The sequence below is a fragment of the Oncorhynchus kisutch genome, linkage group LG6 (genome assembly GCF_002021735.2).
Source record: "Oncorhynchus kisutch isolate 150728-3 linkage group LG6, Okis_V2, whole genome shotgun sequence".
Lineage (NCBI taxonomy): Eukaryota > Metazoa > Chordata > Actinopteri > Salmoniformes > Salmonidae > Oncorhynchus > Oncorhynchus kisutch.
This window is the reverse complement of record NC_034179.2, coordinates 39,581,021-39,652,798: the sequence shown is the minus strand read 5'-3', so window position 1 is coordinate 39,652,798 and position 71,778 is coordinate 39,581,021. Positions and strand designations below refer to the sequence as shown.

The 71,778-nt window shown below is 42.7% G+C and overlaps 3 protein-coding genes and 2 long non-coding RNA genes across 17 annotated transcripts in view; 1 reads left to right on the top strand and 4 right to left on the bottom strand.

Annotated features, from left to right (window-relative positions):
* Window positions 1–103, bottom strand: part of LOC116374391 (uncharacterized) — a 4,828-nt gene extending 4,725 nt beyond the window's left edge. For 5 of the 8 annotated variants that reach the window (XM_031826737.1, XM_031826738.1, XM_031826734.1 and 2 more), the window contains exon 1: window positions 1–96. This exon is cut by the window's left edge and continues 281 nt beyond it. The gene's annotated coding sequence lies outside the window, so the exon portion shown is untranslated. The other 3 variants (XR_004210308.1, XR_004210306.1, XR_004210307.1) reach the window with 2 other exon arrangements.
* Window positions 104–437: 334 nt separating this feature from the next.
* Window positions 438–2,413, top strand: LOC116374390 (uncharacterized). Its single transcript, XR_004210305.1, has 2 exons — window positions 438–788; window positions 1,352–2,413. It is a non-coding gene; the product is annotated as an uncharacterized LOC116374390 (long non-coding RNA).
* Window positions 2,414–8,130: 5,717 nt separating this feature from the next.
* Window positions 8,131–10,638, bottom strand: LOC116374389 (uncharacterized). Its single transcript, XR_004210304.1, has 3 exons — window positions 10,522–10,638; window positions 8,917–9,034; window positions 8,131–8,767 (listed from the first exon to the last, which is right to left on the bottom strand). It is a non-coding gene; the product is annotated as an uncharacterized LOC116374389 (long non-coding RNA).
* A 10,198-nt stretch (window positions 10,639–20,836) lies between these two features.
* LOC109892839 (uncharacterized) lies at window positions 20,837–30,555 on the bottom strand. 5 transcript variants are annotated; one of them, XM_031826729.1, is made up of 15 exons: window positions 30,300–30,555; window positions 29,971–30,092; window positions 28,796–29,141; window positions 28,518–28,668; window positions 28,360–28,436; window positions 28,064–28,118; window positions 24,221–24,282; window positions 24,069–24,143; window positions 23,899–23,937; window positions 23,719–23,793; window positions 23,350–23,454; window positions 23,125–23,259; window positions 22,655–22,942; window positions 22,349–22,491; window positions 20,837–21,642 (listed from the first exon to the last, which is right to left on the bottom strand). In XM_031826729.1, the coding sequence occupies exons 7-15, from the start codon at window positions 24,272–24,274 to the stop codon at window positions 21,597–21,599; spliced, it is 960 nt and encodes a 319-aa protein (XP_031682589.1). In that variant the 5' UTR covers window positions 24,275–24,282; window positions 28,064–28,118; window positions 28,360–28,436; window positions 28,518–28,668; window positions 28,796–29,141; window positions 29,971–30,092; window positions 30,300–30,555; the 3' UTR covers window positions 20,837–21,596. The 5 variants fall into 5 exon arrangements, with proteins under 5 accessions (XP_031682589.1, XP_031682592.1, XP_031682590.1 ...); XM_031826732.1 differs by lacking the exon at window positions 22,349–22,491 and having other exon boundaries at window positions 30,300–30,553; XM_031826730.1 differs by lacking the exons at window positions 29,971–30,092; window positions 30,300–30,555 and having other exon boundaries at window positions 28,796–29,646.
* An 8,352-nt stretch (window positions 30,556–38,907) lies between these two features.
* On the bottom strand, window positions 38,908–68,098 carry pora (P450 (cytochrome) oxidoreductase a). 2 transcript variants are annotated; one of them, XM_031826727.1, is made up of 18 exons: window positions 68,082–68,098; window positions 67,773–67,837; window positions 66,264–67,095; window positions 60,779–61,023; window positions 57,645–57,693; window positions 57,326–57,454; window positions 56,929–57,078; window positions 54,524–54,648; window positions 54,297–54,386; window positions 53,515–53,613; window positions 52,909–53,025; window positions 51,189–51,307; window positions 50,372–50,553; window positions 50,058–50,207; window positions 49,583–49,853; window positions 49,187–49,332; window positions 41,424–41,509; window positions 38,908–41,308 (listed from the first exon to the last, which is right to left on the bottom strand). In XM_031826727.1, exons 4-18 carry the CDS (start codon window positions 60,955–60,957, stop codon window positions 41,164–41,166), a joined length of 2,037 nt encoding a protein of 678 aa, XP_031682587.1. In that variant the 5' UTR covers window positions 60,958–61,023; window positions 66,264–67,095; window positions 67,773–67,837; window positions 68,082–68,098; the 3' UTR covers window positions 38,908–41,163. The 2 variants fall into 2 exon arrangements, with proteins under 2 accessions (XP_031682587.1, XP_031682588.1); XM_031826728.1 differs by lacking the exons at window positions 60,779–61,023; window positions 66,264–67,095; window positions 67,773–67,837; window positions 68,082–68,098 and adding an exon at window positions 58,458–58,992.
* Window positions 68,099–71,778: the final 3,680 nt, after the last annotated feature.

The window sequence follows — 71,778 nt, the reverse complement described above, 5'->3', positions numbered from 1 at the left end:
TCTCCTGTAATTTAAAAAAACTAATTTGAATTGAATAATATAAAAAAAATGCTCAACTATCACTCTCCACTTTTAATCTCTATCTAACGTCACTAAATTTCTCACCACGTAGAATCCCCATAATGCTCTGTGGCACAATCCCAATACAACACAATAGGGCTGCATTCCAAACACTTAAAATACACACCTTCCCCCCTCAGCCCTCAAATTAAGTGGACACTTCTAATTTAAAAAAAATTATTTAACCATATTTTAACCAGGTAAACTAGTTGAGAACAAGTTCTCATTTACAACTGCGACCTGGCCAAGATAAAGCAAAGGAGTGGGACACAAACAACAACACAGAGTTACACATGGAATAAACAGGTGCACAGTCAAAAACACAATAGAAAAAAAAAAGAAATTCTATATACAGTGTGCAAATGGCGTGAGGAGGTAAGGCAATAAATAGGCCATAGTAGCGAAGTAATTACAATTTAGCAAATTAACACTGGCGTGAGAGATGAGCAGATTTTGATGTGCAAGTAGAGATACTGGTGTGCAAAAGAGCAGAAAAGTGATGGTGTCATGACGTCTGATGAGTTGACACATGCAGGGCAAGGGAAGAATTATTTCATTATTAATGGACCGCCCAGAAATGTGTCACTTGTTCATCCCACGGTTGTGTTCTCAGTCATCATGGAACTGTTGTGCCTTTTATGCACTAGTCAATTATGATTGCATTTCATATCTTGGCTAGAAGACAACGCCTTCGCAGACATCGAATGTTAGCCATCCTACTATGTCAGGTAAATCGAAAATTACAATGTATAAGTGTGATGTCAGGGAAAGTTATATTCTTTCGTGATTTATTTACCTGACATAGTAGACTGTATATTATCAAATCAATTATGTGTAATTTAATTACGCAATAAAACTAATCACGTAACTTTAACGAGGAAGTTTATTGACTATCATTAAATATGAAGACTGTATATTATCAAATCAATTATCTGTGTAATTTAATTACGCAATAAAACTAATCACGTAACTTTAACGAGGAAGTCGGGGCACCACAGAAAGTGTTTAGTGTCAATTTCCCAAATATAACTCATATTTTCATATCTTATCAAAACAGTCGCTTATTAATAATTAATTGTATTACCTCATCAGTGTCATTACTGAATGTCGCAAACCCTTGGATATCTGCACGAACCCTAGCATAGAATCATGAATCAGCAATATACAAATTGGCTTAATGATTTATTTACTAACGAACTTAATCAATCACAGAATTACATAAAACACACTCACAATTAGTTCATACATGGGTTACTTATTAACATGTTGCTGTTTCTCTCTGTTGTCGCAGGTCCATCTGCTGGAGGGAATCGACAGAAAAGTCTCTGGTTGCGTTCCTAGTGGATACATCAGGCATACCCATGTTGTCGCATAGAATAGGTGTTTCGGAGGTTGTCGGTATTCTTCGTCCTAGGCTAAGTACATTTCCAGCTGCAGACTGAAGAGGCCTCGTATGAGATTTGCTCCTTCTGTGGCAATGTTTTAGAGTTTAACCATTTCTAGTCGTGTAGCCAACGCTGTATGGTCTTAGAAATTCAACCATGTACAACCTTAGCTTACACCGTGGTCTAGTGTGAATTGCGTCACGGTGGCTTTTATACTTGGGTAGAAAAGGGGCCGTCTCATCATGTTTGTGCTCACCTGGGCGTGGCTACTGACTGTGCATAAATTACCATAAAACAACCAATTCTGATTTAGAAGACTAAATCTCATTGTTAGCTTTTCAAAAGTATTCTTAAACTTATTCATTCATCTTATACAACATTCAGATGTAAAGCTGACAGCTGGGAAATTTACACTTTAAGAGATAGAGTTATGTGTGTTTCCTGTCCTTCACATGAGCACCAAATTAAACACACTCCTCATGACTGTCCCTTAAGTGTCCACGGACCATTCCCACACTCTCAAAAATATAAATATTGTTTAATTCTCCCATTTTGGGGATCAGGAGTTTTTTATTTACATTTGCTTCTACTTACACTTGTATGTTGACTTCTCCATATTAATGTTGGTTTTAAGTTTTGGCTGACTTTGCTAAGCGGATCACCATCGCAAATTTAATTATGGGGCTAATTGTACATTCACAAACTCGAATTTACAATTGTAAGTGAAACTCGGCAAAAACAGAGGTGATTATGAAATTAAATATTTCGTCAGAACATGTATTATGCTGTGAAGATCCCCACAATGCATTTCAAATGTAAGGCATTGAAAGCATTCTATATTGGCAGTCTGTAAATGTATTTACAAAATTCAACATGGCTGTCTATTCAGATACCTTAGGAAGGTTGTGTAAATACAGAGAGAAGAGTAAGATTAGAGTAAAATATACATACTTGTAGCACATTCATATTGTACCATGTATTGTTAAATTCGTACATTTAAATTTCAGTAACTATTTAGTAATTGAGCCTTGTTCTTCATCAGTTCATTAAATAATAGGTCTTAGATTAAGTGGTGGTCAAATGTAAAAGTGTCCAGGTGTTTTTTTTCTCACGCTCTCTGACCTTAAGGCTTAGTGCCAACTAGTTACGTTTAAATGGACACTACCACAGCATATGCAATATGTGTTGGTTGTATGTCCACTTTCAGTACAACATGAATACGTCTTAACTGTCATTCATATGTGTTCTGATAATCACTACCTCTGGTGTGTAGTATACAAAACATTAGGAACAGCATTGGACTAGTAACCAAAAGGTTTCAAGATCGAATCCCAGAGTTGACAAGGTAAACATCTGTCATTCTGCCCCTGAACAAGGCAGTTTGCCATTATTTTTGTAGGTTAATGCAGCTGAGGTGAAGTGCATGGTGAGGATGGTTTGAAAAAGGCTCCTAGGGGCAGGGCTGAAGTTGTGTAAAGCTAGAAAAAAGCCATTCATCAATGAGAAGCAAAGAAGTGCCAGGCTGAGGTTTTCAAAAGACCATAGTAGAGGACTGGAGTAAGGTCATCTTCTCCGATGAGTCCAATTTTCAGCTTTGCCCAACACCTGGTCGTCTAATGGTTAGACGTAGACCTGGAAAGGCCTACAAGCCAGTGTCTCGCACCCACTGTGAAATTTCGTGGAGGATGGAATCGGGCAGATTTATCTTTGTGAAGGACGCATGAATCAAGCCACGTACAAGGTTGTCCTGGACGAAAACTTGCTTCCTTCTGCTCTGACAATGTTCACCAACTCTGAGGATTGGTTTTTCCAGTAGGACAATGATCCATGCCACACAGTCAAGTCAATCAAGGTGTGGATGGAGGACCACCAGATCAAGACCCTGTCACGGCCAGCCCAGTCTCCAGACCTGAACCCCATTGAAAACGTCTGGAATGTGATCAAGAGGAAGATGGATGGTCACAAGCCATCAAACAAAGCCAAGCTGCTTGGATTTTTGGATTTTTGAGCCAGGATGGCATAAAGTCACCCAACACCAACGTAAAAGACTGGTGACCAAGACGCATGAAAGCTGTGATTGAAAATCAGGGTTATTCCTCCAAATAATGATTTAAGAACTCTTCCTAAGTTAAAATATTAGTATTAAGGGCCTCCCGGGTGGCGCAGTGGTTAAGGGCCCAGGCTCTGTCGTAACCGGCCGCGACCGGGAGGTCCGTGGGGCGATGCACAATTGGCCTAGCGTCGCCCGGGTTAGGGAGGGCTTGGTTGGTAGGGGTGTCCTTGTCTCATCGCGCACCAGCGACTCCTGTGGCGGGCTGGGCGCAGTGTGCGCTAACCAAGGTGGCCAGGTGCACAGTGTTTCCTCCAGCGCACTGGTGCGGCTGGCTTCCGGGTTGGATGCGCGCTGTGTTAAAGAAGCAGTGCGGCTTGGTTGGGTTGTGTATCGGAGGACACATGACTTTCAACCTTCGTCTCTCCCGAGCACGTACGGGAGTTGTAGAGATGAGACAAGATAGTAGCTACTACAACAATTGGATACCACAAAATTGGGGAGAAAAAGGGGTAAAATTCACATTTTTTTTTAACCAAAAATAATAATATAGATATTAGTATTATTCGAGGTCTGACAACACCGCATCTGTTTTTGTTATTTTGATCAGTTGTAATTTTCTGCAAATAAATGCTCTAAATGACAAATTTTTTATTTGGAATTTGGGAGAAATGTCAGTTTATAGAATAAAACAAAAATGTTCATTTTACCCAAACGCATACCTATAAATAGTAAACCCAGAGAAACGGATCATTTTGCAGTGGTCTCTTAAGTTAATGTTATCCAAATCTGTGTATATACACACTCACACATATATTATATATACATACAATATTGATGGAAATGTTTCCCCCAGAAAGCAATGGATCGTAATGAGAATCAAAAGAGCTTTAAGACGCAGCCCTTATGTGGTAAATATACAATACATGTCTGTTTTGTCCTGTTTTTGTTATATTATCACCTTTTAAATTGAGTGATGTGTTGACGGATGAATCCAATGAGGGTAAACACCCCTGATTCTGTGATGTGGCCAACCGACAAGGTGTACAGAAGAACAAAACCTGTAAGTCATTTCAAACTGAAATCAGTAACATATGCACATTAGTTATACATTCTGCAATGAGCAAAGCAGTGTTTAGTTCATTCTTTACTGTTTATAGCCAATCATTGTGAGCTGTGGGCAGGACCAGACATCTAGGGACGGATGGAACATCAATCCAGAGCCTCTTAGCCAGGTCATCTCTGCTGTTCCATTAGACACAACAGTTAGATCAATCTGTTGATTCATATGGCCATTTTGGTTGGCTTGGTTGAATTGACAATCATCCATTCGAGATGCTAAAGAATCTTATTCTATGGAAGGTCTTTAGCCCCACCCCTAATGTTATGAGAGTTGCATTTATTGCATTTTCAGTTACCCATGTATTACTTACTACTTGTACAACCATGTTGAATTGCCTACATATTCTACATGTCCTTGAGGGTCAATGCCAGTGTATTCTATGGCTGCCATAAATACATGCCTTTCTCTGTCTCCTCAGTCTGGAAGGGTGAATCGGCTGATAGAGAGAAAATATCATGACGTGATCTCATCCTCCAGTTCTGATGACTTTTCCATCTACTCCTTCACTGACTGTGAATCTGAGGTAAAAGAGTTGTACCCTACTGTACATGTCTGTTGAGTGACATCACTGTGAGGAGGATGGTCTCTGACATGTTGACTCTGATACACAGTGTGATGATGAGGATCATGAAAAGAGGACACCACCAATGAAAGTTGAGGATGGAAAAGTGACAAAGTTTGAAGTGAGGGAAATGGACGAGGATGATGACCTGTCTGTCTCCTCCCCCCCACTTACACACGCACATGTTTGAGTAACTCTTTCACTGAATGTGGAGAATGGACTATGACCAGCTAGCTCTCTTGACACACAGCTTGATGATGGCAATGACGCCTTTACTGAGGACAGTCCAGAGCCTCCAAAGGAACCACAAGGACCACTGAAGGACCATCGACTGGTAGGCATCTCTTAAATTTGTGTGTGTGCGCGTGTCACATCTCAGTGTTTTGACCCTATATCTGTTGAGATTATTGTGGCCACGCCCAACATCCTCCTCTCTGCCTCTGAGTGACCTGAAGAAGGTGTCACGCCAGATGGAGGTGGTCCCCACTGTCCGGCCCTGCAGGCAGCAGCTGGACAAGAAGACACAGTGGACCAACACCAACGAGGAGAGTCTGAGGAGGATCAAAGAGAACCTGACCTCAAAAGAACTCAACCTGGAGGAAGGTCTGAAGACGCACAATGATGGTCAGGACATCAACCAAGAGGCAGAAGAAGAATGAGGGATGCTGTAGAGGATGGATTGCAAAGTGGATGGGGAGGAGGAAGGAGAGACTGAGGGATGAAGACGTGGCTAGGGAGGTCAAGAGGATGGGCGAGCAGGTGAGGGCACTGATCCAAGAGATGAAGAGAAACTGCAGTAATGGTGATCCTAAGGCAGTAGACCTGGACAGTTGGCTGAATGACTTTGAGGTTGAAAGTGGCATTCAAGAAATGCACAGGAGAGATGGCCGAAAATATAGACAGCATGGCAGAAATGCAGACCAGTATAGCCGAGAACAGGCTCCTCAAGTCATAAAAAAATACCTATGTCCAGAGCTTTTTGTAAGTTACTCCTACTTATTGAGTGTAGTCAAGGTCCTAAACGATCTTAACCGCCATTGATAAGAAACATTACTGTGCAGCCATATTCATTGATCTGGCCAAGTCTTTCGACTCTGTCAATCACCACATCTTCATCGGCAGACTCGACAGCCTTGGTTTCTCAAATGATTGCCTCGCCTGGATCACCAACTACTTCTCTGATAGAGTTCAATGTGTCAAATCGGAGGGTCTGCTGTCCGGACCTCTGGCAGTCTCTATGGGGGTGCCACAGGGTTCAATTCTTGGACCGACTCTCTTCTCTGTATACATCAATGATGTCGCTCTCGCTGCTGGTGAGTCTCTGATCCACCTCTACGCAGACGACACCATTCTGTATATTTCTGGCACCTTCTTTGGAAACTGTGTTAACAACCCTCCAGGCAAGCTTCAATGCCATACAACTCTTCCTTTGTGGCCTCCAATTGCTCTTAAATAGAAGTAAAACTAAATGCATGCTCTTCAACCGATTGCTGCCTGCACCTGTCCAACATCACTACTCTGGATGGCTCCGGCTTAGAATACGTGGACAACTACAAATACCTAGGTGTCTGGTTAGAATGTAAACATCCTTCACTCATGCTGCCAAACACACCCTTGTAAAACTGACCATCCTACCAATCCTCGACTTTGGCAATGTCATTTACAAAATAGCCTCCAATACCCTACTCAACAAATTGGATGCAGTCTTATCACAGTCCCATCCGTTTTGTCACCAAAGCCCCATATACTACCCACCATTGCGACCTGTATGCTCTTCTCGTTGGTTGGCCCTTGCTTCATACTCGTCGCCAAACCCACTGGCTCCATGTCATCTACAAGACCCTGCTAGGTAAAGTCCCCCCTTATCTCAGCTCGATGGTCACCATAGCATCACCCACCTGTAGCACGCGCTCCAGCAGGAAAATCTCTGGTCACCCCCAAAACCAAATCTTTCTTTGGCCGCCTCTCCTTCCAGTTCTCTGCTGCCAATGACTGGAACGAACTACAAAAATCTCTGAAACTGGAAACACTTATCTCCCTCACTAGCTTTAAGCAACAACTGTCAGAGCAGCTCACAGATTACTGCACCTGTACATAGCCCACCTATAATTTAGCCCAAACAACTACCTCTTTCCCTACTGTATTTTTTATTTTATTTAGCTCCTTTGCACCCCATTATTTTTTATTTCTACTTTGCACATTCTTCCACTGCAAATCTACCATTCCAGTGTTTTACTTGCTATATTGTATTTACTTTGCCACCATGGCCTTTTTTGCCTTTACCTCCCTTATCTCACCTCATTTGCTCACATCGTATATAGACTTGTTTATACTGTATTATTGACTGTATGTTTGTTTTACTCCAAGTGTAACTCTGTCGTTGTATGTGTCGAACTGCTTTGCTTTATCTTGGCCAGGTCGCAATTGTAAATGAGAACTTGTTCTCAACTTGCCTACCTGGTTAAATAAAGGTGAAATAAATAAATAAAATAAAGACCATATTCAAATGAAAACAAAAATAGAAAACGGGTTTCCCATCTCAAGAGATTAAATAAAAAAATGACTACAATAAGTGCCTATTAAGTAAAGGCTGACCATAACAGGGTTATATTTTTTTATATATAAATATTTTTCTTTGAACCCCTTTATCTCCCCAATTTTTGTGGTATCCAATTGATGGTTACAGTCTTGTCTCATTGCTGCAACTCCCTACGGACTCGGGAGAGGCGAAGGTAGAGCGCCATGCGTTCTCCACGAAACACAACCCTGACAAGCTGCACTGCTTCCTGACACAATGCCCGCTTAACCCGGAAGCCAGCCACACCAATGTGTTGGAGGAAACACCGTACACCTGGCGACCGTGTCAGCATGCATGCGCCCGGCCCGCAACAGGAGTTGCTAGAGCGCAATGGGACAAGGACATCCCTGCCAGACAAACCCTCCCCTAACCAGGACGACGCTGGGACAATTGTGCGCCAACCGATGGGTCTCCGGGTCGCAGCCGGCTGCGACAGAGCCTGGACTCGGACCAGGATCTATAGCGGCACAGCTAGCAACTGCGATGCAGTGCCTAAGACCACTGCGCCACTCGGGAGGCAGGGTTTCGTATTACATCATGCATAAATTCCTTGTGACAAGGGGAATGGAAGCCTTTGAATTGGACGTTTCAGACAAAAAATGAAATTGCAAAAAAATGTCTAGCCCCTTTATCTATTGGTAACAGGGTTGACGTATTATGCTCGACACACTAAGTTTTCCACCACAAAACAGAACTAGCTCACGAGCGCAACGAGCACCTGCATTTTGGAGCTATGTCTAAAAAGCTTTTTGTCTTTTACAACTCTCCCATTCACCTATAGCCTGCTAGCCTTTTACCGGCTGCGGAGAGCCTTTTCTGTTTGCATTTTGTTGTGCACCAGGTTTTCATGTCTTTCCATGTTCTGTTTGTGAGAGCTGGCTCTGACCCATAACAGTCAATCCTCTTTGCCGGGAACCTTCTTTAGCACTTTACATTTTCCCAAATGCTTCCAAACTGATGCTTTCTCACAGCTGCTCTTAGTCTTGGGTTGAGAAGTCATTCTCCAAACCTAATCGCAAACAAAGAAAAGATTAAACCACATGACGGTCCAACACAATAGGGGAGGGGGGCATAGGGAAGGTAAGGGAGAGGAGATAAAAAGAAAAGACTTCCTCCGTGTCAGGTAAGCAGTCTCGAAGTGTACACTCACCAACTTACCGGACTGAGTGAGTTCTGTACATCCCTCGCTGTCCTCTGTTCCTGCGTCCAAGTCTTCTTGGGCCTCTTTCTGGTGTCTGTCTTGACCCTTTAGTTCTCAGTTCTTTCCCAGGCTTGCCTGAAAAACACAAAACGATGGAACATACATAAGATTAACAACAAATCCACATATTAGCAAGCAATGACATTACATTTTTGCTAAGCCTGGTAAGTTTGACGGTAGACTGCGGATGTTCCCTTGCTTACGAAAGCAGCCGGTGTCTACCGTCTCAGAATTACCAGGCTGAGTGAGTTCTGAACACCTGTCACTCGAGCTTTCACTGTCAGGTTCATACTCACTGATGCAGCCGGTGTCACTCAGCTGGTGTTTTGTATAATATTTGTACAACAGCCGATGAAACTATGAATTTTTTTTATCAGTGTAACTTCCTGATAGTTGCTGATTGAAAATACAATCTACATAAGACATTCTAAATCCACAGGTTTTGTATTGGTGGAGTTTTGGCTTGCTTGGTGACATCACCAGGTGGTCTAAGTTAATAGACCAATTACAAAGAGTTTGAAATCTCTCTGCCATTAACAGCTCATTTTGAGGCTACATTTCCCTCCCATTAGTGGATTGATCCATGTTTAACCATGTTTTGAGGCTATAGAGTGTTTGTTTACATGTACTTTGTTAACCCACATTGAAGTAAAACAAGCTTATATGCTGAGTTCTGATGGGGTACAACTGTTGAACTAAGCTCATGAGGCATTTATAAGTTATATTCTTCAAGAATCAATGGGTATATATCATTCAATTGCAGGTTCAAAAATGGATTTTGCAACTGCCGATTGCAACTTTAAAATGCAGGAAATGAGGAGGTGGTTGACGGTTGGCTACATACCTTGGCACGAGAGATTCCTGCTTTTAGATTACAATTTTAAAATAATTCATTAATAAATGTATAGTATGACAGCAACAACTGTCTCTCCAAATCAAATCTTCCCTTCTAGCACCGCACTGTCTCTGCCAGTCCTGCAGCAAATAAAACATGTTTTCACAAAAAAAGAAATGTAATTGGACCATCCGGATATCCATATTTGAATAGTGAAATATTCCAAATGCCTTTCCCTAGCTGCCATTTCAAAATACAATCACCCACCTCTAAACAAAATGTCTCACATTGTGACTTGCGCAAATAACTCAGCATGTCACAGGAAAGCAACCGAGCTAGGACAACATTTGTATTACAATGTAGGTAGCTACCAGTAGCTAGTTTAACATTACTCCTATGGAGTTATTTAACATTATGCACAACACAACATTCTTCCATATGAGAACATCTAAGACATCATAGCAAAGATAAGCAATGCAATAATAATCCATTCCGAAATGTATTAATGTCTACTCCAGCAACCTTTAGCAGCTAGCTGGCTAATTAACCAGTATAGCCAGGAAAAATGGCTCGCTAGCTAACAAAATGCTACAACAGAGCTAATACTTTTCCATGCATCGACGAAATGTAGCCCGCTACAGCTACATTGGCCGAGTTATTGTTGAATAATAACGAAGCTAGGTAAATTCATTTAAAATAATATCGCTAGTAACTGCAAAATACTTACAGCTAAAATACACTGCTGTTTTCTTTATGAGCATGGTGAACTGAGGAAGCCGCATCCACGTGTAGTGTTGTGGGGGAGGGGACAAGTTCCCCAAATAGACCCTGGCTTTAGATCAGGTTTGAATTCCCCCCGCTAATGGTCCTTGTTAGGTTTGGGGAGGGGAAGCTGATTCTAGATCTGTATCTAGGGGAAACTTCGCCGCAGCACATGCAAAGAAAGAGAGAGCGGGGAGAGTTGGGGAGAAGGGGAGGAGAGAGAGCGTCGCTCTCAGGATTGACAGATCATGTTCAAAATATACCAGTAAGAAATTGGTTTCAGAATATAATATATTACCTTTAGCAGTTCTAATGTTTTCATTTGACCCATTTCATTAGTCTTGTTGATTGATTGCTGATATCTAGTTTCACAGAAAAGATGGTGTTGATGAAGAGCATCCATCCATGTATAGACATATAGTTCATACTGGTGGCCCTACCCATTATCCACTTCACTCCATTAACCCTAAACTTGCTGCTCACATGGTGGTTTGTCTAAATGTATTTGACTTTAGGTTAGTTAAGGTTAAGAAGGTAAAGATTGTGTTTTGCTGTGTTGGGAGCACTAAGTGGCAATGCTGCCTCACCCAATGCTACATTACCCTATATACGTATATATTGTAGCAAGCTTAACCCAACACTTACCACCTTCTGATCTCTTGGTGTAATGAATAAAGGTGTTGGCTTGCTAGTCGCTGGACTGGGGTTCGAGTCCCAGTTGGAGCTACCCCCAAGTTTGTTACACTGGTATCAGAAGTGGGATAGTGCCTGTGAAGCCATCAAAGATGTGTGTACACGTGAGAGACTTGCTATAAAGAAGTGTGGCGGCATGCTCTCCCCAAGGAAGGAGATCTCAGCTGACTCACATTCTGGAGCAACTTTAATCCAACACCGAGTGAACACATCGAGAGGTTTGGACATATTGGAGTAGCACTTAAGGTGTTGGCTTGACAGTTGATGGACCCAGGTCCAAAACCTGTTTTGGGGCGTCCGCCTGAATTTACAACAATATATTTGTTTGCCTACGGCAGTCCTTCTCGAATAGTGGGGCGCGCCCCCCTGGGGGGGCTCGGAGCAATGCCAGGGGGGGGCGCGTGTGATCCCGGGAACATGCTTTTTTTTGCCGCAGGGAGTAGGTTTTTTTTGCACCGAACAAGAGCACACAGTACAGAGCAGGAGATATGAAGTGCAGATAACAAACCCTTAAGAGACACCATGGAAAAATATTTAACAGGGATGAAAAGAAAGGCGGAGAGAGACGGAGATAATGAGACAAACGTAAGTCTCACGAAAGCTAAGACGAAGCGTATGTAGCGCTTGGCTTCACTGTGACTACAGTGGGAGACGAGGAAAGACCGGTATGTTTACTGTGTATAAAAATGTTGGCAGCGGACAGCATGAAGCCAAATAAATGAAGGCGTCACTTAAAGACATTACACCCCAATCAAGCCGCTTGAGTTTTTTCAGCGAAAACGTGCCGAATATTGCCAACAATCGTCCCGCTTTGTGAATGCTACTTCAGTAAACCAGTGAGCACTGTTAGCATCATATAAGGTGGCATACCAAATTGCACAGTGCAAAAAAAAACACTCCATAGCAGAGGAGCTGATACTGCCTGCAGCATTAGACATGGTCTCTGTCATGCTGGATGACGCAAGTGCTGCAAAAATAAAAACTATCCCTCTGTCCAATGACACTGTCGCCAGACGTATAAATGACATTGCTAACGATCTTAAAGAACAGCTGGTAGATAAACTCAAAGACAAACGTTTTGCCTTACAGTTCGATGAAGCAACTGACAGCAACAAAGACTGGATGTTTATCGCTTATGTACGTTTTGACATGACAAACTCCCTGTGAGAGGATCTACTTTTTTGTAAATATGTCAGAGACAGAGCCACAGCTGAAGAGCTATTCAAAATGCTGGACTGCTTCCTGACTGAGAATGGGCTAAAGTGGGAGAACTGCATTGGTGTTTGCAGTGATGGTGCACAGACCATGGCAGGGATGAGAAAAGGACTTCGGGCACTCATCAAGAAGGCCTCACCTAATGCTGAGTGGACACACTGTGTTATACACAGAGAAGCACTGGCATCAAGGCACCTTTCCTCTGAATTAAGTGAGGTTATGACTGACATTGTATGTGTAGTCAATTTTATAAAGACCAGACCACTAAAAACAAGAGTCTTCTCCGCTATCTGTGAGGAGATGGGAGCTGAACATCAAGCTGTGCTGTTTCACAGTGAAGCAAGGTGGCTGTCACGAGGAAAAGTCTTGTCCAGAGTTTTTGAGCTCAGAGAGCAGATAAGAATGTTTTCGGAGCAGGAGCACAAGTATGACCTCGCAGAAAAATTTAGTGATGAGAACTTCCTGGCAAAACTGGCCTACCTGAGTGACATATTTTGAAAACTAAATGAACTAAATCTACAGCTTCAAGGGAAAGATACACACCTCCCTCAGGTCACAGACAAGATCAGTTCTTTCACTCGAAAGCTTGCAATGTGGGGCAGGCAACTTGATGAAGGAAATACTGATTCATTCGAGAACCTGCATGAATTTGTTGACACTACTGACTATGATGCCACCTCAGTGATTCCATATATTAAGGAGCATATTTCATCACTGATGGGATTCTTTAAAAAGTACTTCCCTGAAAATAGTTCCCAATATGACTTGGTGAGAGATCCTTTCAATGCACCAGCTCCAACTGCTTTCAGCTCTGCAGAGGAGGACCAGTTCATTGATATGACGTCTGACTCCACATTGAGACTGAGGTTCACATCACAGACACTGAGTGAATTCTGGCTGAGTGTAGAGAGGCAGTATCCACTCTTAGGGCAGAGGGCAATGGGCATTCTTCTTCCTTTTGCAACATCTTATCTTTGTGAGACTGGCTTCTCTGCTGTTGCTGCACTGAAGACCAAGTAAAGGTCCCAGCTAAACATTGAGCAGGAGCTGAGAGTTCTAGTATCATGCTTCAAACCCCGCTTCGAAAAGCTGTGCTCTGCAAAACGTGCTCTTTGTAGCCATTAATCCTGACTTCCTCATTTTGATTTTAAAAAATCTGCGCAAATTGTTTTATTCATTTTTGTTTTATAGGCCAAAGTGTTTCATATATTGTGCTCCTGAGTTAATGTTGCTGATACATTTTTTATAAATAATAATTTTATTATTTATTGATTATATTTAATTTTATTTTTCAGTATCAAAAGGTCAAAAAATGTTTACAGTTTAAATAAGGATTTTTTTCTTTTTCTTTCCCCCCCCCCCCCAGGCAAATTGATACACTTTAAGTCTTTTCTGTTACAGACTAAAAAACTATGTTAATAAAATTATTATTTGTTGTAAGTTGATCTATATTTCTTTCTTTTTCTTTTTTTGTTTTCTTTAATGTTAATAAGGATACAATGTTATGTAGAGGTGTACTTATAACAATTTTATAGACAAATGATGCTATTTACAGTCGCGGCGGAGAGTTGGGGGGCGCGAAATGTTTACTTCTTCCTAGGGGGGGCATAACAGAAAATAATTGAGAAGCACTGGCCTACGGGCAGGGAGACCCGGGTTTGAGACAAAAAGGGGCATTACACCATTGCTGTTTGCAAAAAAACACTACATTGGTGGAAGCAGTGGAATTGTGCTTTGGGAGAGGTGTGCACATTTCATGGGCAGGATCTGTACCTGAGCCTCCTATGGGAAAAACCAGTGTCTTGACCATTAGACCAAGAGGTCAGTGTCTTGAGCTGAGGGTGACACTGATTTTAAAGTTGCACGCAGGACTACCTCATTACCAGATCATGAGAGAGACTCGTGTTTGCTACGCACATGGGATAGTGTAAAGGGAACTTTGCCTAGGAAGCCCATGCTAGAAGTGTTAGAAGGTGGAAGATAGAGAATTAGTCCAGTAACTGAAAGGTCACTGTTTTGAGTCCTGAGTCAGGCAACAAAACGTGTGATTTGATGTGAACTGGCAGATCTGTGACCAACCCCTTCAGAAAAACAAATTCCCTTTGTTCCCCGTAACATGGACTAATAAATTGAACTGGCGCCAGAGAGGATGGCTGCCGTTTTATTGGCTCTTAACCAACCATGCTATTTTGTCTGATTTTTCGCTTTGATTGAAACTTATTTTGTACATAATGTTGCTGCTACCGTCTCATATGACCGAAAAGAGCTTCTGGACATCAGAACAGCGATTACCCACCTTGAATTGGACAAAGAATTGTTGTTTAATGAGTCAGACGAGAGGGATTTACTCCAGACACCTGAACAGGCCCTCATCCCCGTCATTTGTAGGAAAATAATATGTAGATTTCGCAGAAGGAGATCGGGGTGGCATGTGAGGATTTATCGACAAGTGGCTAATCTGCCTTGCCATCCGTACCGTTGGCCAACGTACAATAGCTGGAAAATAAATGGGACAAACTAAAAGCACGTATATCCTACCAACGGGACATTAAGAACTGTAATATCTTATGTTTCACAGAGTCGTGGCTGAACGACATCATAACATACAGCTGGCGGGTTTTACACTATCGGCAGGGTAGAAAAGCATCCTCTGGTAAGACAAGGGGTGGCGGTCTATGTATATTTGTAAACAACAGCTGGTGCCCGATATCTAAGGAAGTCTCAAGGTTTTGCTCGCCTGAGCTAGAGTATCTCATGATAAGCTGCAGACCACACTATCTACCTAGAGAGTTTTCATCTGTATTTTAGGTAGCTGTCTACACATCACCACAGAACGATGCTGGCACTAAGATCGCACTCAATGAGCTGTATACCGCCATAAGCAAACAGGAAAACGCTCATCCAGAGGCGGCACTCCTAGTGGCCGGGGACATTAATGGAGGGAAACTTAAATCAGTTTGACCTCATTTCTACCAGCATGTTAAATGTCCATCCAGAGGGGGAAAAACTTTAGAACAACTTTACTCCACACACAGAGATGCGTACAAAGCTCTCCCTCGCCCTCCATTTGGCAAATCTGATCATAATTTTAACCTCCTGATTCCTGCTTACAAGCAAAAAATAAAGCAGGAAGCATTGGTGACTCGGTCAATAAAAAAGTGCTCAGATGAAGCAGATGCTAAACTACAGGACTGTTTTGCTTGCACAGACTGGAATATGTTCCTGGGATTCTTCCGATGGCACCACATTAGTCACCGGCCTCATCAATAAGTGCATCGATGACGTCGTCCCCACAATGACTGTACGTACATACCCCAACCAGAAGCCATGAATTACAGGCAACATCTGTACTGAGCTAAAGGGTAGAGCTGCCTCTTTCAAGGAGCGGGACTCTAACCCGGAAGTGTTGTGTATTGATATTCTAGTGTTGTCCCATTAGGGCACCTGTAAACCCCCCTTGCTTACCTACGTTGAAATGCTTGGAATGTTCTCCCTGTGAAATGCATTAAACAATGCCCACGTTAATTTCTACTCCCGTCTCATGTCATGTCCTTATATTAGTTGTATAAGTAATACAGTGTGCTATACAACAGGAAGCTTATAAGAAATCCCACTATGCCCTCCAACGAACCATCAAACAGGCAAAATGTCAATACAGGACTAAGATCGAATCGTACTACACCGGCTCTGACGCTCGTCAGATGTGGCAGGGCTTGCAAACTATTACAGACTACAAAGGGAAGCACAGCCGAGAGCTGCCCAGTGACACGAGCCTACCAGATGAGCTAAATAACTAATATGCTCGCTTCGAGGCAAGTAACAATGAAATATGCATGAGCGCATCAGCTGTTCCGGACGACTGTGTGATCACGCTTTCCGTAGCCGATGTAAGACCTTTAAACAGGACAACATTCACAAGGCCGCAGGGCCAGAAGGATTACCAGGCCGTATACTCCGAGCATGTGCTGACCAACTGGCAAGTGTCTTCACTGACATTTTCAACCTCTCCCTGTCTGAGTCTGTACTACCAACATGTTTCAAGCAGACCACCATAGTCCCTGTGCCCAAGAACACTAAGGTAACCTGCCTAAATGACTACCAACCCGTAGCACTCACATCTGTAGCCATGAAGTGCTTTGAAAGGCTGGTCATGGCTCACATCAACACCATTATCCCAGAAACCCTAGATCCAATCCAATTAGCATACCGGCCCAACAGATCCACAGATGATGCAATCTCCATTGCACTCCACACTGCCATTCACACATGGACAAAAGGAGCACCTATGTGAGAATGCTATTCATTGACTACATCTCAGCGTTTAACACCATAGTGCCCTCAAAGCTCATCACTAAGCTAAGGACCCTGGGACTAAACCCCTCCCTCTACAACTGGATCCTGGACTTCCTGACGGGACGCCTCCCAGGTGGTAAGGGTAGGTAACAACACATCCGCCACGCTGATCCTCAACACGGGGGCACCTCGAGGTTGCATGCTCAGTCCCCTCCTGTACTCCCTGTTCAGTCATGACTGCACGGCCAGGCACGACTCCAACACCATCATTAAGTTTGCCGGTGACAACAGTGGTAGGCCTGATCACCGACAACGACGAGAAAGACCTATAAGGAGGTCAGAGACATGACAATGTGGTGCAAGGACAACAACCTCTTCCTCAATGTGATCAAGACAAAGGAGATGATTGTGGACTACAGGAAAAGGAGGACTAACCACGCCCCTATTCTCATCGACGGGGCTGTAGTGGAGCAGGTTGAGAGCTTCAAGTTCCTTGGTGTCCACATCACCAAACTATCTTGGTCCAAACACACCAAGAGTCGTGAAGAGGGCACAACAAAGCCTATTCCCCCACAAGAGACTGAAAAGATTTGTCATGGGTCCTCAGATCCTCAAAACATTCTACAACTGCACCATCGAGAGCATCCTGACTGGTTGAATCACTGCCTGGTATGGCAACTGGTCGGACTTTGACCGCAAGGCACTACAGAGGGTAGTGTGTACGACCCAGTACATCACTGGAGCCAAGCTTCCTGCCATCCAGGACCTCTATACCAGGCGGTGTCAGAAGAAGGCCCTAAAAACTATCAAAGACTCCAGCCACCCTAGTCATAAAATGTTCTCTCTGCTACCATATGGCAAGCGGTACCGGAACGCCAAGTCTAGTTCCAAAAGACTTCTTAACAGCTTCTACCCCCAAGCCATAAGACTCCTGAACAGCTAATCAAATGGCTACCCAGACTTTTTGCACCCCCCCCACTGTTTTAAGCTGCTGCTACTCTCTGCATAGTCACTTTACCTCTACCTACATGTACATATTACCTCTATTACCTCGACTAACTGGTGCCCCCGCACATTGACTCTGTACCGGTACACCCTGTATATAGCCTCGCAATTGTTATTTTACTGCTGCTCTCTAATTATTTGTTACTTTTATTTAAATGATCCATTTTTTACTTCACACTTATTTTTCTTAAACTGCATTGTTGGTTAAGGGCTTGTAAAATAAGCATTTCACTGTAAGGTTGTATTCAGCACATGTAACAAATAAAATTGGATTTGAGATGGCCTTTGCTGACGAAACAACTTGTGTTAAAGATCTGTCACAAACTACATGCATACCATTTCAGTCCTGGCCAACCAAGCTGTTGAGGTAGTCTTTATGACGTACATAACGCTGAAAGGAGGAAAAGAGAGGAGAGGTCATCGTCATAGAAAATAATCTAACCTGCATGAAAGGCTATAATAATATTTCATCAGTGTACTGTATGTACATGCATAAGGATAAATCTGACATGAGGCCACTTTGGGTTACAAAAACATCTTCCAAGTTTTGATTTTGGGATGAACTATAATACAAGTATTATTACAGTGCACCAACAGTGAATAACACTACACACTCAGTCACTCACGTCTATATATGCACTGTTGCTGTTCCGTCTCCTCTGGTCTGAAGCCACACCTCCCTCTTCTCCCCCTCCATCTCAACCTTGGGTGCAAACACACAGCATCATAACACAGTAAATGGCTGGGAATGTATGAATTCTGCTACCAAGTAAGTAACCCTTACTTGAGCTAGGGGTAAAATATGTTGACTTCAGCGGGTGCGGGTCACTGGCCTGTAGGGCTCCTTGCCTTTGTTGAAGTCTGGTTTGATGGTAACCACTCCATTTCCATCTGCTCTTATCGTGCACAACAAGCATTCCTTCTCCTTTTGGCCAAGTCTGAGAAATACAATTATAAAATGCCACTTTTCAATGCCTGATTTGGAATCTACTTCAAAGGTATTACATACAAAGCAATGTAATAAGTGTATAGGCTACATAGTGGTTTTTCCCCTTGTGCTACTCACTTGCCTGCTGGTCCCAGGTTCCCCATGATGTGCATGGTCTGTACAGGTGTGTTGACCATGTGGCTGGTCTTCACAAAGTCCTCCGAGGGGTCCCAGGTAATCAGTCTGGACTTGGGTATGGTGCGGTCACTGCAGACCAACAGAATACCACAAACACATTTAGCATACAAGGGTATGGTGTAATGTGAACATACCGGTACACTGTCTTCAAAGCAGCACGACGCATCAATGCTGCTTCAATTACATTCACTTTAATAATAATTCACTTTGGTGAGTAACAGGGACCTACACTGGGCGTCTGTCCTGTCGTCTGTGTCTGACATTGGCCATCCTATGTGCCAGTAAGGCAGGATTGGACTTGACCTGCGTCACCATACTCTGGGAATGCTGTAGTGAGTACATCAAAAACAGCTTTAAAACACTAACGTTTCTTTTGGACAGAAAATAGGTAAATGCTTTGTTTTGAATAATGAAATTGTCACGTCTGCTCCAGCTCCCTCTCTCTGGCGCTCGAGGTCGCCAGGCTGCTCATCATTACGCACACCTGTCACCATTTTTACGCTCACCAGCACTTCATCGGACTCACCTGGACTCCATCACGTCATTGATTACCTCCCCTATATCTGTCACTTCCTCAGTTTCATTCCCATGTCTGCATTGATGTTGTTTTGTTTCTCTTGTCCAGACACTGTTCGTCTCTATTTTCATGTCTATTTATTAATAAATCCTCCCCCTATACTTGCTTCCCGTCTCCCAGCGTCTTTGGTTACAGAACCGTTACAGAAATGGAGATTCTGTTGAAAACCACCCCTTCCCAATTGGTGTAGCAGTCAGAATCGGTGTAGGTGAAAATCCTGCAGTTCCATCTGCCCCTGGTCCGCTCCTGAGCCATGATCTGTGTGGTATTGTCTCTCCAGCGGAGTCTGGCATACTGACTCACTCTGGAACACAACCACTTCATATTGTGCACACACACACACATACACCTTACTATGCAACATCAAACTATCCTAAACAGTAAATTCTTATTTGTTATAAGGACACTGACTGAACAGCTTCTCCTGCCAGCCTACCACTAACTCCTCATCATTTCTGGCTGAAACAAAACCAAGATGTTGTGGTCCATATCTAGTCACCACGAAAATGACATCTACTCAACTAAGAAACATCTGACATCTTTCTGTTTCAAAACACCTAACATCATCTTCCTGTTTCAAAACAGTGTTAACACCTGATTGAGTCTGTGAGTTGAGGGTGTCCAGCTCAATGCCTCCCCTCTCCTGTTGAGTCCAAACCTGCTGCTGAAGGTGTTGGGAGAGGGCTGCTGTGGAGGTGACTCTCTGAATACGGATCCTGTAAACACCATTGTAAATATAAACAAAGTAAACAGGATTCTAGCTAGCTAAATGCCATGTTTTCATGGCAAACTCAGGGATCAGGTCAAGCAATATACTGGGTGTTTATCATCATCATCTGCTTTGAGAGCTAACGTTAGCTAACGACAGTGTCTTGCTTGTATGGCAATGCAAGGACTAAAAGCCACACAAATGCCAACTGCAACTTACTTAATTGTAAGGTTTTCAACAGCATCCAGGGAACGATAGGCAGCCTCTCCGGTGTGGGTGCTCCAGCCGTCTGCCATGTTGTAACATTAGGAACTTTATTGATGGCTAGCTAACTAGCTAGGTTAGCAACATACACACACGCGCGCTATGTATACAGCAGCAGGTAATTTTGACAATTTTGTAGCTAGTTACTTTTCGCAAGGGTCTGCTCGTTGCATGGTAACAACTGTCTGTAAGCCTAGTTGGGTTTCTAGCGAGCAATACAACTATTTATTGGTTCACTACCGCCACCTACCGTGGGATACAGTCTAGAGCAACAGAATAAATCCCCCCCACTGATATCAGGTAAGATAATATCAGTATAATAATATTCCCTTGATGTAAAAAGTTTAAGAACCCCTGATGTAATTAATTAAGACAAAAATCTGTCTGACACAAATAACTGCAATTTAAAAAGCTTTATTGGAAATGCACATTTCAAACAGCCCCATTCACGTCCAGATGAGTGTAGTTAAATCAGATACATGCTAATTTAGTTTAAATGTGATGTATTCCTCCAGTCCCAGTTCATTTCTACTCTTTTGACATGCTTCAGACCAGATGCATGCTCCACTTCAGTGTACAATGGTCCTGAATTTGCATATCACAGTGTTTGAAGCTTTTACCGCCTGCATCTCTCTGCTGTCTTTCATCTGAAGCCATATCCTCCCAGGTCTAAACCGGTGTAGAGTTCCATCTCTGTGTGGGAGACCAGATATTGCAAGGAGACCAGTAAGGGGCCCTCAACTCTTCACTTTGGCCAAAGGAGACCGAAGACCCCAATACCAGTGACTCTGCCCTAAGGTTGGTGATGTCCTTTGCATGAGACTGTGGAGACAGAGGTCTTATCTCTCTGTGGTTACTAAATATGTCATGGCACTTATGGCATGAGTAGAGGTGTTGACTCTGCTTCTCCTGGCTATATTTCCAAGATTAAGCATGTAAATCCAACTCATTATCATAGGCTGTATGGGGATCAATATCATTTAAAAAAAATAATAATGCTGCATGTCTCAAAATATAAGAATGAGACCAATATATGTATTTTGCTAATCATAGTTCCTGTCTCTGAAATTACGTTTGTGTGTGTTGTAGGAATAACCAATACTCAACATCTGTGTGTGTGTGTGTGTGTGTGTGTGTGGTAGAAGTAATAGTTGGCCATTATGTCTTAGAACATCTCAGTTTGGGCAGCAGCCACTGAAGAAACCTGTCAATCAAAAACCACAGGAGAATAAATAGTATTATAAACTGGGTGGTTCGATCCCTGAATGCTGATTGGCTGAAAGCCGTGGTATATTTAAGCAATAAGGCACGAGAGGGTGTGGTATATGGCCAATATACCACAGCTAAGGACTGTTCTTACGCACAACACGGAGTGCCTGGATACAGCCCTTAGCCGTGGTATATTGAGCATATACCACAAACCCCCAAGGTTTCTTATTGCTCTTATGAATTGGTTAACAATGTAATTTGAGCAGTAAAATTAAATAATTTGTCATACCTGTGGTATACGGTCTGATATACCACGGCTGTCAGCCAATCAGCATTCAGGGCTCGAATCACCCAGTTTATAACAGACCGTATACCACGGGTATGACAAAATATTTATTTTTACTGCTCTAATTAAGTTGGTAACCAGTTAATAATAGCAATAAGGCACCTCGGGGGTTTGTGGTATATGGCCAATATACCACGGCTAAGGGCTGTATCCAGGCACTCCGTGTTGCGTCGTGCTTAAGAACAGCCCTTAGCCGTGATATATTGGCCATATATCACACCTCCTCGTGCCTTATTGCTTAAGTTTGCACTTACACATCAGATAGCTGCTCTTTCTCTGCTACCTCATTCTATTTCTCTAATTCTCTAGTCTAGTATTCCCTGGTTATGTTCCACTTCTCCCTCTATTTCCTCACCTCTTCCTCAGACTCTTCTTTTCCTCTTTCTTGTCTTCCTCCTTACTTTCTCCAACATTTCCCATCTGTTTCGTCTCACTGGCCTTCTCTTGCTTCAATTCTTTTTTGGCCTTGCCCTTCTTTTTCTTATTGACCTTCCCTTCCTGAATATTTTGGACAAGCAGATAAAGTAATGTAAGTTTGTGGGTTCTCTATTCTCTTGAGCTACTATACCTAGAGCTATACTATACTAGAGAAGGACTTATGCTATACTATAGAAGGACTTATATAGTATAGCCAATATTCCCTTCTTGTATTTCCTCTCACCTGTGGGGCCACTCCAGCCATTTCCTGGAGCAGCTTCCTGCCGGTCTCGCTCAGGTTGGTGATGGGAGCCAGGCGAGGGCTGTGGCGGTATGGGAAGTTCTCTGTTCGGGGCGGAGCGATAATGACAGGGTTGAGAGGAGTCCGAGGCCTTGGAACATTTACTGGGTAGGGAGAGCCTACAGCAGAGGGCAGGGCCCGTAGGGCTTCAGCCAGTGTCCGGTGTGCTGAGGTTACAAGAGGAGAGAGGCCATTCTTGACAGATACAGGACCTGAGACCTTCCCTGGGCTCTGTAGGACCAGAAAGTAAAGTAACATATCAGGAAAGTGCTATGTTCAACACAATCTGTAGAAATACTTTATAACTACTCTATGCACATTGCAGATACATGACTACACTCAATAAGTAATTGTCTGCATCATTTCCAATCCCCATGTATATATATAAAAAATATTTAATATGCAGAACTTACCAGGAAGTCTGACTCATCGAAGGAGTGGAGAGACAGATCATCATCCTCGTCCATATCCCTCACATCAAGCATTGTCACCTTTCCATTCTCAACTTTCAGCTTTGGTGTCCTCCTTTCATGATCCTCATCATCACACTGTGTATCAGAGTCAACTAGTCAGAGACCATCCTCCTCCCAGTGATGTCACTCAACAAAGACATGGAAGGTAGGGTACAACTCTTTTACCTCAGATTCACAGTCAGTGAAGGAGTAGATGGAAAAGTCATCAGAACTGGAGGATGAGATCACGTCGTGATATTTTCTCTCTATCAGCCGAGTCACCCTTCCAGACTGAGGAGACAGAGAAAGGCATGTACTCATGGCAGCCATAGAATACATAGAATATGTAGGCAATCCAACATGGTTGTACAAGTAGTGAGTAATACATGGGTAACATGTATTAACATTAGGGGTGGGGCAAAAGATCTTCCATAGTACAGGATTCTTTAGCATCTCGAATGGATAATTGTCAATTCAACCAAGCCAACCAAAATGGCCATATGAATCAACAGATTGATCTAACTGTTGTATCTCTATGGGAACAGCAGAGATGACCTGGCTGAGAGGCTCTGGATTGATGCTCCATCCATCCCCAGATGTCTGGTCCTGCCCATAGCTCACAATGATTGGCTGTTAACAGTAAAGAATGAATTCAACACTGCTTTGCTCATTTTGGCCTTGAATTGTGTATCAATAAATAATATAAGGACTGTTATGTGGTTGAATTTGACTTACAGGCCTTTTGTGGATCTGAGGGGTCTGCACTGAATTAGACTGTCAAGACAGAATTCAATGAAGTTAGATAGGGATATCTGCATTTGCTTTAATTCTGAGAACTGCAGTTTGTACATGCAGAATGCATAACTAATGTGTATGTGTTTTTTTTCAGGTCAGATAAGACTTACAGGCTTTGACCTTCTGTGCACCTTGCTGGTTGGCCACAACACGGAATCAGGGGTGTTCACCCTCACTGGTTTCAACTGTCAACACAACACTCAATTTAAAATGTGATAATATAACAAAAACAGGACAAAACAAATGAATATTTTATATTTACCACATAAGGACGGCGTCTTAAAGCTCTTTTGATTCTCTCATCATTACGATCCATCTTTCTTTCTGGGGGAAAATTTCCGTCAATTAATTGACTCAAAACATATCCTGACACACAGACACACAAAGATGGCATCCCCAATGGCACCCTATTCCCTATATATGTATATATATGTTGGGAAGGAGGTGCGTCAAAAGGCCAAAGATTACCTGCAACAACCTGAGTGAAGAAAACTATTGTACAGATTAAATCAAATCTGAACACCGTTTATGTAGTGAAATAATGCATGGTTACGTCATTTTGGGTCACAGCTTTATGACTGCGCTTAATACGTCACAAAAAAAACGCTTGTTTGGAGCCGGACTGGTGGTATCATCTTTTAACTGGTTGTAGCTCAATAACGAACGTGATGTGCTTATTATATCTTACTGACTGAGTAATGGTTGTATCGATGGTTGGTTGGACGTTTTACATAGATAGACCAACATGATATCAATAGGAAGAAACCATTCCTTGCCAAATATTTTGTTGTATTATTGTTTTACTTTGAGTAACATTAAGGGACCACAATAGAAACCGTTTACTTTATTGTGTTGTCCCTGGCCTGACACGTTTTATTTAATTAAACGGGGTTTATTATTTTATTAAACTGTCCAATCAAATATATCTAACTTTCTATCTAACTCACATGAGCTGTTGAGGACTCCTTGGTCATCACATTTCAGGCACAAGCCAGCAGGTGGAAGGAAGTGTCTTTAAATGCAGCACTGCCTTTAACGCACTTCATGATCTGCGCAACAGTATCTTTGTGGTTGTGAAAGTGATTAATCCAAATGCGGAAGTTCAGTACATTTGTTTTGGTTTAGCAAGCTAGCTTCTCAAGTCTTGGCTAAAGTGTTGTGCAATATTGGAGGAAAAGTGTCGTTACTGACATTTTGTATTGTGCTTGATTATCCTCTAGTAGTTTGACAAGTATGCACTGAGCATCAACATGATCACCCGAATAGAAAGATGTGGTTCAGAGGTTCAAGAGTTTTACTCCTGAGTTCAGGCTAACAAGTGGCATTGTTGCTGTCATTATAGTATTGTAATGAAACAGACAGGGAGCAGGTCTCGAACCCTCCGACCTTCTAGCCCGAGGTCCGGCGCGCTATCGACTGTGCCGCAAAAGCATGCTCGTGCGGCAGAGTCAATTTCCGGTTTATCAGAAGATGTCTAAAGTCTTGGAACTACAGTTTTGGTACCTTAGCAAGGAGGGGTTGAGTGACTCAAGAATCATGCTCAGTAGCTAGCTAGCCACTTTGAATGGGTCTGTTGTAACGTTATCTAGCGTGCAACAACGTGTAGCTAACGTTAATGACGTAACAGAGTGTGCCATTAGGCTACAGCAGCAAGCTAGAGCACAACACATCAATGCCGCTGATGTCTGTCCACCCGATAATATCCGTTTAATCCCCTCCTCTTCCTTTGCGGTACACAAGCTCATCACATACTCCTTCCACCACCAGACAGAGACCCAGATACTCCTCAGCATTGGGGTTCTGGTGCTCCTCTGTGGTGGGATTGAGAAGACTGTGGGCACCGTTTGGTTCCTCCTCATGTTTCAGCTGCTCTCTATCAACACAGGGGTGTTGTACACAACCTTGGGGCTGGTACTGTTTGGTGCATCTGCCCAGAATCAAGTGGAGGGGTTAGTTCCTGTATCCCCCTCCCTTATGGGTATGGCCACAGTGTACTCACTTATGGTTAAGGGCTTTCTTTTTTGGGGTCAGTGTACCCATGTTAGCCATGGCCTGGCTGTTTCTGGTCATAGTAACACTTTTGGTCCCACACTCTCTTCCTCTGCAACCCCATCATAGCAGGGGGGATCTCTATCCTTACTCCAGCCTTATTGTGGTTGAAAATAACTGTGATACACTGCAGTATGTCACAGCTTTAAGTGGGCTTAATAGTGTAGTTAAGTGGTAATATGTTTATGTGCGGCACTGTGGTCTAAGGCACTGCATCTCAGTCTACAGTCCCTGGTTCGAATCCAGGCTGTATCACATCTGGCCGTTATTGGGAATCCCATAGGGCGGTGCACAATTGGTCCAGCTCTGTCCGGGTTTGGCCATCGTAGGCCATCATTGTAAATAAGAATTTGTTCTTAACTGACTTGCCTAGTTAAATAAAGGTTCAATTAAAATAAATAATATGCTTGAAATGTGTGTTGAGTCCTCATGCTGAACATAACGGGACGTTTTGTTTGGAAAATCTACCATCACTGTGTCACACATTCTCCTTATCTTGCTCTGGTGAAACATACGGAAGGGGCTGGCACCCACTTCTAGACATGTCTGATGCTAGAGCATCAGTCCTGGATAAGAAGATGCCTTTCAGGCTTCTGAGGGACAACTCTGGTTTCAGAATTGTTTTTTCTGCCCATCCGGTCAGATAAATAGTCCAAACAGCCAACCCAACCGTGTCCTCATGGCCCTAAAGCACACTTTTGCCTCGTTTTGTATCACCTTTCAATGATACATCTGGGGGGGACAAAAATGCAATTTCAGAATGGGGGGGGGGGGGGTGTCTCCCTGTCCCCAGTGAAAGTTGTGCCCCTGAACATTGATGTCCTGTATGACCCTACATCAATAGAGAAGGAAGACGGTCCACCCACCCTGAGTACTGAGAAAGCACTAGACACATCATTTATCCTACAAGACGAGAGGTCATTCAATTAACATGATTGCTGGGTGCAAGCCAGAGTACATGATGTACTACAGTATAATGAGCAGTTTCAATAGATGATCCTCAGCTGTAATTGAATACTGTACAATAGGCACCTAGTGGTCCCCCATGATTAGTTAGAGAATCACTGTTTAGTTAGATAAGCTCTGTGTAATCTCTCCACATTCTCATTGGTTGCAGAATCATACCCAGTCCAAGCCTACGCTCCAGTTTCCTCCAACCTACAGACTACCGAGACCACACCAAAGACATTTGAAGGCTGGGCCCAGTCCTACTATACACAGGGGAGCCCTGTTGAGTTCTCAGGTTATTATGTTCACAACCATGGATATGCCCTCAAGCATAGCTTTGGGTAACGTCACGAACATGAACACAGCTGCAGCCACAGTCAAGGCCATGGACATAGTCACGGACACAGTCATTGGCAGACATCTGCCTCTCAAACCAGCAGTCACTGGGCTCCAGTGGCTCAACATCTACATTCTCAACATTCTCTCCAGTCTGTCTGTCAGTGCCCCCCAGAGTTTCACAGCAAACATGCCCGAGTCTGTGATGGTTCACCCAGGGGCACCGGTGTCTTCATTGACAGATTGATAACATAGAAAGTCATTGAATGACAGAGACCTCTCATTTGTTATACGTTGTAATGTAATATACTTGGACATGGGGTTTGAGGTAGTACTTAAAAGGTGCACGGTTTCTTCACTGATGCTTTTGGTTTGAAGAGTCAATCAAACTCTGAAAGTTCAGGGTCAAAATCAATGCAAGAAGGTTTAGATTGTCAGTTGAATGTAAGCCCACTCCTTTTGGCTTGTACTTTGTGTTGTTCTACACATACGGTAGACAAATCTCTTGGCAATCTTGATCTATACAACCTTTATAAATCAGGCAATTTATATTACACTGATGTATTCCGCTTTTCTTTCCTTAACTACTTACAGCAATGAAATGAAATAGCATCCACTCACCAGTAAATTAGATCCATTACATGCAGTTTGTTGGGCAATGCATCATTCAACATTATTGTATATTCTGGAGCAGGGAGCAGTGGTTGAGGTTATCAAGAGTGTGGGCTACAAGGGCAGATTATGATGTCATCTTTAGAAACTTCATGCATACCATTTCATTCCTGGCCAACCAAGCTGTTGAGGTAGTCTTTATGACGTACATAACGCTGAAAGGAGGAAAAGAGAGGAGAGGTCATTGTCATAGAAAAGACTAACCTGCCTGAAAGACTATAATAATATTTCATCAGTGTACTGTATGTACATCACTTACATGCATAAGGACAAATCTGACATTAGGCCACTTTGGGTTACAAAAACATCTTCCAAGTTTTGATTTTGCATGAACTACAATACAAGTATTGTTACAGTGCACCAACAGTGAATAACACTACACACTCAGTCACTCACGTCTATATATGCACTGTTGCTGTTCCGTCTCCTCTGGTCTGACGCCACACCTCCCTCTTCTCCCCCTCCGTCTCAACCTTGGGTGCAAACAAACAGCATCATAACACAGTAAATGGCTGGGAATGTATGAATTCTGCTACCAAGTAAGTGACCCTTACTTGAGCTAGGGGTAAAACATTTTGACTTCAGCGGGTGCGGGTCACTGGCCTGTAGGGCTCCTTGCCTTTGTTGAAGTCTGGTTTGATGGTAACCACTCCATTTCCATCTGCTCTTATCGTGCACAAGCATTCCTTCTCCTTTTGGCCAAGTCTGAGAAATACAATAATAAAATGCCACTTTTCAATGCCTGAATTGGAATCTACTTCAAAGTATTACATACAAAGCAGTGTAATAAGTGTATAGGCTACATAGTGGTTTTTCCCCTTGTGCTACTCACTTGCCTGCTGGTCCCAGGTCCCCCATGATGTGCATGGTGTGCAGGTGTGTTGACCATGTGGCTGGTCTTCACAAAGTCCTCCGAGGGCTCCCAGGTAATCAGCCTGGACTTGGGGATGGTGCAGTCACTGCAGACCAACAGAATACCACAAACACATTTATCATACAAGGGTATGGTGTAATGTGAACATACCGGTACACTGTTTGTCTTCAAAGCAGCAGGACTCATCAAAGCTGCTTCAATTACATTCTGGGCGTCTGTCCTGTCGTCTGTGTCTGACATTGGCCATCCTATGTGCCAGTAAGGTAGGATTGGACTTGACCTGCGTCACCATACTCTGGGAATGCTGTAGTGAGTATATCAAAAACAGCTTTAAAACACTAACGTTTCTTTTGGACAGAAAATAGGTAAATGCTTTGTTTTGAATAATGAAAATGTCACGTCTGCTCCAGCTCCCTCTCTCTGGCGCTCGAGGTCGCCAGGCTGCTCATCATTACGCACACCTGTCACCATTTTTACGTGCACCAGCGCTTCATCGGACTCACCCGGACTCCGTTTCTCTTGTCCAGACACTGTTCTTCTTTAGTTTCATGTCTATTTATTAATAAATCCTCCCCCTATACTTGCTTCCCGTCTCCCAGCGTCTTTGGTTACAGAACCGTTACAGAAATTGAGATTCTGTTGAAAACCACCCCTTCCCAATTGGTGTAGCAGTCAGAATCGGTGTGGGTGAAAATCCTGCAGTTCCGTCTGCCCCTGGTCCGCTCCTGAGCCATGATCTCTGGAGTCTGGCATACTGACTCACTCTGGAACAAAACCACTTCATATTGTGCACACACACACACACACACACACACACACACACACACACACACACACACACACACACACACACACACACACACACACACACCTTACTATGCAACATCAAACTATCCTAAACAGTAAAGTCTTATTTGTTATAAGGACACTGGTAGAGGACCTACCTGACTGAACAGCTTTCTCCTGCCAGCCTACCACTAACTCCTCATCATTTCTGGCTGAAACAAAACCAAGATGTTGTGGTCCATATCTAGCCACCACGAAAATAACATCTACTCAACTAAGAAGCATCTGACATCTTTCTGTTTCAAAACATCTAACATCATCTTGCTGTTTCAAAACAGTGTTAACACCTGATTGAGCCTGTGAGTTGAGGGTGTCCAGCTCAATGCCTCCCCTCTCCTGTTGAGTCCAAACCTGCTGCTGAAGGTGTTGGGAGAGGGCTGCTGTGGAGGTGACTCTCTGAATACGGATCCTGTAAACACCATTGTAAATATAAACAAAGTAAACAGGATTCTAGCTAGCTAAATGCCATGTTTTCATGGCAAACTCAGGGATCAGGTTAAGCAATATACTGGGTGTTTATCATCATCTGCTTTGAGAGCTAACGTTAGCTAACGAGTGTCTTGCTTGTATGGCAATGCAAGGACTAAAAGCCACACAAACGCCAACTGCAACTTACTTAATTGTAAGGTTTTTGACAGCATCTGGGGAACGATAGGCAGCCTCTCCGGTGTGGGTGCTCCAGCCGTCTGCCATGTTGTAACATTAGGAACTTTATTGATGGCTAGCTAACTAGCTAGGTTAGCGACATACACGCGCGCGACCTATGTATTCAGCAGCAGGCAATTTTGACAATTTTGGAACTAGTACTTTTCACAAGCATCTGCTCGTTGCATGGTAACAACTGTCTGCCAGCCTGGTTGGGTTTCTGGCGAGCAATACAACTATTTATTGGTTCACTACCGCCACCTACCGTGGGATACAGTCCAGAGCAGCAGAATAAACCCCCCCCCCACTGATAACAGGTAGGATAATATCAGTATAATAATATTCCCTTGATGTAAAAAGTTTAAGAACCCCTGATGTAATTAATTAAGAGAAGAATCTGTCTGACACAAATAATTGCAATTTAAAAAGCTTTATTGAAAATGCACGTTTCAAACAGCACAATTCAAGTACAGATAAGTGTAGCTACATCAGATACATGCTAATTTAGTTTAAATGTGATGCAGTCCTCCAGTCCCAGTTCATTTCTACTCTTTTGACATGCTTCAGACCAGATGCATGCTCCACTTCAGTGTATAATGGTCCTGAATTTGCATATCAATGTGTTTGAAGCTTTTACATTCTGCATCTCTCTGCTGTCTTTCATCTGAAGCCATATCCTCCAGGGTCTAAACAGGTGTAGATTTCCATCTCTGTGTGGGAGACCAGATATTGCAAGGAGACCAGTAAGGGGCCCTCAACTCTTCACTTTGGCCAAAGGAGACCTATGACCCCAATACCAGTGACACTGCCCTAAGGTTGGTGATGTCCTTTGCATGAGACTGTTGAGACAGAGGTCTTATCTCTCTGTGGTTACTAAATATGTCATGGCACTTATGGCATGAGTAGAGGTGCTGACCCTGCTTCTCCTGGCTATATTTCCAAGCCTAAGCATGTAAATCCAACTCATTATCATGGGCTGTATGGGGATCAATATCATAAAAAAATTAATAATGCTGCATGTCTCAAAATATAAGAATGAGACCAATATATGTATTTTGCTAATCATAGTTCCTGTCTCTAAAATTACGTTTGTGTGTGTTGTAGGAGTAACCAATACTCAAAATCTGTGTGTGTGTGTGTGTGTGTGTGTGTGTGTGTGTGTGGTAGAAGTAATAGTTGTCCATTATTTCTTTGAACATCTCAGTTTGGACAGCAGCCACTGAAGAAACCTGTCAATCAAAAACCACAGGAGAATAAATAGTATTATAAACTGGGTGGTTCGATCCCTGAATGCTGATTGGCTGAAAGCCGTGGTATATTTAAGGAAAAAGGCACGAGGGGGTGTGGTATATGGCCAATATACCACAGCTAAGGGCTGTTCTTTCGCACAACACAACACGGAGTGCCTGGATACAGCCCTTAGCCGTGGTATATTGGCCATATACCACAAACCCCCAAGGTTTCTTATTGCTATGATGAACTGGTTAATGTAATTAGAGCAGTAAAATTAAATACTTTGTCATGCCTGTGGTATATGGTCTGATATACCACGGCTGTCAGCCAATCAGCATTCAGGGCTCGAACCACCCAGTTTATAACAGACCGTATACCACGGGTATGACAAAACATTTATTTTTACTGCTCTAATTAAGTTGGTAACCCGTTAATAATAGCAATAAGGCACCTCGGGGGTTTGTGGTATATGGCCAATATACCACGGCTAAGGGCTGTATCCAGGCACTCCGTGTTGCGTCGTGCTTAAGAACAGCCCTTAGCCGTGAAATATTGGCCATATACCACACCTCCTCCTGCCTTATTGCTTAAGTTTCAAATCAAATCAAATCCAATTTTATTGGTTACATACACATGGTTAGCAGATGTTAATGCGAGTGTAGCGAAATGCTTGTGCTTCTAGTTCCGACAATGCAGTAATAACCAACAAGTAATCTAACTAACAATTCCAAAACTACTGTCTTATACACAGTGTAAGGGGATAAAGAATATGTGCATAAGGATATATGAATGAGTGATGGTACAGAGCAGCATAGGCAAGATACAGTGGATGATATCGAGTACAGTATATACATATGAGATGAGTATGTAAACAAAGTGGCATAGTTAAAGTGGCTAGTGATACATGTATTACATAAGGATGCAGTCGATGATATAGAGTACAGTATATACGTATGCATATGAGAAGAATAATGTAGGGTATGTAACATTATATAAGGTAGCATTGTTTAAAGTGGCTAGTGATATATTTACATCATTTCCTATCAATTCCCATTATTAAAGTGGCTGGAGTTGAGTCAGTGTCATTGTCAGTGTGTTGGCAGCAGCCACTCAATGTTAGTGGTGGCTGTTTAACAGTCTGATGGCCTTGAGATAGAAGCTGTTTTTCAGTCTCTCGGTCCCAGCTTTGATGCACCTGTACTGACCTCGCCTTCTGGATGATAGCGGGGTGAACAGGCAGTGGCTCGTGTGGTTGATGTCCTTGATGATCTTTATGGCCTTCCTGTAACATTGGGTGGTGTAGGTGTCCTGGAGGGCAGGTAGTTTGCCCCCGGTGATGTGTTGTGCAGACCTCACTACCCTCTGGAGAGCCTTACGGTTGAGTGCGGAGCAGTTGCCGTACCAGGCGGTGATACAGCCCGACAGGATGCTCTCGATTGTGCATCTGTAGAAGTTTGTGAGTGCTTTTGGTGACAAGCCGAATTTCTTCAGCCTCCTGAGGTTGAAGAGGCGCTGCTGTGCCTTCTTCACGATGCTGTCTGTGTGAGAGGACCAATTCAGTTTGTCTGTGATGTGTATGCCGAGGAACTTAAAACTTGCTACCCTCTCCACTACTGTTCCATCGATGTGGATAGGGGGGTGTTCCCTCTGCTGTTTCCTGAAGTCCACAATCATCTCCTTAGTTTTGTTGACGTTGAGTGTGAGGTTATTTTCCTGACACCACACTCCAAGGGCCCTCACCTCCTCCCTGTAGGCCGTCTCGTCGTTGTTGGTAATCAAGCCTACCACTGTTGTGTCGTCCGCAAACTTGATGATTGAGTTGGAGGCGTGCGTGGCCACGCAGTCATGGGTGAACAGGGAGTACAGCAGAGGGCTCAGAACGCACCCTTGTGGGGCCCCAGTGTTGAGGATCAGCGGGGAGGAGATGTTGTTGCCTACCCTCACCACCTGGGGGCGGCCCGTCAGGAAGTCCAGTACCCAGTTGCACAGGGCGGGGTCGAGACCCAGGGTCTCGAGCTTGATGACGAGCTTGGAGGGTACTATGGTGTTGAATGCCGAGCTGTAGTCGATGAACAGCATTCTCACATAGGTATTCCTCTTGTCTAGATGGGTTAGGGCAGTTTGCAGTTTGCACTTACACATCAGATAGCTGCTCTTTCTCTGCTACCTCATTCTATTTCTATAATTCTCTAGTCTAGTATTCCCTGGTGATGTTCCACTTCTCCCTCCTCTATTTCCTCACCTCTTCCTCAGACTCTTCTTTTCCTCTTTCTTGTCCTCGTTCTTACTTCCTCCAACATTTCCCATCTGTTGCATCTTACTGGCCTTCTCTTGCTTCACTACTTTTTTGGCCTTGCCCTTCTTTTTCTTATTGACCTTCCCATCCTGAATATTTTGGACAAGGAGATAAAGAAATATAAGATTATGGGTTTTCTCTTCTCTTGAGCTACTATACCTTGAGCTATACTATACTATAGCAGGACTTACGGCCAATATTCCCTTCTTGTATTTCCTCTCACCTGTGGGGTCACTCCAGTCATTTCCTGGAGCAGCTTCCTGCCGGTCTCGCTCAGGTTGGTGATGGGAGCCAGGCGAGGACTGTGGCGGTATGGGAAGTTCTCTGTTCGGGGCGGAGCGATAATGACAGGGTTGAGAGGAGTCCGAGGCCTTGGAACATTTACTGGGTATGGAGAGCCTACAGCAGAGGGCAGGGCCCGTAGGGCTTCAGCCAGTGTCCGGTGTGCTGAGGTTACAAGAGGAGAGAGGCCATTCTTGACAGATACAGGACCTGAGACCTTCCCTGGGCTCTGTAGGACCAGAAAGTAAAGTAATATATCAGGAAAGTGCTATGTTCAACACAATCTGTAGAAATACTTTATAACTACTCTGTACACATTGCAGAAACATGACTACACTCAATAAGTAATTGTCTGCATCATTTCCAATCCCCCATGTATATATATGAAAATATTTAATATGCAGAACTTACCAGGAAGTCTGACTCATCGAAGGAGTGGAGAGACAGATCATCCTCGTCCATATCCCTCACATCAAGCTCTGTCACCTTTCCATTCTCAATTTCAGCGGTGGTGTCCTCCTTTCATGATCCTCATCATCGCACTGTGTATCAGAGTCAACTAGTCAGAGACCATCCTCCTCACAGTGATGTCACTCAACAAAGACATGGATGGTAAGGGTACAACTATTTTACCTCAGATTCACAGTCAGTGAAGGAGTAGATTGAAAAGTCATCAGAACTGGAGGATGAGATCACGTCATCATATTTTCTCTCTATCAGCCGAGTCACCCTTCCAGACTGAGGAGACAGAGAAAGGCATGTACTCATGGCAGCCATAGAATACACTGGCATTGACCCTCAAGGAAATGTAGAGTATGTAGGCAGTCCAACATGGTTGTACAAGTAGTGAGTAATACATGGGTAACTGAAAATGCAATAAATGCAACTCCCATAACATTAGGGTTGGGGCTAAAGACCTTCCATAGAATAGGATTCTTTAGCATCTTGAATGGATGATTGTCAATTCAACCAAGCCAACCAAAATGGCCATATGAATCAACAGATTGATCTATCTGTTGTGTCTCTTTGGGAACAGCAGAGATGACCTGGCTGAGAGGCTCTGGATTGATGCTCCATCCATCCCCAGATGTCTGGTCCTGCCCATAACTCACAATGATTGGCTGTTAACAGTAAAGAATTAATTCAACACTGCTTTGCTCATTTTGGCCTTGAATTGTGTATCAATAAATAATATAAGGACTGTTATGTGGTTGAATTTGAATGTTACTTACAGGTTTTTTGTGGATCTGAGTGGTCTGCACTGAAGTAGACTGTTCAGACAGCATTCAATGAGGTTACATAGGGACATCTGCATTGCTTTAATTCTGATAACTGCAGTTTGTACATGCAGAATTAATAACTAATGTGTATATGTTTTTGTTTCAGTCAGATATGACTTACAGGCTTTTGCTTTCTGTGCACCTTGCCGGTTGGCCACAACACGGATTCAGGGGTGTTCACCCTCACTGGTTTCAACTGTCAACACAAAACTCTATTTAAAATGTGATAATATAACAGGACAAAACAAACAAATATTTTATATTTACCACATAAGGGCGGCGTCTTAAAGCTCTTTTTATTCTCTCATCATTACGATCCATCTTTCTTTCTGAGGGAAACATTTCCATCAATTAATTGACACAAAACACATCCTGACACACACACAAAGATGGCATCCCAAATGGCACCCTATTCCCTATATATGTATATATATGTTGGGAAGGAGGTGCCCCAAAAGGCCAAAGATTACCTGCAACAACCTGAGTGAAGAAAACTATTGTACAGATTAAATCAAATCTGAACACAGTTTATGTCGTGAATTAATGCATGGTTACGTCATTTTGGGTCACAGCTTTATGACTGCGCTTAATGCGTCACAAGAAAAACGCTTGTTTGGAGCCGGACTGGTGGTATCGTCTTTTCACTGGTTGTAGCTCAATAACGAACGTGATGTGCTTATTATATCTTACTGACTGAGTAATGGTTGTATCGATGGTTGGTTGGACGTTTTACATAGATAGGCCAACATGATATCAATAGGAAGAAACCATTCCTTGCCAAATATTTAGTTGTATTATTGTTTTACTTTGAGTAACATTAAGGGACCACAATAGAAACCGTTTACTTTATTGTGTTGTCCCTGGCCTGACACGTTTTATTTAATTAAACGGGTTTTATTATTTTATTAAATTGTCCAATCAAATATATCTAACTTTCTATCTAACTCATATGAGCTGTTGAGGACTCCTTGGTCATCACATTTCAGGCACAAGCCAGCAGGTGGAAGTGTCTTTAAATGCAGCACTGCCTTTAACGCACTTCATGATCTGCGCAACAGTATCTTTGTGGTTGTGAAAGTGATTAATCCAAATGCGGAAGTCCAGTACATTTGTTTTGGTTTAGCAAGCTAGCTTCTCAAGTCTTGGCTAAAGTGTTGTGCAATATTGGAGGATTGTGCAATATTGGAGGAAAAGTGTCGTAACTGACATTTTGTATTGTGCTTGATTATCCTCTAGTAGTTTGACAAGTATGCACTGAGCATCAACATGATTACCCGAATAGTTTAGAAAGATGTGGTTCAGAGGTTCAAGAGTTTTATTCCTGAGTTCAGGCTAACATGTGTCATTGTTGCTGTCTTCTGTTTTGTTTACTGTCACTACATATTTCGGTTTATCAGAGGATGTATACAGTCTTGGAACTACAGTTTTTGCCAAGAATCATATGCTCTGTAGCTACTGTAGCTAGCTACTTTGAATGGGACTGTTGTAACGTTATCTAGCTTGCTACAACGTGTAGCTAACGTTAATGACGTGACAGGTGATGCCATTAGGCTACAGCAGCAAGCTAGAGCACCACACATCAATGCCGTTGATGTCTGTCAACCCGATCATTTCCGTTTTAATCCTCTCCTCTTCCTTTGCAGTACACAAGCTCATTACATACTCCTTCCACCACCAGACAGAGACCCAGATACTCCTCAGCATTGGGGTTCTGGTGCTCCTCTGTGGTGGGATTGAGAAGAGTGTGGGCACTGTTTGGTTCCTCCTCATGTTTCAGCTGCTCTCTATCAACACAGGGGTGTTGTACACAACCTTGGGGCTGGTACTGTTTGGTGCATCTGCCCAGAATCAAGTGGAGGGGTTAGTTCCTGTATCCCCCTCCCTTCTGGGTATGGCCACAGTGTACTCACTTATGGTTAAGGGCTTTCTTTTTGGGATCAGTGTACCCATGTTATCCCTGGCCTGGCTGTTTCTGGTCATAGTAACACTTTTGGTCCCACACTCTCTTCCTCTGCAACCCCATTGGCAGTTTCAATAGATGATCCCCAGCTGTAATTTAATACTGTACAATAGGCACTTAGTGGTTGATTCGATATAGAATCACTGTTTAGTTAGATAAGTTCTCTGTAATCTCTCCACATTCTCATTGGTTGCAGAATCATTCCTACCCAGTCCAAGCCTACGCTCCAGTTTCCTCCAACCTACAGGCTACCGAGACCACACCAAAGACCGGGCCCACTCCTACTATACACAGGGGAGCCCTGTTCAGTTCTCAGGTTATTATGTTCCACAACCATGGATATGCCCTGAAGCATAGCTCTGCCTCTCAAACCAGCAGTCACTGGGCTCCAGTGGCTCAACAGCTACATTCTCAACATTTTCTCCAGTCTGTGTCTGTCAGTGCCCCCCAGAGTTTCACAGCAAACATGCCCGAGTCACTGCTAGTGTAACAGTGTAACTTTAGACCGTCCCCTCGCCCATACCTGGGCAAGTCACCCACGAAGCATCGTTACCCATCACTCCACAAAAGCCACGGCCCTTGCAGAGCAAGGGGCAATACTACTTCAAGGTCTCAAGTGACGTCACCGATTGAAATGCTATTTAGCGGTGTTTCACATCCGTTACACTAGGGTCTATGATGGTTTACCCAGGGGCACCGGTGTCTTCATTGACAGATTGCTGATATAGAAAAGTCATTCAATGACAGCTCTCTCATTTGTTATACGTTGAAATGTAATATACTTGGACATGGGGTTTGAGGCAGTACTTAAAAAGGTACATGGTCTCTTCACGGATGATTTTGGTTTGAAGAGTCAATCAAACTCAATGTTCAGGGTTAAATCAATGCAAAAAGGTTTTGATTGTCATTTGAATGTAAGCAATCTCTTGGCACTCTTGATTTATACAACCTTTATAAATCAGGCAATTTATATTACACCGATGTATTTCGTTTGTCTTTCCTTAACTACTCACAGCAATGAAATGAAATAGCATCCACTCACCAGTAAATTAGATCCATTACATGCAGTATGTTTGGCAATGCATCATTCAACATCATTGTAAATTCTGGAGCAGTGGTTGAGGTTATCAAGAGTGTGGGCTACAAGGGCAGATTATGATGTCATCTTTAGAAAATTAGGTAGTTGGGCCTCCCAAGTGGCGCAGCGGTCTAAGGCACTCCGTCGCAGTGCTTGGGGCGTCACTACAGACCCAGGTTTGATCTCAGGCTGATTCACAGCCGGCCGTGACTCCCATGAGGCGGCGCACAATTGGCCCCACTAACTTCGGTCACCAGCCAACACATTGGTGCGGCTTCCGGGTTAAGCAAGCAGTGTGTCAAGAAGCAGTGCAGATTTGTTCGGAGGACTCATGACTCTCGACGTTTGCCTCTCCCGAGTCCATGAAAATTTGATTAAAGTGTATAAAACATTTTTTTTAAAGTCGTTGTGTACAGTAAAGAGAAGCCATAAATTACAACCAAGACTAAGTATAGCAAATCAATGATTATTATTTCTTTACAAATGCATGTTTTCAAGTTATACTGTTTATATACAAATAGCTATTTTGCATAAACAACTGGATCAAGTGGTAAAAGTCATGTAACAGGTCATGATGGAACACATTATTCAATATCAGTAATGCAAGAGAAAAAGTTCAAAGGCACACAAATGAAAACATGAACCCTGCCATATCACTACAATAGTTTAGGGGTTTCTCTATTAAAATAAACACCAAAAGGACTGCTGAACATCACCCTTATATCATCCACTTCATACAGTTAATGTTCAGCAGAACCTCACGTTTAAGTAAATATTTTGTATTAGACCTCCAACCATCAGCATAGAAAGACACCGAGATAAAATACTTACTGAGTGTACAAAACATTAGGAACATGTGCTCTTTCCATGACATAGCTTTCATCTGGATTCACCAGGTCTGTCTCTGATCCCTTATTGATGTCACTTGTTAAATCCACTTCAAAATCAGTGTAGATGAAGGGGAGGAGACACGATAAAGAAGGATTTTTAAGTCTTGCTACAATTGAGACACGGATTGTTTGTGTGCCATTTAAAGGGTAAATGGGGAAGTTAAAAGACTTGTGCCTTTACATGGGATATGGTAGTATGTGCCAAGTGTACCAGTTTGACTGTGTCAAGAACTGCAACGTTTCTGGGGTTTTCACACTCAGTTTCCCCATTTGTATCAAGAATTATCCACCAACCAAGACATCCAGACAACTTGACAACTGTGGGAAGCATTAGTCAACATGGGTCAGCATCCCTGTGTGGAATGCTTTTGATACCTTGTTGAGTCCATGCCCCAACAAATTCAGGCTGTTCTGAAGGCAAAAGGGCAGGGGAAACTCAATATTAGGAAGGTGTTCCTAATGTTTTGTACAATCAGTGTATACTGTACACATCCCAGAATTAGTGATATCAGAACACACATAAATGACAGTTAGTAGACGGATTCATTTTGTACTGCAAGTGGACATATAACCAACACATATTGCATTGCCTAAATGCTGTTGTAGTTTCCATCTAAACGTAACTAGTTGGCACTAAGCCTTACAGTCAGAGAGCGTGAGAAGAAAAAAAACACCTGGACATTTTTACAGTTGACCACCACTTAATCTAAGACCTATTCTTGAATGAACCGATGAAGAACAAGGCTCAATTACTAAATAGTTACTGAAATTTAAATGTACAAATTTAACAGTACATGATACAACATGAATACGCTACAAGTTTACACAACCTTCCTAGAGCATCTGAATTTGTAAATACATTTACAGATGGAAAATATAGAATGCTTTACATTTGAAATGAGTTAATATACAAGAAAAAAAATGCTTGTGGGGATCTTCACAGCATGATAAACGTCCTGACACAATATTTAATTTCATAATCACCTCTGTTTTCACCTAGTTTCACTTAGCAAAAACAACGTGTACAAAAGTTGGAGATAATTTACAGTATCAGTCAAAATTTTGAACACCTCCTCATTCAAGGGTTTTTCTTCTTTATTTTAAATATGTTCTACATTGTAGAATAATAGTGAAGACATCAAAACTATGAAATAACACATACGGAAACATGTAGTAACCCAAAAAAGTGTTAAACAAATAAAAATAGTTTAGATTCTTCTTTAACACTGTTTTGGTTACTACATGATTCCATATATGTTATTTCATAGTTTGATGTCTTCACTATTATTCTACAATGTAGAACATATTTAAAATAAAGAAAAACCCTTGAATGAGGAGGTGTTCAAACTTTTGACTGGTACTGTAAATTATCATCTCCAACTTTTCTAATCTGATGTGAAACGATGAAGGTCTGCCTGCACTCTTAATAAAAAAATCTATTGATTTATTCCACAAGAGAGATGTTTTTTCCCCCCATAACCTTAAAGGAGAATGTAGACCAAATCTATATGAAAGACCTGGGGGTTAGGGGTCAAGTTAGAGTATGAGCCAATTCCCAAACAATCCTAAATTAACAGCACTACTTCTCAGTACGAGTCCCCACAAAAGGCTTTCAGTAAGATTACAAACAAATCCAATAATAAGGACAACAAAAACTCAGACATAGAGACATCAGTCTTTCCATTTAGAGATTAGGTGCTGACGTGTTACCTCCAAAAACTGTTTAAAAAGGTGTTTACCGTTAACCTATTTCATTTGGGTGAGGGGTAACATCTAGGGGGTTGTGAGGGTGTCCTGCAAGTAAGCTTCATCTTCTTTAGCTCCACACATCCAGAGAGTAGCGGCCCTTAGTCATCAGCTTCTTGATGTAGGCCACAGCCTGTGTGTGTGTGAGGCCTCCGACCTCTTCAGCGATGTCATAGAAGGTGTTCTGCACGTCCCGTGCCATGTTCCGAGCATCCCTAGGCAAGGACAAGTGGCAGCCATATTTACAGAGGGCACGCGATGATGGATTTGCCTTTTCAGAAAACCCTCTAAAAGCGTGTACATATGCAGGTGGTCTGAATTGGTTCTTACCCACAAATGTAGAGGTGAGCATTGTCAGTATGGATCAGCTTCCACAGATGTTCTTTGTTTTTCTTCAGGAGATGCTGCACATACACCTGAGCATGAAAAATCTATCAATTATGAACAATTCATTTGAATAATTTAACGGACACAAAATACGTTCTCTTGAAGTCTGCAGGTTCTCAAGGCAATACAAATTATAGGCACTGGCAGTATCAAATATTGGACCTTACCAAAGTCATAGATACACTTTACGTATTTATTTGGACAGGGAAGCTAAAACTTTTAATTTGGCTCTATACTCAAGCATTTTGGATTTGAGATCAAATGTTTCATACGAGGTGGCAGTACAGAATGTCACCTTTTATTTTAGAGTATTTTCATACATATGTTTTACTGTTTAGAAATGAAAGCACTTTATGCATCTCGTCCCCCCATTTCAAGGTGTCATAAGTATTTGGGCAAATTCACTTGTGTATTAAAAGTAGTTAAAAGTGTAGCATTTGGTCCCATATTCCTAGCATGCAATGACTACATCAAGCTTGTGACTACAAACTTGTTGGATGCATTTGCAGTTTGTTTTGGTTGTGTTTCAGATTATGATGTGCCCAATAGAAAATAATGGTAAATAATGTTTTGTCATTTTGGAGTCACTTTTATTGTAAATAAGAATAGAATATGTTTCTGAACACTTCAAAATGAATGTATACCGAAGAAAAATATGAAATGCAACAATTTCAAAGATTTGACTGAGTTACAGTTCATATAAGGAAATCAGTCAATTGAAATACATTCATTAGGCCCTAACCTAAGTTGTGAGGCTTGTTTGACGTACTGCGATATTCTCTAAAATGACGGGGCAGTTTATGGTCGAGAAATTAACATTTAACTTTCTGGCAACAGCTCTGGTTGACATTCGTGCAGTCAGCCAAGCAGATGCATCGCGAAAGTCAGAAATAGCGATAAGATAAATCCCTTACTTTTGAAGATCTTCATCTGGTTGCAATCACAAGGGTCCCAGTTACATAACAAATGGTCCTTTTGTTCGATAAAGTAATTCTTTATATCCCAAAAAAGTATGTTTATTTGGTGCGCTTCATTCAATAATCCACCTGTTCCAACTCGCCCAACATGCCTACAAAGGAATCTAAAAAGTTACCTGTAAACTTTGTCCAAACAATGTTTCTAATCCAACCTCAGGTACCCTAATATGTAAATAATTGATCAAATTTAAGACAAAATAAACTGTTTTCAATACCGGAGAAAAACACCAAGGAGCGCGCACTCATTCACGCGCACCAAAAGACTAGAGTCCTTCTGAGTGACACTTAGAAAGAATACGAATACTTCTTCCTTTAAAAAAAACATTGAACAATTTCTAAAAAGACTGGACTGTTGATATCTAGTGGAAGCCATAGGAACTGCAATATGGGTCCTAATAATTAGGCTTTCCCATAGAAAAACTTTGAGAAGTCCAATGACCCCCCAAAAAATATATATATATATATATATATTTCCTGGATGGATTGCCCTCGGGGTTTCGCCTGCCAAATCAGTTCTGTTATACTCACAGACATTATTTTAACAGTTTTAGAAGCTTTAGAGTGTTTTCTATCCAATACTACCATGCATATGCATCTCCTAGCTTCTGGGCCTGAGTAACAGGAAGTTTACTTTGGGCATCTCAGCCATCCAAACTTCCGAATACTGCCCCTAGCCTTAAAACGTTAATCAGCTTCTTGATATGCCACACCTGTCAGGTGTATGGATTATCTTGGCAAAGGAGGAATTCTCACTATCAGGGATGTAAACAAATTTGTTCAAACTTTGAGAGAAATATGTTTTTTGTGCGTACGGAAAATGTCTGGGATTTTTTATTTCAGCTCGTGAAACACTTTACATGATGCGTTTATATTTTTGTTCAGTGTAGACACCATGATTACGGATAATCATGAATTAATTGTGAATAATGATGACTGAGAAAGTTAGAGGCACAAAGGTCATACCCCCAAAACATCTCACCATTACCAATAACAGGGTAGGTTAGCATTTTCTGGGGGGTTATGATATTTATGCCTCTAACTTTCACACTCATCATTATTCATTCATGATTATCCATAATCATGGTAGCATCCACATGAATGTAGAAGTGTTCAGAAACATATAATCTTCTTAAATTTACAATAAAATTGACTCCAAAATGGCAATACATTATTTATAATTAATTTATATTGGGCACAACATGATCTGAAACACAACCAAAACAAACTGCAAATGTATCCAACACGTTTGTAGAGTCACAAGCTTGATGTAGTCATTGCATGCTAGGAATATGGGACCAAATACTACACAAGTGAATTTGTCCAAATACCTATGACATCTTGAAATGGGGGACGTTCATTTCTAAACGGTAAAACAGATATAAAATTAACCTCAAATAAAAGGTGAAATTCTGTACTGTCACCTCACATGAAACATTTGATCCATTTGAGTACAGATCCAAATAAAAAAATGTAGCTTCATTGTCCAAATAAATACGTATGGGAGTGTTAAAGCTTATTGAATCTTATCACAAATTTCAAAATGTACGTCACACCCAGTATGTCACTTGGACCGTGCTCCCACCCATCCAGGACATCTACTTGAAACGATGCCTGAGGAAGGCCCACAGCATCATCACCTCAGGCACGAGCTGTTCACTCTCTTACTGTCGGGCAGACAGTATCGTAGCATGAGGTCTGATAGAAACTGTCTCTGAGCCTGTTGGTATCTACAAGCCATCAGACTACAGAAGACTTGAACTGGACGGACCACCTGCACCGACTCTCCACACCTTAGCAAACATGCACTCACTCATGAACATACAGATAAACACACATACATATATATGATCTGTTTTTCGTACAGATAGTACATCTAAGGGTGGTGGTGTTGCTGTATATGTAAAAGACAAGTTCTCGGTGGTCGTTTTGACTTCTGTTAAACCTAAGCAATTTGAATATTTGTATTTGAACCTAAACCTTGGCTCATCTTTAAATATTGTTGTAACTTGCTGTTATAGACCTCCATCTGCTACTGTTGGCTCTCTGGATTGTATTTTCAAATTGTTATCACAGAATGTAAATTCTGAGTTTGTCCTGATGGGTAATCTGAATCAGGACTGGTTAACATCTAGCTCTGATCAACTTAAAATTCTGTGCAATACCTATAATCTCACTCAGATTGTCAACAGTGTAACTAGGTTGAATATAAAATATCCTCTGAAATCCTCTTTGATTGATGTGATCTTAACCAATATTCCTCATCGTTTTAATGCGTCTGGTATTTTTGCAAATTACATAAGTGATCACTGTGCTATTGCCTGTGTGTGAGATGGTAAAATTCCTAAGAAATCTCCACGTGTCATTACGAAAAGAAACTGGAAGCGGTTTGATGTTCAAGGTTTTTTACATGATGTATAGCATTTAATGGAATAGAATGGAATTAATCCCTGATGTTGAACTAGCCTTTGCTTACTTCCACAACACATTCCAGGATGTATGCAATAGGCATGCCCCCTTTTAAAAAATTCAGAATTAAGGGCAGAGAGATCCCTTGGTTTACTAAGGAACTTACAAAAACCATAAGGGAACGAAATGCTATGTGGGCTAAAGCAAGAGGGACTGGTTTGGCAGATGATTGGATGGCTTTTAAACGTCTTCGAAATATGGGTGTGGCTATGATCCGTAAATTGAAAGCAGACCACTACCTGAAATCTACTTCACAAAATGTTAATAACCCATCCAAATTTTGGTAACTAGTGAAAGGTTTGGAGTGCAGAAAATATACACAGCTTCCTAAACAATTGTTGGTCGACACACAGAATGGAGGTTCTCTCAGTTACATTCTGAAAGCCTTGAACCAGCATTTTATAGATGCAGGCAGTTTATTTGAAGAAGGTCAAAGGTATAATTGAGCCCCCTATAAATTTACCTGACTCCCCTGTGCACTCCTTCACCAGGTTCTCCTTTTCATCCTTCTCTTTCAGAAGTGTGTAAAGCCCTGAAAGAAATTGATTTTAAAAAATTCCCTGGCCCTGATGAACTAGACCTAGCCTCCTATACCTAGCTGCAGACATCATTGCTCCCCCCTTAACATGTATTTCTAACCTCAAAAAGGTACTGGAGTCCTTAGTTAGTAGGCGGCTAAAGACCTACTTCCAAGTAAACAACATCTTAAATGGAATGCAATCAGGTTTTAGGTCTGGCCACAGCACTGTTTCAGCAACATTGAAGGTTTAAAATGACATCCACTGTGCTCTTGATAAGAAGTTACATTGTGTGTCTGTTTTTATTAATTTGTCGAAGGCTTTTGACACCGTGGACCATGCTGTGTTAATGCAAAGGTTCAAATGTTGTAGAATTACTGGTCATGCTCTAGATTGGTTTATAAATTATCTATCAAATCGTACACAATGTGTAATGGCGGATGGTTGTAAATCGGAATCCATAGAGATGTGCTCAGGTGTTCCGCAAGGTTCTATTTTGGGCCCACTGTTGTTTATTTTGTATATCAACAACATTGGGGATCTTATTGAAACAGCAGATGTTCATTTTTATGCAGATGATACTGTTCTTTATTCAAGTGGTAGTAGTTTATCTTTAGCTTTTGAAAATGCCCAGAGAGCATTTAACATCATACACCATAATCTGTATGATTTAAAGCTGATTATAAATTCAGGTAAAACAAAATGCATGGTATTTTCAAATGCCAAGCATGTTACAAGTTACAGTGTCTTGCGAAAGTATTCGGCCCCCTTGAACTTTGCGACCTTTTGCCACATTTCAGGCTTCAAACATAAAGATATAAAACTATTTTTTTGTGAAGAATCTACAACAAGTGGGACACAATCATGAAGTGTAACGACATTTATTGGATATTTCAAACTTTTTTAACAAATCAAAAACTGAAAAATTGGGCGTGCAAAATTATTCAGCCCCCTTAAGTTAATACTTTGTAGCGCCACCCTTTGCTGCGATTACAGCTGTAAGTCGCTTGGGGTATGTCTATCAGTTTTGCACATAGAGGGATGTGAGCATTTTTTCCCATTCCTCCTTGCAAAACAGCTCGAGCTCAGTGAGGTTGGATGGAGAGCATTTGTGAAAAGCAGTTTTCAGTTCTTTCCACAGATTCTCGATTGGATTCAGGTCTGGACTTTGACTTGGCCATTCTAACACCTGGATATGTTTATTGTTGAACCATTCCATTGTAGATTTTGCTTTATGTTTTGGATCATTGTCTTGTTGGAAGACAAATCTCCGTCCCAGTCTCAGGTCTTTTGCAGACTCCATCAGGTTTTCTTCCAGAATGGTCCTGTATTTGGCTCCATCCATCTTCCCATCAATTTTAACCATCTTCCCTGTCCCTGCTGAAGAAAAGCAGGCCCAAACCATGATGCTGCCACCACCATGTTTGACAGTGGGGATGGTGTGTTCAGGGTGTTGCTTTTACGCCAAACATAACGTTTTGCATTGTTGCCAAAAAGTTCAATTTTGGTTTCATCTGACCAGAGCACCTTCTTCCACATGTTTGGTGTGTCTCCCAGGTGGCTTGTGGCAAACTTTAAACAACACTTTTTATGGATATCTTTAAAAAATGGCTTACTTCTTGCCACTCTTCCATAAAGGCCAGATTTGTGCAATATACAACTGATTGTTGTCCTATGGTCAGAGTCTCCCACCTCAGCTGTAGATCTCTGCAGTTCATCCAGAGTGATCATGGGCCTCTTGGCTGCATCTCTGATCAGTCTTCTCCTTGTATGAGCTGAAAGTTTAGAGGGACGGCCAGGTCTTGGTAGATTTGCAGTGGTCTGACACTCCTTCCATTTCAATATTATCGCTTGCACAGTGCTCCTTGGGATGTTTAAAGCTTGGGAAATCTTTTTGTATCCAAATCCAGCTTTAAACTTCTTCACAACAGTATCTCGGACCTGCCTGGTGTGTTCCTTGTTCTTCATGATGCTCTCTGCGCTTTTAACGGACCTCTGAGACTATCACAGTGCAGGTGCATTTATACGGAGACTTGATTACACACAGGTGGATTGTATTAATCATCATTAGTCATTTAGGTCAACATTGGATCATTCAGAGATCCTCACTGAACTTCTGGAGAGAGTTTGCTGCACTGAAAGTAAAGGGGCTGAATAATTTTGCACGCCCAATTTTTCAGTTTTTGATTTGTTAAAAAAGTTTGAAATAACCAATAAATGTCGTTCCACTTCATGATTGTGTCCCACTTGTTGTAGATTCTTCACAAAAAAATACAGTTTTATATCTTTATGTTTGAAGCCTGAAATGTGGCAAAAGGTCGCAAAGTTCAAGGGGGCCGAATACTTTCGCAAGGCACTGTATGTCATTGCTACATTGGCTGGACATACTATAGAGCAAGTTAAAGTGTACAAATATTTGGGTGTGTGGGATGATGATAAGCTGAGCTTCACTGTGCATGTAGAGAACTTGATAAGGAAGCTCAAGCTGAAAATAGGATTTTATTACCGGCATAAGGCTTGTTTTTCTTTTGAGGTCAGGAAGGAGCTGGTACGATGTACATTACTGTGGGTTTTAGATTTTAGTGATGTTATATATATGCAGGCCTCAGCCACTACCCTGAGAGCACTTGATTCAGTGTATCATGCAGCCCTCAGGTTCATTACAAATCAGAAACGTCTAACACATCATTGTGATCTCTACAGCGCTGTTGGCTGGTCGTCATTGACCTTGCGTAGGCTTAAACACTGGTATACACTGATTTACAAGGCCATATTGGGTACAATGCCATTATCTCTCTGTTATTTTTTAGTCAGGTCAGTAAATAAATGTCAATTACGGTCCCATTCTGATTTGCTTCTAACAGTACCAAAAATTAGAACAGGTCATGGTAGAAATAGTTTTAGTTACTTAGCACCGAGGTCCTGGAATTCTCTCCTGAACATTTTAAAATGTGATGATCTAGTTTCGTTGGTGGAGTTTAAAAACACTTGATCGATGTAAACTTTTGTTATTGACCAAATACATATTTTCCACCATAATTTGCAAATAAATTCATAAAAAATCCTACAATGTGATTTCCTGGATTTTTTTTTCTCATTTTGTCTGTCATAGTTGAAGTGTACCTATGATGAAAATGACAGGCCTCTCATCTTTTTAAGTGGGAGAACTTGCACAATTGGTGGCTGACTAAATACTTTTTTGCCCCACTGTATATATCATAGAAGAGTGTAATGGTTTTTAGGCCAGCTGTTTTTAGTCAAGATGTTTGTGTTTTTAATGTAATATGTAATTGTTGTACTGTATGTGTGTTTATAGTTTTGTTTAAATGTTGTGTTAGTGTATGCAAGTTATTTTGTCTGAAACGTTGTTCCCGCTGCTGCAATTGGAACAGGTCTCTCTTGGAAAAGAGAAAAAACCTGTATAAATAAAAGGTAAAAAAAAAAGTATATATATATATATATATATACACACGTGTACATATTGAACTATAAATTGTGCCTTCCTGTATTATACTAACGCTAAAATGTTTTTTTCTATTCTACTGAGCCATTGACTTTATGTTCGTATTCTCATTTTTTATTATTTCAAATTGTTGTTGCATTGTCGAGAAGGAACCTAACAAGTAAGCATTTCATTGGATGCTGTATACCATGTGTATCCTGTACATACAAACTTGGTAGTAGTGCTAGACACATGAACTCTCACATAGTGAGGAGCTGACAGAGGTTTGGTGTGATGTGTTACCTTCCCTTCCTGGTCTCTGGAGAAGGCAACGTTGAGCTGAGTCAGCACGCCCGCCTTCTCAAACTCCTCCAGTTCCTGCTGGTACAGGAAGTCCTCGTTTCTGCGGCGACAGCCGAAGTACAGTATCGTCTCGCCGACATCCTTCCCTGAAAGCGAAATACATACTGGATGTGAAGCTGTGTCACACTCGCCCTATTTTTCCTTTCCCTCCCTTATGCTAAAAAATACAAACATACTTGTGGCAACAAACTCAGGTGAACCTAATTTATTGTAGAGTAATGGAGACTGCTTGCTGTGAACTCCATCTATGCACTAGGCAAACACTATTCGGTTTTAATAATCAGCAAAACCACAGACTTAGATGCTAGATGAGGACCAGGCCTTCTTGCTCCGTACCCTGCTCCTTCATCCAGCCTCTCTCCTGGAGGAAGCCCATGAAGGGGGCGATGCCCGTGCCGGGCCCGATCATCACCACCGGGTTGCTGGCCTTGAAGGGAAGCCGGAACTGGGACTTGCGGACGTACATGGGCACAGTGGCCTTGTGGCCGTTGTCCGTCACCACAACCTTGTTCTTCAGCCAGTTGGTGGCCACACCATTGAAGGTCCGCCCTGTGCTGGTCTGGAACTCCACCACCACCGCACATATGCTCACCATGGTGGGATACACCTGACAAGACAATACACAGTTATAAAGTAATCAAATAAAAAACTAAATAAAAAGAAACTCAAAAACTGAACTGGCAACCGGAGGTCTGCTGGTCTCTGATCCCAGGTACATGTCCTTAACCTTTAAAATGCTCTCCATCCAGGGGTGCTGCTGTTTCTCACAAGATGGACAAAGTATTTTTACTATTCTAATAGTGGGTCTCACCTTGCCAGAGGAGGCGATGGAGTAGTAGCGAGCCTGTAGGCGGGGCAGCAGCTCACACAGGTGGTCTATGGTAGGGTGGAGGGACGGCATGTCCTCCAACACAGCCAGGATGTTCCTCTGGGCATCCAGCACCCAGCTCTGGTACAGACCCTGGCAAAGAGACACAGACAGACTAAGACTCACTCTCCACTGATACGGATAATTTACAGCCATTCAACGCATTGACAGCATGCATTTCTGGGCGGGCAGTAGAATGTCAGTCAGTCAGCTAGTGGTGAAGGGTCAGAAGTTCGAGGTCCGTCAGGGATGCCAACCTTGCCCTCGGGGGAGGCGGAGGCCATCTTGCGCAGGGTGTCCTGGTCCTTGGGGTCGGTGGCGTACTGGGCCAGCTCAAACAGTACGTTGGTGCGAGGGGGGTTGGTGATGTCCAGGTAGTGGGTCAGAGCTGTGCGGTATGTGGTCGGACACGGGAACGGGTGCTTCTTATTGGACTCCTCTAAAAGACACAGGAAAAATCTTATCAGCATCATCATTTAATGTTCAAGTTCAATTTATTTAGAGGCCACGGTACACATTTTCGATGTTAACGGTAGACTATATGATTTAGGTGATTACTGTTTATATTTATTTACTTTTCTGCTCTTTTGCACACCAATATCTCTACCTGTACATGACCATCTGATCATTTATCACTCCAGTGTTAATCTGCAAAATTGTAATTATTCACCTACCTCCTCATGCATTTTGCATACAATGTATATAGACTCTATTTTTTTAATATATTTTTTTACTACTGTGTTATTGACTTGTTAATTGTTTACTCCATGTGTAACTCTGTGTTGTCTGTTCACACTGCTATGCTTTATTTTGGCCAGGTCGCAGTTGCAAATGAGAACTTGTTCTCAACTAGCCTACCTGGTTAAATAAAAGGTGAAATAAAAAATATATTAAAAAAATGTGTGCAGTAATATCTTCTCAACCTCTAGATTACTGTACAGTGAGTGAATAGCCATGAGGATGACATCATGAGCATTTCATTGCAATCAAATAGTACAGAAAAAGCCAATGGAAAACTGCTCAGACACAAAGCAGCTGAAATCATACATCCCTGAGCCATGATTTACAACTGACCGTCGAGGTTGTTGAGAGAGATAACAGTGTCCAGGTCGGCATCCAGGATTTGGCCTATTCTGTTCACTATTGACACGTCATTAACGGGGTAAACAGCAACGTGGTCTCCAGAGTCATATCTACAGGGGGGGAGACGGGGGGAGGTGGATGAACAAGACTTCCCAATGTGTTACGGTTTTCTTGCGTCGAAAGAGAGTCGGACCAAAATGCAGCGTGGTTAATACGATACATGTTTAATACACGAATAAACACGAGAATACAAAAACAATAAACGTAACGTGAAAACCGAAACAGCCTAAACTGGTGCAAACTAACAGAGACAGGAACAATCACCCACGAAACACTCAAAGAATATGGCTGCCTAAATATGGTTCCCAATCAGAGACAACGATAAACACCTGCCTCTGATTGAGAACCACTCCAGACAGCCATAGACTATGCTAGATACCCCCACTAAGCCACAAACCCAATACCTAACAAAACCCCAAGACAAAACACACCACAATAAACCCATGTCACACCCTGGCCTGACCAAAATAATAAAGAAAACACAAAATACTAAGACCAGGGCGTGACAGAACCCCCCCCCCCAAGGTGCGGACTCCCGGCCGCACACCTAAACCCATAGGGGAGGGTCCGGGTGGGCGTCTGTCCACGGTGGCGGCTCCGGGTCGGGACGTGGACCCCACTCTAACAAAGTCTTAGTCCCTTTGCCTCGCGTCCTTAGATAGGCGACCCTCTCCGCCGACCTTGGCCTAGTAGTCCTCACCAAGGGCCCCTGAGCTTCCTCTCAGTCCCGAGCTTCCCCTCAGTCCCGAGCTACCCCTCAGTCCCGAGCTACCCCTCAGTCCCGAGCTACCCCTCAGTCCCGAGCTACCCCTCAGTCCCGAGCTACCCCTCAGTCCCGAGCTACCCCTCAGTCCAGTGGGGCCCGTTGTTAGGTTTCCTAGGCCAAGGTTAGCGGCGAGGGTCGCCACTCATGCGACGCTAAGGAGGTGGACTAAGACAATGATGGAGTGGGCTCCACGTCCAGCGCCAGAGCCGCCACCGCGGACAGAAGCCCACCCAGACCCTCCCCTATAGGTTTAGGTTGTGCGTTCGGAGTCCGCACCTGGGGGGGGGGGGGGTACTGTCACGTTCTGACCATCGTTCGTATGTGTTTTCCTTGTTTTAGTGTTGGTCAGGACGTGAGCTGGGTGGGCATTCTATGTTGTGTGTCTGGTTTGTCTATTTCTATGTTTGGCCTGATAAGGTTCTCAATCAGAGGCAGGTGTTAGTCATTGTCTCTGATTGGGAACCATATTTAGGTAGCCTGTTTTGTGTTGGGTTTTGTTGGGTTTTGTTCCTGTCTCTGTGTTTGCACCAGATAGGACTGTTTAGGTTTTCACTTTTCTTGTTTTGTTTAGTCTGTTCATGTATAGTCGTCTTTATTAAAAACATGAATAACCACCACGCTGCATTTTGGTCTGCCTCTCCTTCAGATGCAGAAAACCGTTACACAATGTCTTTATCTAGCACGCTAATGTCATTACATATAGAACATATTTACATGCTTGTTGCCAGTGTGTGAAAATGGGGAAAATAAATAAATGATTATCCAACTCGACACTTATTGGCAGACAGAAGAAATGCAGCAGACATTGGAAGGCAGAAGTGTATGACTGTATGATATTCTAAGGCACAGGACTTTTAATATTACATATTAGAGCAGAGCAGCTACCTGATTTTGGAACCTGAGATGTCCAGCTCTATATGCATCAGATGGCGGTCGCCGGATTGGTTCAGCTGGCGGTTGACAGCCACTGTGGCCAAGTAGGGGTTCTTAGCATCAAAAGGCCTGCAATGACAGATATACTGGAGTTATCACAAAGCCATTTCAGACAATTGGTGCCAATATTGTAAAATGGGTTTGTTGAAAGTTCCAATAAATAATTGACATCCCAATACATTTGAAAGAAGATTTCTAATATTAAGAACTTTTCTTTTTACTGATCTGAGAAGACAGGTGAAAGCGCTATGGCCGAGGCCTACACAGGGATTTAGTTTACACCTGTCTAGTTCTATCAAGGAAAAGAGATGAGAGGCCACTTTGGACTATTGAGATGCACCCTAACAGCACCCAGACTTTGCTGTTGGACTTCTGACATTGGGGAGTAGGTGAGAATCAGGTCAGCGTCATGACAACAGTCATCCCTTTGTTGCCCTGAAAAACAACCATAATCTATTCATTCCATTAGCGATGACAACACATCTCATCTCGGTCATTACGCCTGATAGCTGAGCTGCCTATATCACTTCCTATGTGTGTGTGAAGCTGTCAACTCACGGTTTCTGGGTCTCAAAGCTCTTGAGGCGACCCATCTCCCCAGTGTACACCTTATTCATGTTGATGTCAGTTGGAACCACCAACTCGTACTGCCGGATGCTAAAGAAGAGGAAGAAACGGACAGGTGATTACTTCCTGCTCTGCATCCCGACCACTCATGAAGTCTAAAAATAACCCTTGTCAGTGCAACTAAGGGCCGACATGGACAGCCATGCATGCTTCTAGTGGAGTTTGCTCTCTGTGATGCAAATGTGATGATGCATGGTAAAAATTGTCAGATGCCATAGTGAGTGAAAGGTCTTAAAGCACATGCAAAATTATTTTACTTGTTGATGGTCATTTAGGTTTCTAATTTGCAGATGAAGCTTTATAGTGTTTTTTCTGAGAACATGCAAACAATGCCAGGTGGTATCAATTATTTGATACATCCAGTATTTATAGCTGCTGATATTACCATGGAAAATAACCCTAGTTCTGCATTGAATTGGAATACAAAGTAAAACATTAAGGGTCGGTTTCCCAGACACAGATTAAGTTTAGTCCTGGACTAAAAAGCGGTTTCAATGGACAAGGCTTAATCTGTGTCTGGGAAACCAGCTCTCTGTGTCTTTAAAAAGAAATATATATATATATATATATATATATATATATATATATATATAAAAATAAAATACCTTCTCTATACAGGAAGTACATCTGCTCCTGAATCTCCATACTAAATATCTCTAGTTGACAACTAGTCGGACCAGGAGAGCGAGAGGTGGTAGCCAACTAGCTATTACCTGGTGTCATCTCCTGTGGCCTCCACCCCAAAGTGCTCACACACAGCAGGCCAGAACTGCTCCTTCCATGATACAAAGTCTTCCTCAAGGCTGGGGAAGAGGGTAAGACATACATAGAACAGTCATCGCATGATATTTTAATAAGAGAAATACATACATATTTATGAATATGGATTAATTTATGGACATTGTGGCAATGTTTGCACTGTATTGAGTTCAGTACTCACTTGCCATCGTCGTCTCCCATTCCCAGGTCATAGATCCTCTTGCCACCCAGCTCTTCTAGTCTCTTGTCAGTATACTTTCCCATTGCATTGAAGTGCTCATATGTTTTATTCCCCAAGCCAAACACCTGCAGAGTTCAAAGGCAGATGCTATCAGCTATCACAGTAGATAAAAGTTAATGACCTGCATATAAATGTAAAGATTCCTCTACTTCTAGGGCCTATATCATGATGCAAACCTGAGTGCCTTCAGAAAGTATTCACACCCCTAGACTTGATAATTTTGTTGTGTTACAGCCGGAATTTTGTTTTGTCACTGGCCTACACAGAATTCCACATAATGTCAAAGTGGAATTATGTTTTTAGATTTTCTTTATACAAATTAATGAAAAATGAACAGTTGAAATGTCTCGAGTCAATAAGTATTCAACCCCTTTGTTATGGCAAGCATAAATAAGTTCAGAAGTACGCATTTGCTTAACAAGTCAAATATAAGTTGGGTGCAATAACAGTGTTTAATTTTTTTTTTTTTATGACTACCTCATCTCTGCACCCCACACACACACAATTAATTATATGTAAGGTTCTTTAGTCGAGCAGTGAATTTCAAACACAGATTCAACCACAATGACCAGGGAGGTATTCCAGTGCCTAGCAAAAAAGGGAACCTATTGGTAGATGGGTAAAAAGAAAAGAAAAGCAGACATTGAATAACCCTTTGAGCATGTTGAAGTTATTAATTACACTTTGGATGGGCTATCAACACAGCCAGTCACGACAACAGGTGTCGTTCTTAACTCAGTTGCCGGAGAAGAAGAAAACCGCTCAGGGATTTCACCATGAGGCCAATGGTGACTTTAAAACAGTTAGAGTTTAATGGCTGTGATCGGAGAATACTGAGGATGGATCAACAACATTATAGTTACTGCACAATAGTAACCATTGACAGAGTGAAAAGAAGGAAGCTGGTACAGAATAAAAATATTCCAAAACATTAATCATGTTTGCAATAAGGCACTAAAGTTAAACTGCAAAAAATGTGGCAAAGAAATTAACTTAAGAAATGTCCTGAGTACAAAGCGTTATATTTGGGCAAATGCAACACAGCCCTGAGTACCACTTCATATGTTCAAGCATGGTTGTGGCTGCATCATGTTATGGGTATGCTTGTCATCAGCAAGGAATAGGGAGTTTATGATTTAAAAAAAAAATGGAATAGAGCTAAGCACAGGCAAAATCCTAGAGGAAAACCTAGTTCTGTCTGCTTTCCAACAGAAACTGGGAGACAAATTCACCTTTCAGCAGGACAATAACCTAAAATACAAGGTCAAATATACACTGAAGTTGCATACCAATACGACATTGAATGTTCCCGAGTGGCCTAGTTACAGTTTTAACTTAAAACCATCCTCTAAATCTATGGCAAGACTTATAAAGGCTCTGGCAATGATCAACAACCAACTTGACAGAGCTTGAACAATTTTTTAAGAATAATGTGCAAATATTGTACAATCCAGGTGTGGAAAGCTTTTAGAGACTTACCCAGAAACACTCACAGCTGTACTCACTGCCAAATGTTATTCTAACGTGTATTGATTCAGGGGGTTGAATACTTATCTAATCAACATATGACTGTTATATTTTTTCATGATTTTTGAAATAAATGTTAGAATTATTTTCCCAAATAGAGTACTTTGTGTAGATTGTCATTTTTTTGGTTAACAATTAAATCCATATTAATAACAACAAAATGTGGAAAAGGGGTGTGAATATTTTCTGAAGACACTGTAAATGCAGCAATACACTATATCCTTACATATGTCTAAGCTGTACATTTACTCAATTACACCATTTGGATCAGATCTGTAATTTCAGTGGCTTTATATGGCTGAATGCACTACAGATGTTGAGAACAAGAAAACATGGATTTCCCAGATAAAAAGCCACAACCACATCACAATGCTGTCTCAGGAGAGTCGCACAGCGAGACCCGGAGGAAGCCATGGTTAACATTGTTCAGTAGTGATGTCAATGAGAAAACATTTCAAAATTGAGACTCCCGACATCTCCAAGCCACAAACTGCCAGTGCTCTCCAGCTCCAGCCTTGAGGTTGGCCAGGCCTGGAGCTTTGTTTGGCAGGACCACATGTTTCCACTTGGTGAGTGAGTTTGGAGGGAAGTGGGGCAATGTAGCAAAGTGTGCATTCCACCAGTGCCTTTCGCATGGGAAAGCCTCACATTCGGACATCTCAATCCCTACCTCTCCTTCAATGGGGAATGGAGATGCAATATGAGTCATTCTGTGTGGATTCGGTCAAAGCTAAATGTGCTGCGCTGCACACCAATGTTGACTCTCAACCAACTTGATGCACCTACTACAGACCTATCTCGCTGAGCAAAATACCAACCGCGAAGTTGACTCCTTTCAGGTCCTCGTCGTTCTCCTGCATCCAGTCGTAAAAGTCCTGAGCGTTGTCTGTGGGATCCCCCTCCCCATAGGTGGCCATGCAGAACACAGCCAGGGAGTTGTCGATCTCCGCAAGACGAGGCAGCTCCGACTGAGGAGAGGAAGGAAGAAAAAGACATTGGAAATACACTAATTGCAAACGGGATTCGTTCACCAAACAGCTCTCAGGACACAACAATGCAGTCATTAGCTCTCTTAATGTTATACATTTAATAAATATCCAAACAAATATAAATATTCATCACCACAAAGCTGCTGGAGGTTACATGTGGTATGTAGAAGACTGAGACAATGTACATAGTGTACACATATAAAATCAGCCGGATTAAGACCAGTACCATGTCATATTCCTCGGGGTCAGCTGACATGCCTCTCATTCCGTAGCGCTGGGCGTCTTTGGACAGTCGGCCGCAGAACTCCTCAGCCGTGCCCGTCTGAGAGCCGTAGAAAACCACCATGTTCCTGTTCTGGAGAGGCAGACGCATCATCACTAATAATTCTAAATTATAGAGGACTTTTTAAAGTTCCTTAGCTAGTCACCCAAACAAGTTAAGTGGCATATAGCCTACATATCCATTTACTAAATAAATAGAGATAATTTTGTATAAAATAATTAGTTTCTACTTATTACACAGAATTTAGCATGAAGCTACTTACCGTTTTCTTCATTTTTTCAATAAAGCTGGTTTCTCGCTGCAGAGTGACTCTGGAGAAAAAGACACAAAGCAGATGTTAAAGGTAAACATTAGCATACCATGGTAACTTAATTAGTCTACTAAATGGCTATTACACTGCCTTCGAAAAGGAGAGGCCATTTGAGAAGGCAGAAAATGTTCTTTACTCTGGCATTCTCATCCCCTTCTGACCCCCATGGGAGAGATTTGCGTATGGGTCACACCCATACAAGTCATGGAAACGCAGCACAGAAATAGCTCAGTTGAGCATTGGTAAAAACCCTGAACAAACACAGTAAATGCATGTGAAACTCACTAATGAAAATAACATGTCAATTGTCAATGAAACATGTGCTCCTTAGCAAAGAACATAGGAGGTATCAAGAGGAAGTAAAGAAGTGACAAACATTGCATGTGGTGACAGTATCTTAAATCAATTGTTAGGCTACATGTACTGCAGACAGCCATAATTCAGACTACAGCCTTTTTGATGACAAGCTATCATAATCATAACAATCTGCAACGTTGATTCTTATCTTTGAAATTATTTATTTTCCTTTTGTTTAACATTGCTGGTTAAAAACGCTGGTAAGCAGCCTGGGAAGCTGAAAAGCAAATCAAGTCCAATCATTTGGCTTTCCCAACAGTAACACACATTTCCCTGAAGAGCATCAACATGATAGGCAGTGGATGGAGCACAGTAGAACAAGCTGTCTCAGACACACACACAGTGAGACCAAGAGAGAGAAGAAACAGAAAGAGAGAGAGAGAGAGAGAGAGAGAGAGAGAGACTGACCTGGCTGCCGCTGCCTGTCTCTCTTTGGGCAGAGAGAACACACATCCCATGGTTACAGGCAGTGTTCTCCAGCACCCCACAACACACTTGTCTGATTCACAATTGGACACAATCTGAAAAAGCACGTGAAGAAGAAGCCCATCAGGGCTGACTATCCGCTGGCCTCTCCAAAGTGCATTATGCGGGAGAGATTCTCAGTCTCTCACTGAACATACAGCCCCCCCCACGAACACCCCACCCGAGCGCTCTCTCTCTCTCTCTCTGTGGTGGAATCAAAACACGCAGGCAGCCATGGCTGTTATTCAGCCGCAGCAGCCTCTCACTGGTTGGCCAGGCAACTCCAGGGCTTGTGTTCTGCTCAGAGCAGCAGTCAGAGACGCGGATGGACGTGCTGCTGTTACCCGCTCTCACCACCACTCAACAGACACCACCGACATCTGGCAGCAAGGCTGGGAAGACAACGACAATATAGCATGACATTTCCCTTAAAAGCCTTTCAAGCAGAGCAGCCGGCGACATACGCATAAACGAAAAAAGAATAAAAAACTAAAAACGGACATGCCCCTGCGCACGTACACACATCAAACCTGACATACACATCCACTCACTACATCCCTCTTTTCCTATACAATCTGTAGGGACGACACTACCCGAGTCACCCTGGCAACTATTAACAGCGTAAATGTGTATTTTTTTTCTTTTTAAAAGAGACGAGGCAAGGCAGAGCTGAATAAAGCACATTTCAAACCCCCGAGCCGAGGGAGTGTGTCACAATGGTTACCTAATCTATCATAAAAGGTTGCCATTTGTGACACAGCTCTGCTCCATTCATGCTCCCTCAAAGGCAAATTAGGGACGGCTTCCGCAGAAGAGAGGCTGAACAGAGAATACTGCTGGACTTTGGCCTCAACTTTCCACCTCGGAGAGCATTCAAAGAGAAAAAGCATCCACTGGGTCTTCTGGTGCGCTGAAGAAGTGTCCAAAATTGGCTGTGTAGAAGACTAAACACAAAAAAAGAGTGCACAAAGACAGGGGAGTCTTCAACAAAAAAGGATCACAGTGAAATGCAAGCCAGCCAAACACAAGGAAACTCCAAGGTAGTTCTCTCTTTTAATGCACACCCCAAACCTCTTCCTGGAATTTTCATAGCTTCAGTTGTGGGCCATTTCCTCCTCCTGCATATTTCTTTCAATGAGGTTTGGTGGTGCAGAGGGGAGCCAGGGGATCTCGCAGGGAGCGAGAGAGGTCCAGTAATTAATCACCAGTATGTTTGAGGTCCTTCTCTTTACAGTGTTCCCATTCAGAAAGAGAGAGCGATGTTTATGGTTAACATTTCCAGCAATTAAAACCTCTTTCACTTCCATTGTTTGGGGGGGGGGGGGGGGGGGGGGGGCAGAGCTGGCATTTTCCCTGTGGGGGGAATTGATCCAAGTGACGCCAACAAAGGAACATAGGCAACTGTTACTGATTAAGCCCCATGCCAAGTTCCTGCCAGCAGCCAAGTGGATACATTGAAACAACAAGGTTCTCAGTAACATTGGTGTGAGATGTTTCAAGCATCTATTCAACAGATGACCGCATGTATAAACCTAATCCAGGAAGTTACAGGAAATTAAAGGTGAGAAAACAATTAAAACCACTACAATTGCTACAGTACCTTTCTGCATGTGGCCTGGGCGATGCAGCCTAGTCTCTAGGGTATGTTAAAATAAGCTACAGAGTCACCCAAACCACTTCTTATTATTATCCTTTTGAATAAACAATAAATGTAAACTAATGTGACCATACACATTCCCCCAGTTAGGCCTACATGAAGTCAACACATTCAAATGCTGGAACCCCTGCCCAGGCCAACCACAGTGTGGTCTAAAGCAACACATGCACAAACACACTGCCAATCCCTGCTTCCCACTCAGCTCCAAGTTCCAGGGCAAGAAAATACAAATGACGTTTGATCACCAAGGGATGACAAAATGGGAGTGTTCTGATTAACCTTCCTGGGCTAATAAGGTGAAAACCTGAGCAAATACACACTAATGTTGAATCATTCTTGATTAAATAAATGAACAGCTAAGCACACAACCATCTTTAAAGATCGGCAGCACTATCCCACTTCTGACACCAATATAGAGGATACCGACAATGCAACGTCCCCTGCTGGTCCAGAACATGGTGTCTCCCAGCCCGTAAGCAAACGTACTACCACTGTTCCAATAGGATAAACTCCCTTGGGATTTTACAAATGAGAATGTAATGAGCGTACCTAGGCAAGGGACGTATCAAAACATCAAATGATAGAATTTTGGTGGGAAAACACTTACACAGGGGTGAGCCTCTTGAACTCTGGGATGGTCTCCTCAGTCTTCTTGCGAGAAAGGAACCAGTAGATGAGTAGGCCAACAATGAGAGAAAAAAGGAATATGTCCAAGTTAGTGAAGAGAGGTTCCTCCTCCACAGGGGCCACGTCAGGGCCTTCCGGGGCTACATGCTCTACCTCCATGTCCTCGATGGGGCCACTCGCTGTCTGACAGGTCAACACCGGCTGCAGCCAGGGCAGAGAGAGGACCTGAAGAAATTACATTTAGTTTTTTAAATATATATATATATATATATATATATATATATATATATATATATATATATATATATATTTATTTTTTCCCCCACTAAAATACATGCATACGTTACATACACAGTACCAGTGAAAAATTCACACCTGCTCATTCTAGTTTATTTTTTATTCTTTACATTGTATAATAATAGTGAAGACATCAAAACAATGAAATAACACATATGGAATCATGTAGTAACCAACAAAAAATTTAAATGTGTTATATATTTGAGATTCTTCAAAGTAGCCACCTTTTGCCTTGATGACAGCTTTGCACACTTGGCATTCTCTCAACCAGCTTCCTGAAGTAGTCACCTGGAATGCATTTCAATTAACAGGTGTGCCTTTTTAAAAGCTCATTTGTGAAATCTCTTTCCTTCTTAATGTGTTTGAGCCTATCAGTTGTGTTGTGACAAGGTAGGGGTGGTATACAGAAGACAGCCCTATTTGGTAAAAGACCAAGTCTATATTATGGCAAGAACAGCTCAAATAAGCAAAGAGAAACGACAGTCTGTCATTTCTTTAAGACACGAAGGTCAGCCAATCCAGAACTTTTAAAGTTTCTTCAAGTGCAGTCACAAAAACGATCAGGCGCTATGAAACTGACTCTCATGAGGACCGCCACAGGAAAGGAAGACACAGAGTTACCGCTGCTGCAGAGGATAAGTCCATTAGAGTTACCAGCCCAAATAAATGCTTCACAGAGTTCCAGTAACAGACACATCTCAACATCAACTGTTCAGAGACTGTGTGAATTAGGCCTTCATGGTCGAATTGCTACAAAGAAACCACTAGTAAAAGGACACCAATAATAAGAAGAGACTTGCTTGGGCCAAGAAATACAAGCAATGGACATTAGACAAGTGGAAATATGTCCTTTGGTCTGATGAGTTCAAATTTGTGATTTTTGGTTCCAACTGCCGTGTCTTTGAGACACAGAGTAGGTGGACGGATGATCTCCGCATATGTGGTTCCCACCGTGAAGCATGGAGGAGGTGCGATGGTGCTTGATGGTGACACTTTTGGTGACTTATTTAGAATTCAAGGCACACTTAACCAGCATGGCTACAACAGCATTCTGCAGTGATAGGCCATCCCATCTGGTTTGCGCTTAGTGGGACTATCATTTGTTCTTCAATGGGAGAATGACATAAAAAACACACCTCCATGCTGTGTAAGGGCTTTTTGACCAAGGAGAGTGATGGAGTGCTGCATCAGATTACATGGCCTTCACAATCACCAGACCTCAACCCAATTGAGATGGTTTGGGATGAGTTGGACCACAGATTGAAAGACAAGTAACAAACAGGTGCTCAGCATATGTGGGAACTCCTTCAAGACTGTTGGAACAGCATTTATCATGCAGCTGGTACTCAGTGAGAGAATGCCAAGAGTGTGCAAAGCTGTCATCAAGGCAAAGGGTGGCTACATTGAAGAATCTCAAAAATATTTAGATTTGTTTAACCTCTTTTGGCTGCATCCCTTGTTCTCAATTTCCACCTGAAGACATACCCTAATCTAACTGCCTGTAGCTCAGCCCCAGAGGCAAGGATATGCATATTCTTGGTATCATTTGAATGGAAACATTCTGAAGTTTGTGGAAATGTTAATTGAATGTAGGAGAATATAACACAGTAGATCTGGTGGAAGAAAATTTTTGTAGCATCATCTTTCACATGTACTAGAATAGCCACACAGTCAGATAGGATGCTGGAGATCATGTTGATGGATAACACAAGAGGGCAACTGTAGGTGTGCAAAGTTTCAGACTGATAACTTCAGGAATGGGTGAGCTACATGACATTTAGCATGAAGTCACCCAGGTGTCCCACACAAGTTGCCCAAATGTACCCAAGTGGCCGAATTGGTGAAATTAACTATATACAACAGTGCAAATAACTATATACAACATATCAAAAAGCAATTCTAACACACACAAAAACAAATATTTTTTAAAAACAGTACACCCTTTGGAAGTCCTCTACACAATATTTTGCTGCCTGTGCCATGTCCCATAGCAGTCTATTTCTGATGTAAAGCAGAGGCAAACTGAACAAGTGGTGCAGTTCATGTCGTTGTGTTCTGTGTCACAACGACGCCTCCATGCTGTGCCCTTTTGGCCCTGAGGCACATTCATGCCTGCAGCAATGAACTGTGGCATATGAACACCACTGGGGGCAGAGGTAGAGCGGGCAGCTTGGCACCGGGGGCTCCCAGTCGGAGTCGCTATCACTGTGAAAGAAAACATTTAAAAAATATTTGTATTGTATGAGCCTTTTATCATCACATAAAATAAACAGATATGTATTGTATAGACCAGAGGGAACAGTCACTAAGGTGAAGTGCTGTTCCATTCAACTCCGGCCATTGTTGTGGGCCTGCCCTCCCCTGAACAGCACCCAATGGCTATTTCATATAGAAATGGAGAGGAGTAGCAGGGCCATGTGTGTGTTTGCTGTTCTACTACATTCCATTTGAATAAAAAAAAAATATATATATATATCTGACATGGAAAATATATATATACACTGCTCAAAAAATTTTAAGGGAACACTTAAACAACACAAGTCAATCACACTTCTGTGAAATCAAACTGTCCAATTAGGAAGCAACACTGATTGACAATACATTTCACATGCTGTTGTGCAAATGGAATAGACAACAGGTGGAAATTACAGGCACTTAGCAAAACACCCCCAATAAAGGAGTGGTTCTGCAGGTGGTGACAACAGACCACTTCTAAGTTCCTATGCTTCCTGGCTGATGTTTTGGTCACTTTTGAATGCTGGCGGTGCCTTCACTCTAGTGGTAGCATGAGACGGAGTCTACAACCCACACAAGTGGCTCAGGTAGTGCAGCTCATCCAGGATGGCACATCAATGCGAGCTGTGGCAAGCAGGTTTGCTGTGTCTGTCAGCGTAGTGTCCAGAGCATGGAGGCCCTACCAGGAGACAGGCCAGTACATCAGGAGACGTGGAGGAGGCCGTAGGAGGGCAACAACCCAGCAGCAGGACCGCTACCTCCACCTTTGTGCAAGGAGGAGCTGGATGAGCACTGACAGAGCCCTGCAAAATGACCTCTAGCAGGCCACAAATGTGCACGTGTCTGCTCAAAAGGTCAGAAACAGACTCCATGAGGGTGGTATGAGGGCCCGACGTCCACAGGTGGGGATTGTGCTTACAGCCCAACACCGTGCAGGATGTTTGGCATTTGCCAGAGAACACCAAGATTGGCAAATTCGCCACTGGCGCCCTGTGCTCTTCACAGATGAAAGCAGGTTCACACTGAGCACGTGACAGATGTGACAGAGTCTGGAGAAGCCGTGGAGAATGTTCTGCTGCCTGCAACATCCTCCAGCATGACCGGTTTGGCGGTGGGTTAGTCATGGTGTGGGGTGGCATTTCTTTGGGGGGCCGCACAGCCCTTCATGTGCTCGCCAGAGGTAGCCTGACTGCCATTAGGTACCGCGATGAGATCCTCAGACCCCTTTTGAGACCATATGCTGGTGCGGATGGCCCCCGGGTTCTTCCTAATGCAAGACAATGCTAGACCTCATGTGATTGGAGTGTGTCAGCAGTTCCTGCAAGAGGAAGGATTGATGCTATGGACTGGCCCGCCCATTCCCCAGACCTGAATCCAATTGAGCACATCTAGGACATCATGTCTCGCTCCATCCACCAACACCACGTTGATCCACAGACTGTCCAGGAGTTGGCGGATGCTTTAGTCCAGGTCTGGGAGGAGATCCCTCAGGAGACCATCCGCCTCCTCATCAGGAGCATGCCCAGGCGTTGTAGGGAGGTCATACAGGCACGTGGAGGCCACACACTTCTTCTTTTGAAGGATGTAAGACACTTGCATTTTCAAGAATGTTTAATGTTACGGCGTTGTATTTTTACTCTGTACTCTGTACAGGGATTGCAGCCATAACACTTTTTTGGTTACTACATGATTCCATATATGTTATTTCATAGTTTTGATGTCTCACTATTATTCTACAATGTAGAAAATAGTAAATATTTTTAAAAACTTTGAATGAGTAACTGTGTCCAAACGTTTGACTTGTACTGTATATAAAACACACAAAAATCCTGTTTTTCACTGCACTGGGCCTTTAACAGGTGACTTGACCTGGGCTATGTAGGGCACATTTAATCAGCAGGAGCATAGTTAGTGAAATTAACATTTCATAGCTGAGGTTCTGTCATGCAGAGATGAGTGACGACTGGGATTTTGCCAGCATTTCTCTCCATGGGTATGACAAAACGAATGGCAGAATGTTGTGCTCCAGACTCATATAGTTCTGAAAAACATTTTTGTCTTTCAAAATGTCTTTACTTATCCTGTCACATACACCTAAAAAGCATTGAAAGCCTGAGGCTAAATTCTCAATTTTACCACAAGAGAGCATTCTAGCATAAAGACAAATGTGAGCAAAATGTACACATTGTTCTTTTGAACTACAGTCCATAAATGCAGCATGCCATGGATAAAGAAAACAAAGTTCGTCTCATAAACCTGGTACTTCCGTTAAGTTTTGTCAGTTTTCACAGATGACTTATGCTGCATGAATCACATTTACCGTATTATAGCGTACAAGTATGTTGTTGTCTGGGGTCAATTCAATGAAAATAAATGCAAACTGACATAACTATTAAAAACGTTAATTATTATTTTAATAATAGTTACAACTAATAGAAAACAATTTGTGCACACTTCACTACTGTACTGATAAAACACATTGGTTCCTACACTTCCACAAATATCTGTGGTTGGTTGGAACCTCGATGGATATATTAGTCGGCAAGATTGCGGCTACTTCCATGCACTTTATTAAGTGTGGCAGATACAATTTATATTGCCAAAAATTAGTCAGATAAGCAAAAAGACATGCTGCTATAATGTTCAATTTATCAATAAGACAGTTGACAAGTTTGAGTTTACTCATTCTGGCTTTGTCTTCCCCCATTTAGGTAACCCAAAAACCTTACAAAAGAGTGGAGCACAGTTGTGTAATCTGTTCAAAGCAGCTAACGTTAGCTAAATTTAGCCTAAAGGATCTTGTTATTTCTTGGCTATGTGTTGACTGCTAGGAAGGCGACGTCAAATACATAACGTTGAACCACATTTCAACATAGCATAACACTGCAGTACAATTCAATACTAATTTAAGTCTTAACAAAATGATTACTTACTTCAAACTGCTCCTGACTGTACCCAGCACAATATCGGAGTCTAATTTCCTCTACGTCATTATTGTGCGACCATGCGCCACGCCTCTCACGTGTTCGTGGTTTATGTACATTATGCTATATATAATAGAATCAGTTAAATGTGATACCACCATGTCCCTGAAAACTCCTAGAGCTCATTTTGATATCAGCCGCCATATCAAATCATCATGAAGAATAATATCCATCCACAAAATAGTATCAATCAAGAAGAAGAAAGTAATGCTGTCAAATATCCCTAACATACCAGTAGTAATGCACGTTGCGGTCTCATAATGAGACATTTAAACAAAATGAACAAAGCACAGGTTCAGCTAGTGTCTTATTATTGCAGAGTGAGCTTTCTTGACACAGCTGAATATGTACACACAGTTTAGTGATTGTCAGTGCATGGCCTGTAATTTCTCGACCCATTCTCGTAATCTCACACACCATTAAATCTTGGGTGATGCTGAAAGTGACAATCTGCATTTCTCAGAAGAACAAAGAACAATGTGTTTCAGAAATTAAACAAGAAACGAAACACGTTTGATAAGAAGGTGCAACAGAAAAATTTACATGGTTTACAAGACAACTGTATAAAATAGACAAAAAGTACATTAGTATAAAACACCTTTGGCATATATTATTTTGAGTAAATAGTTGGGTTCGTAACAATGTCCAGTTATCTTTCTCTTCCAGTCTTATAGGCTCTTGGACGTGTCTTGGTTGTGGATGTACTTATGGTAGACCACACCAAGTGTGGTGGAAAAGTTTCCATGAATAACACGAGGTAGGAGCAGCCACACATGAAAACCTGGAGGGTGGGGAGGACAGGTTAGGAATAAAGTAACAAATGTTTACAAAATACATGAGACACATAAGGAGCTTGACACAATATTGGCATTGTCAATAAAGGTGGTTGCCAAGTTCATTGATTTTATCTGTGAAATGAAAAGAGCATCTGTGAAATGCACTGACATGTCACTCTCTACACTCTAGGAGCTGGGCCATCCTGAACAGTGTTAGGCCATTGTAGAGCTGCCAGAAGTACAAACACAGAAAACAGTGGTGTCGCCCTCCCTCTTGCGCAAGGCAAACAAGTGCAGTGACGTCAATATCCAGAAATAACTTTGGTACTTTCAATACCCTAAATTGCTGAACCAACATTGTTTCCACGTCATTTCAACACCCCCCCCCCCCCCCCCAAAAAAATGTGATGACGTTGAATCAATGTGGAAAACTGATTGGATTTCAAAAAAGGTAATCACCGTAAGGGAATTTTCACCCCTTTTTTTCACCCCTTTTAACTTAAATCCAATGACATTGTGAAATGATTTGTTGATTTCATGTTGAATTAAACGTTAGTTGACAACTCAACCAAATCAAAACTAGACGTTGAACTGACGTCGGTGCCCAGCAAGACTACACATTTACTGTAGACAAAAGGTGATCACTGAGTACCTCCAGTGGGATGATGTGCCCGATACTCACATGACCAAAGAACAGGAAGGGTAGAAGGAAGGTCAGGCCTCGCCACATCCACGATAGGAAACCCTCTGAGGTGGAGGAATGTTTGTTTACATCAATAAATATATGTAATACATATATAATAAACATGTACTATACTATACCAGTAAATATGTACTATGTATACAGCTGCAATCTATGTGTTGATGATATCAGGTCAATGAGGAGTGATGGAGGAGGACGCGTTTTTTGTCATTTTGTTCATGTTCCTCTTAAACACGTGATCAGTGAGTAGTCATGATGACACACAACGATGTGTGACTTCTCTCTCACCAACTGTCAAATCCATGTTGTGACTCTCTCCCAGGGCTCGACGTCTGTACAGACAGCCACTCTGGTAATAGTACTGGAGAAACTGGACAAAACCTATTTTGCACAGAAACACAATAGAATGGTAGTGTATTAATAGTGACACTATCCCCCCCCCCTCCCCGCACCAGGCTGTCTCTGTCTTCTCTCTACAGGTGCTCCCACCTGTCCAGTGCTGCCAGAGCCTGCCTCCTCTCCAGCGCTGCCAGAGCCTCCCGTCTGTCCTGAGCTGCCGGAGTCTCCCGTCTGTCCTGAGCTGCCGGAGCCGTCAGCCAGTCCGGAGCTGCCCCTCAGTCCAGTGGGGCCTTTGATTAGGGTCTTAGGTCCAAGGTGGGAGGCGAGGGTCGCCACTCTAAAGAGGCCCTTGAAGAGGGAAATGACTATGGTGGGGTGGGGTCCAAGTCCCGCGCCAGAGCCGCCACCGCGGCCAGATGCCCACCCAGACCCTCCCCTATAGGTTTAGGGTTTGCTGCTGGAGTCCGCACCTTAGGGGGGTACTGTCACACTCTGACCATTATTTGCGTTGTTTGTTTCTATGTTTTGTTTGGTCAGGGTGTGATATGAGTGGGCATTCTATGTTGCATGTCTAGTTTGTCAGTTTCTATGTGTTTTGGCCTGATATGGTTCTCAATCAGGGACAGGTGTTTGTCGTTGTCTCTGATTGGGAACCATATTTAGGTAGTCTGTTTTGTATTGTGGTTCGTGGGTTATTGTCTAGATGGCGTAGCAGTAAGTCGTCCTGTCGTGTCCCTGTATATATCGTTTCTTTTTCGTTTTTTACATATTTTTCTCCGCATATCTCTTTAAAAACATTTTGCTAAACCTAAGCTTCCAAATACTCTCCTGCAACCCGCCTCACCCAATGTAACTATTTTTCCTAAAGTATTTATATTTACTTCGGAACCCCTCAACTGAAGCTAGCCAGCTAACCACCAGCTATGCTAGCGGTCTTCAGCTAACCGGTCATCAGCTAACCTTTAGTTCGGATATCTCTCGCCAGTTCGAACAACGCGACTCTAACCAGAGCATAACGGACCTATTTATTTTTCATCCCCGGATTCATCCCCGGATTCCCACCGCAAACGGAAAATTTTTCAGCTGGATCTTCACAACTAGCTATCTAGCTAAACCGCAACCCCGGATGATTACTCCTGGCTAGCGTTTCCACCCACTTAGCTTGAAGCTAGCCCGGCCTGCGCACCTGTGCTACCACCGTAGCATACTCCTGAGCTACAATACCCGGGCCCACGACCGGTCTATCGATGTCACCGCATGAAGAGGAATAAACAGACTCACCCCATCACGACGTCCCCCAAAGGCTAACTCTCTAGCCCTCGCTATCTCCCTGCTTGCTAATTCGGCCTGCAAACTGCTAGCTTGTCCAGCTCCGGTCCGCTAACTGCTACCTTGTCTAGCCCGGGCCTACAAACTGTTAGCTTGTTAGCACAGGCCTGCTAACCGCCTGAATCGCCGCGTCCCAAACGCTCACTGGACCCATATCTACTTTCCATCTCTTTTGACTTTTAATTTGTTTATACCTTCCGGAAACCTGCCTCACCCAATGTGATACGGAATCGCTATTATTTTTTTTATTTTTAGAACACACTCAAGAACCTCCAGAAGCTAACCAGCTAACTAGCTACAAGCTATTTAGTAATTGTTAGTTTTTTAAAACCTGGATAACACTCGCCAGTCCAGCTTCCCTGCCCCATCCACCGCTGCCCCCTGGACACTGATCTCTTGGCTACATAGCTGATGCACGCTGGACTGTCCATTAATCACGGTACTCCATTCTGCTTGTTTGTTTTATCTGTTGGCCCTGTTGCCTAGTCTACGCCATTTTACCTGCTGTTGTTGTGCTAGCTGATTAGCTGTTGTCTCACCTACTGTTTTAGCTATCTTTCCCAATTCAACACCTGTGATTACTGTATGCCTCGCTGTATGTCTCTCTCAAATATCAATATGCCTTGTATACTGTTGTTCAGGTTAGTTATCATTGTTTTAGTTCACAATGGAGCCCCTAGTTCCACTCTTCATACCCCTGATAACTCCTTTGTCCCACCTCCCACACATGCGGTGACCTCACCCATTACTACCAGCATGTCCAGAGATACAACCTCTCTCATCATCACCCAGTGCCTGGGCTTACCTCCGCTGTACCCGCACCCCACCATACCCCCTGCGCATTATGCCCTGAATATATTCTACCATGCCCAGAAACCTGCTCCTCTTATTCTCTGTCCCCAACGCTCTAGGCGACCAGTTTTGATATCCTTTAGCCGCACCCTCATACTACTCCTTTTCTGTTCAGCGGGTGATGTGGAGGTAAACCCAGGCCCTGCAAGTCCCCAGGCACCCTCATTTGTTGACTTATGTGATCGAAAAAGCCTTGGTTTCATGCATGTCAACATCAGAAGCCTCCTCCCTAAGTTTGTTTTACTCACTGCTTTAGCACACTCTGCTAACCCTGATGTCCTTGCCGTGTCTGAATCCTGGCTCAGGAAGGCCACCAAAAATTCAGAGATTTCCATACCCAACTATAACATCTTCCGTCAAGATAGAACTGCCAAAGGGGGAGGAGTTAGCCTGCAAAGTAATGTCATACTTTCCAGGTCCATACCCAAACAGTTCGAACTACTAATTTTGAAAATTACTCTCTCCAGAAATAAGTCTCTCACGGTTGCCGCCTGCTACCGACCCCCCTCAGCTCCCAGCTGTGCCCTGGACACCATTTGTGAATTGATCGCCCCCCATCTAGCTTCAGAGTTTGTTCTGTTAGGTGACCTAAACTGGGATATGCTTAACACCCCGCCAGTCCTACAATCTAAGCTAGATGCCCTCAATCTCACACAAATCATCAAGGAACCCACCAGGTACAACCCTAACTCTGTAAACAAGGGCACCCTCATAGACGTCATCCTGACCAACTGGCCCTCCAAATACACCTCCGCTGTCTTCAACCAGGATCTCAGCGATCACTGCCTCATTGCCTGTATCCGCTACAGAGCCGCAGTCAAACGACCACCCCTCATCACTGTCAACCGCTCCCTAAAACACTTCTGTGAGCAGGCCTTTCTAATCGACCTGGCCCGGGTATCCTGGAAGGACATTGACCTCATCCCGTCAGTTGAGGATGCCTGGTCATTCTTTAAAAGTAACTTCCTCACCATTTTAGATAAGCATGCTCCGTTCAAAAAATGCAGAACTAAGAACAGCCCTTGGTTCACCCCAGACCTGACTGCCCTCGACCAGCACAAAAACATCCTGTGGCGGACTGCAATAGCATCGAATAGTCCCCGTGATATGCAACTGTTCAGGAAAGTCCGGAACCAATACACGCAGTCAGTCAGGAAAGCTAAGGCCAGCTTCTTCAGGCAGAAGTTTGCATCCTGTAGCTCCAACTCCAAAAAGTTCTGGGACACTGTGAAGTCCATGGAGAACAAGAACACCTCCTCCCAGCTGCCCACTGCACTGAGGCTAGGTAACACGGTCACCACTGATAAATCCATGATTATCGAAAACTTCAATAAGCATTTCTCAACGGCTGGCCATGCCTTCCGCCTGGCTACTTCAATCTCGGCCAACAGCTCCGCCCCCCCCGCAGCTCCTCGCCCAAGCCTCTCCAGGTTCTCCTTTACCCAAATCCAGATAGCAGATGTTC

Bases quoted from the DNA above. Each gene is read 5' to 3' on its own strand.
- LOC109892839 (XM_031826729.1), bottom strand. From the start codon at position 24,274: ATGGATCGTAATGATGAGAGAATCAAAAGAGCTTTAAGACGCCGTCCT. The intron at 23,938-24,068 runs GTAAGTCTTATC...CTGTCTTGACAG, and splicing joins TGCACAGAAGGTCAAAGCCT to TCTAATTCAGTGCAGACCCC. The intron at 21,643-22,348 runs GTGAGGAAATAG...TTTGATTGACAG, and splicing joins AAGAAGAGTCTGAGGAAGAG to GTTTCTTCAGTGGCTGCTGC.
- pora (XM_031826727.1), bottom strand. From the start codon at position 60,957: ATGGAGGTAGAGCATGTAGCCCCGGAAGGCCCTGACGTGGCCCCTGTG. The intron at 57,694-60,778 runs GTAAGTGTTTTC...CTTTTTCTCCAG, and splicing joins TTCAAGAGGCTCACCCCTGT to AGTCACTCTGCAGCGAGAAA. The intron at 54,649-56,928 runs GTTGGTATTTTG...TGAACTCTGCAG, and splicing joins TGAAAGGAGTCAACTTCGCG to GTGTTTGGCTTGGGGAATAA.